Source organism: Camellia sinensis, chromosome 6 (assembly GCF_055761805.1).
Source record: "Camellia sinensis isolate YWXY chromosome 6, ASM5576180v1, whole genome shotgun sequence".
Classification (NCBI taxonomy): domain Eukaryota; kingdom Viridiplantae; phylum Streptophyta; class Magnoliopsida; order Ericales; family Theaceae; genus Camellia; species Camellia sinensis.
In genome coordinates this window covers 188,136,219-188,208,307 of record NC_138966.1, presented here as the reverse complement: position 1 = coordinate 188,208,307, position 72,089 = coordinate 188,136,219, and the positions used below count along the sequence as shown (strand labels likewise).

At 38.4% G+C, this 72,089-nt stretch overlaps 1 protein-coding gene and 2 pseudogenes across 1 annotated transcript; all 3 read right to left on the bottom strand.

Moving 5' to 3' along the window:
• Positions 1–24,152: 24,152 nt before the first annotated feature.
• Positions 24,153–45,434, bottom strand: LOC114297358 (sugar transport protein 8-like; annotated as a pseudogene).
• Positions 45,435–48,731: 3,297 nt separating this feature from the next.
• Positions 48,732–50,821, bottom strand: LOC114297357 (sugar transport protein 8-like; annotated as a pseudogene).
• Positions 50,822–54,402: 3,581 nt separating this feature from the next.
• Positions 54,403–57,027, bottom strand: LOC114297355 (sugar transport protein 8). Its single transcript, XM_028241767.2, has 3 exons — positions 56,710–57,027; positions 55,501–56,127; positions 54,403–55,259 (listed from the first exon to the last, which is right to left on the bottom strand). The coding sequence occupies exons 1-3, from the start codon at positions 57,013–57,015 to the stop codon at positions 54,819–54,821; spliced, it is 1,374 nt and encodes a 457-aa protein (XP_028097568.2). The 5' UTR covers positions 57,016–57,027; the 3' UTR covers positions 54,403–54,818.
• Between the last annotated feature and the right edge of the window lie 15,062 nt (positions 57,028–72,089).

The following is a 72,089-nucleotide window of genomic DNA, read 5'->3' as shown; positions in this document are numbered from 1 at the left end:
GCTTTACAACAAACAAAGGTACAAGTTTTACAAAAAAAAAATAAAACTACCTAACAATGTGCAAAGTGCTATAAACTACTAGCAAAAAGAAAAATAAAGCAGGAAATAGCAGCATCAAAGTCCTCGGGAGCGGGAACGAGAAGCACTCCTCATCCTCTTCTGCGGGACAATCTCCGCACCATCATCATCATCTGAGTCGGAGCCTCCCTCCTCAGCAGATGCCTCTGACTGATGATCGGTAGCCTCCTCCTCCTCCTCCTCAGCATCCTCCTCTTCCTCATCAGGCTCCACCTCCATAACGTGAGCCCTGCGTCTGCGGACGGGCCCTCCTCGAGCTCCTCGAAAAGGCCTAGATGGCCCGGCTCCTCGGGAAGGCCGAGATGGCCCCGCCCCCTGAAAAGGCCCAGATGGCCCAGCTCCCCAATGAGGCCCAGGTGGCCTAGCCTGCGGCTGACCGGACCATGAAGGCATCTGAAAACAAAGAGTTCAATTCAAATGCATCAGTCCAAGTATATACATCAGATGTGGATACAAGCAAGGGATACGTAAAGTGGATGCATGTAAATACAGTGTACAAGTGGGGTGTGTGTCAGATGTGCTCTACACAAAAAGTCTATCGATGCAGTGGAAATCAGCATGTCATCAGAAGTATGATAAATGCCAGAAAACTGAAGGGTACCTGGATGCCCGCGATAGACAACTGTGCCTCCCTGCGTAGGACCATGCCCTCGAGTGTGGCCACCAGTCCAACCACCTCCTCCATATACCCTCGCGATGGCTGCAAGATGAGCTCATAATCATCAGCGAACAGAAGAGTGTCTAAACATCTGAATGATGAATGAAAAGAAGTGGAGCATACCGGTGGTGAGTCCGGATCAATGGCGTATCGATCACTGGGCATCGGAGGCTCTAGTGGAATCGGAGTCGGAGAGCTAGCCCCATACTGCCACGCCATCAACTCAGTAGGCATATCTGGCCATCCGGGATGAGGATGGACCGACGGAACCGGAGGAACCGGTCTACTCCCACCTCTAGATGTACCGGCCCTGCTAGTAGAAGGGGCGTCTGCAGCCCGAGCCCGAGCCTGGTCCGAGGATGACATACCGGCAGGCCTCATCATCGGGATACGAGCTTCCGTCAATGGAGGCATCAAATATATGTGACGGTAAGTGGCGTAGTCCCCCTCCTCAATATATAGCAAAGCATCAGTACCCAGCATGGCGCCGACTACCTCTGAGTATGAGAGCCTGTCAGCGGTCCGCATACTGGCTGGGGGTACTGCGGGAATATCCTGAGAAAGATACCCCCATACCTGGCGCAGAAAGCGCTCCCCCAGGAACCATACCCTGCCAACCGGCCCTTCAAGCAGGACCCTATATTGGGAGATATCCGACGCTCCGGTATACTGAAGACGGAGGCCGTCACCTAGGGACACCCAGGGTTGCCATGTAATCTGCGGATGATAAATGCATAAACCAATCAGAAATCGAGAATATACAGAGTAAGTCAAAGATGAAAATGAAAAGAACTGAAAGTTCTGAGGTACCTCTGAATGTCGCACTGTGTCGAAATACTGTCGCAGGCGAAGGAGGGTCTCTCGAGGCCTCGGCCGGTGCGGGCCCTCGAATATCAATGAATAAGGGGTCACTGGAATCCCTACCACCTCCAGCTCTGGGGCTAATGATGGGAAGTATACATAGACCCATAACTGAGAAAAGCAACGCAGAATGTAAGTACGAAATGCTGAGAGCAAAATACAGATTGTAAAAGTGCGCTGTGTGTGCAATGTACAAGTAATGAGAAGCAGAAATGTAAATCAAGGGGACAGAAAGTACCTCCTAGACTCTCCAGTAGCCGCCAAGTAAGTCGCCCCACCCGCGGGAGGTCGCGCTCATATAAAAGTAAAGGGTAGCCAGGCCGGCGCCACCCCAGTCATAACGATGGACCTGTGATAGGTCAACCAGAGCGCTCAGCAGGTATAGCCCAATGGTGTTCCCTCTGTCGGCGAACAGGGTAGTCCCGAAGAGGAACATCAGGAAACCACGGGCATACTGCTCTGTCTCCTCGGGAGTCTCAGGCACCATCTCCGCCCGCCGGAAATGGGAAGAGAACCAAGTGTATCGGACTCTCCCAGAGACCCTGTCAACAGGTGGGCGAGCCCCCAACAGATACATCCAGGCGGCCTCCCACTCGCCCATATCCTCGTCGTAGGGGATGGACCAACCTCCGACGTCTAAACCGGTCAATACAGTAAAGTCAAAAGGGGTCATGGTCATATCCCCGGAAGCAGAGAAATGAAAGGAGTTGGTGGTGTCCCACCATCTCACTACCAATGCTGCCATCAGCGTCCTCCTGGCAGGACAACGTGACAACCCGACGCAGAAGGGCCCGAACCCTACCAAGTCGACTAAGTCTCGAACACCCTCCGGGAGCTCGGCATACCAATCCCGCGCGATGGTAGAACCATATCCCCGCACACTGCGGGAGCAAACCTGCATTCAGAATGAATACATGTGTCAATAATGAAATGAAATGGGCTGTGTGCCAATGAGATGAAATGGGCTGTGTGCCAATGAGATGAAATGGGCTGTGTGCCAATGAGATGAAATGGGCTGTGTGCCAATGAAATGAAATGGGCTGTGTACCAATGAGATGAAATGGGCTGTGTGCCAATAAGATAAAGTGGGCTGTATACCGATGAAGTGAAATAAGCTACATGCAAATCTACCTGGGCTGCGGGTTCAGAAAATTTGAAATTTGGGCTGTGTGTTCAACTTTCAGTTAAATTGTGGGCTGCGTGTTCACTATCTACCTGGGCTGCGTGTTCAGAAAATTTGAAATTTGGGCTGCGTGTTCAACTTTCAGTTAAATTGTGGGCTGCGTGTTCACTATCTACCTGGGCTGCGTGTTCAGAAAATTTGAAATTTGGGCTGCGTGTTCAACTTTCAGTTAAATTGTGGGCTGCGTGTTCACTATCTACCTGGGCTGCGTGTTCAGAAAATTTGAAATTTGGGCTGCGTATTCAACTTTCAGTTAATTTGTGGGCTGTGTGTTCACTATCTACCTGGGCTGTGTGTTCAGAGAATTTGAAGTTTGGGCTGCGTGTTCAACTTTCAGTTAATTTGTGGGCTGCGTGTTCACTATCTACCTGGGCTGCGTGTTCAGAAAATTTGAAGTTTGGGCTGCGTGTTCAACTTTCAGTTAAATTGTGGGCTGCGTGTTCACTATCTACCTGGGCTGCGTGTTCAGAAAATTTGAAATTTGGGCTGCGTGTTCAACTTTCAGTTAAATTGTGGGCTGCATGTTCACTATCTACCTGGGCTGCGTGTTCAGAGAATTTGAAGTTTGGGCTGCGTGTTTAACTTTCAGTTAATTTGTGGGCTGTGTGTTCACTATCTAATCTGGGCTGCGTGTTCAGAAAATTTGAAATTTGGGCTGCGTGTTCAACTTTCAGTTAATTTGTGGGCTGCGTGTTCACTATCTACCTGGGCTGTGTGTTCAGACAATTTGAAGTTTGGGCTGCGTATTCAACTTTTAGTTAATTTGTGGGCTGCCTGTTCACTATCTACCTGGGCTGCGTGTTCAGAAAATTTGAAGTTTGGGCTGCGTGTTCAACTTTCAGTTAAATTGTGGGCTGCGTGTTCACTATCTACCTGGGCTGCGTGTTCAGAAAATTTGAAATTTGGGCTGCGTGTTCAACTTTCAGTTAAATTGTGGGCTGCGTGTTCACTATCTACCTGGGCTGCGTGTTCAGAAAATTTGAAATTTGGGCTGTGTGTTCAACTTTCAGTTAAATTGTGGGCTGCGTGTTCACTATCTACCTGGGCTGCGTGTTCAGAAAATTTGAAATTTGGGCTGCGTGTTCAACTTTCAGTTAATTTGTGGGCTGCGTGTTCACTATCTACCTGGGCTGTGTGTTCAGAGAATTTGAAGTTTGGGCTGCGTGTTCAACTTTCAGTTAATTTGTGGGCTGCGTGTTCACTATCTACCTGGGCTGCGTGTTCAGAAAATTTGAAATTTAGGCTGCGTGTTCAACTTTCAGTTAATTTGTGGGCTGCGTGTTCACTATCTACCTGGGCTGCGTGTTCAGAAAATTTGAAATTTGGGCTGCGTGTTCAACTTTCAGTTAAATTGTGGACTGCGTGTTCACTATCTACCTGGGCTGCGTGTTCAGAAAATTTGAAATTTGGGCTGCGTGTTCAACTTTCAGTTAAATTGTGGGCTGCGTGTTCACTATCTAATCTGGGCTGCGTGTTCAGAAAATTTAAAGTGTGGGTTGTGTGTTCACTTTCGAACTCGGGCTGTGTGTTCGACAAATCAGTGTTTGAACCGTGTGTTCTAATGTGGGCTGTGTGTTCGCAATTAATTGGTGAGCCAAGTGTTCAGAAATTCAAGTGTTGAGATTACATGTTCAAGATATAAGCAAAGTACTATGTCATAAGCTAAACTGCATGTTCAAGCATGGCAAAGATGCGAAATGTAAAATACAGAAGATGGGGTAAATACCTCTCGGGCCTCGTGAGAGAGATGCTGCTCCGGCTCTCTGAGAAGCAGATCCCCGGGTGCTCGCTCGTCAAAACTGGTAAAATGACGGAAGACAGCGCGCGGAAGGACGTGTGCTGGCGGACGGTACCTCCCGGGAATAAAAGATCGGGTCCTCGGAGGTAGAGTCATGGGATCGAAATCATCTCTGGCACCCGGAAAACCTCCTCCATGAGGAGAATTGCCCGCCATTTCCAAAGAGTCTGTAAAAGGGAGCAAAAATGAGCAAAATGAGCGAAAATGGAAAAAGTCAACAAAAGTCAACTCTCGGGAAATGAAAAGTCAACAAAAGTCAACTCTCGAGAAAATATTCCAAATATTAAGATAGACTTACCTCAAGTGGTGAAAATGCAAAAAGACGCTCCGAAGCCGGAATTTAATCGCTTCAAAGTGCTTGAAACTGAGTGTTTTTGCGGAAACAATTTGCGCGGGGCGTTGGAAAACGCGCGTGAAACTCAAATCTGGAGAGGAAAGTGTTGTAGAATGCAAGAAAAGAAGGGGGACTCGGCTGCCTTTTATAAGCCTCAAGCCTTGGTTGAAGAAGCATGCAAAAAGGAGGGAAAAAGACCAAAATAGCCCCGGAAAAAGCACATGGCCGGCCGGCCCCTATTCCTAGCCGGCCAGCTATCTGCTTTTTGCAGAAATGGCCGGCCAGCTATTAGCTTTATTGGAAAACGGTTGGCCACCCCCCCTTGGGAAGATAAATGGCCGGCCATGTTCCTCACATGCTCACCTAGCTCTCTGCAAATTTTGAGGAAGATCGGAGTTCCCGGGACCTGAAAAAGTTCAAGAAAAGTACACTTCCGGTCGCGAAATCGCTCCGTCGGGGCTTCGGCTTCAAGTTCTGACATATGTCTCATCATCATTCATCAAAATCAAAGTGTATCATTTTTGAATGAGTTGTAACCTTTCAGGGAAGTGAATCGGAGGCCGCAATTGAGTTACCTTCGTCGAAACACGTGTTTCCGTACTCGTTGTTTCATAACAAACGGGCACCCTGATTTATGCTCGTTTTGTACTATCATGCACATAACTTGCATTCTCATGAGCATACTTGCCTTGTCATGTACATTTCTTGATATTGGCACACTTCTATGTTTGAGCATACGTTGTCACGCATGTTCCATTCTTGCATTGCAATGCATTCACTCACTGGCACTGCGTGTGTCGAACTTTCGGAATCACATTAAATACATGTTGTTAGCATATTGTGCTCGTTGAGTTTCTCTCTTTTGCAGGCACGATATTGTATGTACGGTTTAATTGAGGCTGGTGCGACCAGACGAATCGCGCAGGTATCGTATCTTCTCCGTGTGAGACGTGGCAGGGATTGAATAATCCTCTGCATTCTTAACTGCATAAAATGTAGTTGTTGCTTTGCATTCTTGCTTAAAACTGTTGCATCTATTTGCGAATACTTGCTTCATTACAGCATGCTGTATTTGCACGATCATTGGGTTACCTTCGGCTTTTTGCATATCATTTGCATTTTGCCCCCTGCCTGCGGGCACATCTCTGTTTATCTTGTATGTTTGTCTAAGTCTTCGGCCCTGTCAAAAATGGGTCGTCTCTGGGCTTTGACATTCACTCCCGTCACTTGTGACTTCCGAGTTCTGTCAAAGAGGGGCAACTGTAGACACCCCATTTTTGACCGACCTTAAGACTCAGATGTCACCGATTGAGTGCTTGGTGATGTTGCATAATGTACTCGTTCAGAAGTTTCAAAGTCGCGGCCGTGAGCCCTGTCTCCGGACTTCCGAACCCTTTTTTGTGCCTTGTCTCGGTTTGCGAACCAGACTCGGTTTTCTCTGTTTCTTTTCCTGAGGGGAGGGAGAGGTCCCGTAGACCATCTCTCAATGTCCGTAGGCTACATTTGGTGGCCGTAGGCCATTTTGCCCATTTCGGAGCCCGGTTCCCGGTTTTCGGAGCCGTCAGGCCGTGTGCCTCGGTTCGGGACCGCTTAACCATCTCCTATTGCTCTGATTTTTGGCATACTTCCTATTTTCTCCCTTTTGAGGGACACTGGGGTCCCAGAAACCCACTTCGTGGCCGAACGCCACTTTCGGTGTTTAACAGCCCATTTTCGGGATCCCAAACTGCGCGTTTTGGCCCCCGAACATTCGTTTTGCAACGGTTTTCGTTCATTTTTGGCAGGTATCTCTGTTTCATCACAGGGAAGGTCACTGAAGGGTGGGAGGCCAGCAATTGTTGCAGCAGCCAGTTATCTCTCCTCCGGAGCCTCCCGGCGCCCGTTTTTCCAACTTCCGGGCTAATGTTGAACACCCTAGGGTTAGTGTTGCCAACTTTCAACCACATATCTGTGATCTACACACATGGGAGGCCCCTAAAAGTTGGTGGCCGGCCATTAAGGTTACCTGACCCTTTTGACCCATTTCTTCCGGGCTAATGTTGAACCCCTTGGACCTTTTTTCTTGAACTTTCAACCACATATCTGTGATGTACACACCTGGGAGGCCCCTAAAAGTTCATGGTCGGCCAGTAATTCAACTTGACCCTTTTAACCCCCTCTTTCCGAGCCAATGTTGAACCCCTTTGACCCACTTTCTTGAACTTTCAACCACATGATTGTGTTGTACACACATAGGAGTACCTCCCCAGTAGCTGGCCGGCCAGAAAATCTCATTGAACCTTTTGACCCCTAGCCGGCCGGCTAGGTGATGTGGCCGGCCGGCCACCTCCAGCAAAAGTGATAGGCCGGCCGTGTTCCTCGCACTGTGCACTTTACAGCTGTGGGGCAATATCCCCCAGATATTATCTATATCCGGGGGATATTTTGTGGGAGAGTTTTGCTCTCCTTCTCCCCCACCTTTACACCCCCTTTTGAACCCTTTTAACCAGCTGGTGGCCTCACTTACAAGGGTTAGAAAAACTCTTCTTCAAGCTCCCATATAGAACTCCATCTCCATAGCTCTCAATTCCTTAAAAAAAACCTAAGTCCCTAACCATCATTCCTTCTACACCACCAAGCTCTACCACCACCATCTCATTTCCAGAAACAAGGAAGGTTTCTCAAAGGTCAAAGAAGCTGCAAATCCATCCAAGAAGCAACAAAAGCTTGAGTCTTCAAGGGTAAGTAATAATTTTACCCTTTTGACCCTTTTTCTTGATCTATTTCTAAGCCCCACTTGCTTTTTGTTTCAAGCTCCGGCCCTAACTGAAAAGGGCCCTCTTTTGAGCTCATATTCACTTTTCATTAAGGGCTCAACTCTGTTTGAGCCCTCCATAATACACTTGCTTCATTGATCCTCTTGTATGTCATAATTTTGCATGCTATTTTTGACCCATGAGCAATTTATTTTCGAGCATGTTGTAAACTGATATAAGGCTTATTTTGAGCCCCTCTTCAACATTGAAGAAGGGCTCAACATCATTTGGGACTTCCATGTTGTACCTCCCTTTATACTCCTCTTTTCTTCCCCATCCTTGCATGCAATGGCAGCCTACCATGATTTTATTTTTGGCCATTTTACAGTTCTGAAAAAGTTCTTATTTTGGTCCATACTTCATGTTTCATTTAGGTCCTTTCATGGTTTGGGACTTCCATAGGTCACTTCATGTTATATCCCTCTTTTATTCCCCATTCTTGCATGTTTAGTTAACCTACCATGCTTTTGTTTTTGGCCATTTTACAGTTCTGAAAAAGTTCTTATTTTGGTCCATTCTACATGTTTTGTTAAGGGTCTTTGGCTGTTTGGTGATTATTTTGTATACTTCATGTTATAGCACCTTTTGAGCCTTGTTTTGCATCACATTTTTAGCATATTTGTATACTGATTTTGAGGCTGCCATATACTGTAAATGTTCATATTTTTGGTCCATCTTCAGTGTTGTAGAAGGAAATTTTTCAGTTTGGGTTTTTCTTATGCCACTTGCTTCATTACCCCCCTTTTGGCCCCTATTCTTGCATGCTATTTTTCCCCTACCTATACTTGCTGTTTGGCCATGTCTATAACTGTGAAAGTGCATTTTTTGGGACTTTCTAGCTTCTGTCTTTGCATTGCATGCCCATATTGTGCATGTTTAGCATAGCTATAGGCCATTTCGGGCGCCTAGTGTTGCATTTCGGGACATTTCCTTGCATTTCATGTCATTTCGCTTCATTTCGGGACTGTTTTCCCCCATATTTTAATGCTGAAATTCCATTAGCATGCTTGCATATCATTTTTTCCATGTTTCATCACATTTTGCCATCGCCTCGGTTTGCGTGCCCGTGTGCACGCATTTCGAGGCACTTCATTTTTATCCGCCGGCATCCTATGTGAGTGTGGCTGAGGCTCACTCATGTTGGTATAAGCCCATTTGTCATTTCCATGTCATTTCATCACATTTTGCCATCGCCTCGGTTTGCGTGCCCATGTGCACGCATTTCGAGGCACTTCATTTTTATCCGCCGGCATCCTATGTGAGTGTGGCTGAGGCTCACTCATGTTGGTATAAGCCCATTTGTCATTTCCATGTCATTTCATCACATTTTACCATCGCCTCGGTTTGCGTGCCCGTGTGCACGCATTTCGAGGCACTTCATTTTTATCCGCTGGCATCCTATGTGAGTGTGGCTGAGGCTCACTCATGTTGGTATAAGCCCATTTGTCATTTCCATGCCATTTCATCGCATTTTGTATTGCCTCGGTTTGCGTGCCTGTGTGCACGCACTTCGAGGCATCTCATTTTCATTGCACCTACCATTGCCTCGGTTTGCGTGCCCGTGTGCACGCGTTTCGAGGCATCTCATTTTCATTGCACTTACTATCGCCTCGGTTTGCGTGCCTGTGTGCACGCACTTCGAGGCATCTCATTTTCATTGCATTTACCATTGCCTCGGTTTGCGTGCCCGTGTGCACGCATTTCGAGGCATCTCATTTTCATTGCGTTTGTCATCGCCTCAGTTTGCGTGCCCGTGTGCACGCACTTCGAGGCATCTCATTTTCATTGTGTATGTCATCGCCTCGATTTGCATGCCCGTGTGCACGCATTTCGAGGCACCTCATTTTCATTGTATTCTGTATTGCCTCGGTTTGCGTGCCCGTGCGCACGCATTTCGAGGCCTCTCATTTTCGTAGCATAGTGCATACTAGGTTGTATCTTAGACAGCATTCTGTCATTTTCTTGGTTTGCGTGCCCGTGTGCACGCATTTCGAGACATCTCATTTCCATAGCATTGTGTATGTTAGGATTGTATCTTAGTTGCATTTCATGCATATCATGCATATTGCATCGTGTCCGGAATTGGAGTTAGCCCGGGCACGGGAAACGAGGTACATTTCGTACTCCGAGTGACGGAATGTGTCTCAATTCCCCAGTCACCGACACTCCGGATTATCCATGATGGAGTTAGGTTTTAGCTGTAGTTTCATGTGCATTCATCCTATATTGAGTTGTGCATTTCGACTCCTCGGCCATCATGCCTCGGTATGCGTGATTGGTGGCACGAGGATCGAGACATGCATATATCTGTGCAAATACATTGCTATGCCCCTTTCCTGCTCTCTGTTGCAGCAAAACGAAGAATCAGCAACCTTTTGGGGCTTGGCACGCATTTCAAGAACATGTGTAAACAGAGGCTAATTGGGGCATTCCGGTGGATTTCCGCGCAAGGCAACCCGGACATGCATCATCCATCAGAAGCAAGGCAGTCCCTGGCTTGCACGCCAGTTTTACTTGCTTTCTTAGTTAATTCATTAATTAATTAGAATTCTGTAATATTTTGGACTGTAATATTCTTTTATTTGGGGACTGTAATATTTGGACTGTATATTTATTCGGACCCTCTGTACGAGGGCATAACTGTAATAAGTGTGCGTGTGTGTGATGTATGTCTTCCAACCCCACGTCTTTCTCCCTTTCATTTATCCGCTTTTGATGGTTAGATTAGGGCATATTTAAATTAGCATACAGTATGACAGCATGCTTGCATCATTCATCTGTATTACATGCACCGGGCTCGGCGCATCATACTAACTGCATCGCACTTTCAATTCCAAGTTGAATACATGGTAGTTGTAGCATTTCATATACCATCTTAGAATAGCCGAGCCTGCTATAGTTGCATTTTGCATGTGTTGCACTAAACATTTTTGTATACTTAGGATCATGCATGATTTCTAATGTGGTTTCTATTTTGGCTTGGAGTACTCGGTAAGCTTTATGCTTTAGCATCCTTGCATGCGTGTGAGTGACTGCCATGAATAGCATGCTTACCATGAGGCTATGTGCTTATCTGATATAACTGTCTGAATGCCTGTGGGTGAAGGTTGGGTTATCTGAATCGGAATAAATCATCAAATGTTTCAAGCCTACCTGCGGGTAGCAAACCATTTTCAAAGACAAGCATGAAATGTTTTGTTCCAATTCGGGCGACCCGGTCTATATTTGTATGCTGTGAGCATCACATAGTAAACTAGACTAATAACCGGAATAAGAACTCACAATGTTTTCAAAAATAGATATCATGGTTAGTAGAGGCCGGTCTATGACCGGGCGAGCGGGGGTGCTCACGAAGTGACCTTCCCCAATCGTACCCAAGTTCCCGAGCCGAGGCAACTTTGGTGATGACGGACACGTGGCCTTTTGGCACCGAGTCAGGGTTTCCTAAATTTCCCAAAATAAAATATTTAGGTGGCGACTCTGTATCTGGCAAAGCAGTCCATGTTTGGCACTTCTTTCAAAAATCTGTTTTTTCTCAAAACGATTTGCCGAATTTGGACTCTTTGGTTCAGACTTAGAACCGTGACTACAAAAAGTCGAGTCCGAGCTGTAGCGAGGTCCCCCGCGGGCTTGTTACACTTCCTACTGCAGAAGAATAAAGGATTGTCTCCATTACTTCAACTTATACACCCATTTGTTCTTCAAGGCTCTCTTGTCTCTTGGAAGTAGAACAAGCTCATAAGTGTGGTTCTTCTGCAAAGAACTCATCTCCTCTTTCATGGCTTGCGTCCAACAGTCTTTTTCTGTATGACTTTTGGCTTTCGAAAAACTCTCGGGCTCTCCCTCATCAGTAATCAGAATATACTGAGAAGCGGGATATTTGGTTGATAGCACAGCAGCTCTTCCAGATCTCCGCAACTGAGGCCCAGTTGGCTCTGGTTGAGGGGGTTACTCCCCCTGCTCAACACCCTCTTCATCTGGGTCTTCATCTCTTTCCTCTTGATCCTCAATTTCTGGCATAGGATCCTGTAACTCTGGCACTTCTTGTTGCACATCATCACATCTAGCATTTTGTGATGACTCAAGAGATGGAAACAAGTCTGGAGTGATGACATCTCTAGACTTTGCAGATTTCTCAAAATCTGCTACTATCTGGTCTTCTTGGAACACAACATCTCTGCTCCTGAACATCTTCTTGTTCACTGGGTCTCACATGTTGTACCCAAATGCTGCATCTGAATAGCCCACAAATTTGCATGGAGTGGACTTGTCATCAAGCTTCTATCTATTTTCCTTGGAGATATGTGCAAAGGCCTTATACCCGAAGACTCTCAAGTGAGAATATGATACCTTTCTTCTGGACCAAACTTCCTCAGGTATCGCAAAATTCAACGGGACTGAAGGCGACCTGTTGATGAGATAACAGGCTGTACGGGCGACTTCAGCCTAGAATGACTTTGGCAACTTTGCCATTTTGAGTATACATCTGACTCTTTCCATAATAGTGCGGTTCATCCTTTCTGCCACACCATTGTGTTGTGGGGTGCCGGGAATTGTTGTCTCGTGCCGGATACCTCTGCTGGCACAGTACGTTGCAAAAGCATTGGAAATGTACTCACCTCCATTGTCTGTGCGAAGACACTTCAACTTCTTCCTAGTCTCTCTTTCCACCATTGCATGGAACTCCTGAAAGTGCTGAAATACCTCATCCTTTGTCTTCATAAAATACTTGCGGCCGCTATGTGACTCCACGTCGATTGGGCCACAAACATCCGAGTATACCATATTGAGCATTTCTGTTTTTCTCTTGCTCGTTGAACTGAATGATACTCGATGTTGCTTGCCATAAAGGCAATGATCACATGGCTTCAAGGCACTCCTTTTGGATAACGGTATCTTGGATTGCTTTGCCAACAGATGCAATCCCTTCTCACTCATGTAAGCCAATCTTCTGTGCCATAAGTCCGGTGAGTCATTGTCTTCTACTGCATTAAGACTTTTCAGACAAATCTTTGTTTGAGTCTTATACAGTGTTGAAGACATCTCTCCTCTAGCGATTGTCAAAGCTCCTCCTGTCAGCTTCCAACGGCCATTTCCAAATGCACTTGTATAGCCCTTTCGGTTCAAGGCGCTTCCGGAAATAAGATTGAGGTGCAAATCTGGAACATGCCTCACATCTTTGAGAACCATCTTGTTCCCGACATTAGTTTGAATGCTAATGTCCCCAATACCCATAATCTTCGAATAGCTAGAATTTTCCATTCGAACAGTGCCAAAATCTCCAACGTTGTACGAGCTGAAGAGTTCTCTGTGGGAAATGGCGTGATAGGATGCAGTTGTGTCTATCACCCATTCTGTGTAGTTGTGGTCAGCCACGTAAAGGCAATCTTCCTCTTCACCAACTGCAAGAAGTATTTCATCAGTTGTTGTGGATGTTGTGTTCTCATCTCCTTTGGACTTACTGCTTTGGCCTTTCTCTTTCCGGCTTGGGCAGTTTCTCTTTATGTAACCCTCCTGGCCATAGTGAAAACAAGTGAAGCTGGAGTTACCTCGACCTTTGTTGTCTCTAGATTTACTCCTGCTGTCCTAGCTGCCTCTACTTTTACTTCTCTATGTACCTCTTCATTTACCTCTTTTTCTGCCTCTATCTTCTGTGACAAGAGCATGGGACTGATTACTTTCCATGTTTTTTATTCTTGTCTCTTCATTGTACATGGCGTCTATGACCATGCTCACGGCCAACTTCCCTTCTGGTGCAGAGTTGCTGAGAGAGACCACCAACGTCTCCCACTGAGCAGTAGTACGGCTTGCAATTCATCATCTAAGCGCATCTTGACGGTTGCAAGCTGATTTACCAGATTTTTGAATTCACTGGTGTGCTCAGCAGCAGACATTCCATTCTTCAACTTCAAATTGACAAGCCTTCTCACCACCAAGGCTTTGTTCCGAGCGGTCTTTGACCAGTACATGTCGTCTAACATTGTTCATATAGAATAGGCATCTGTCTCCTCGGCAACATGATGGTACACACTATGGTCTATCCATTGTCTAATACAACCGATAGTCTTACGATTTCTCTTTATCCAGTCATCATCTTTCACTCCTTCAAGTTTAACCCCTTTTATAAAAATATGGTCAAATAGGTCTTTATAAAACAGGATGTCTTCCATCTGTGACTTCCAAATTACACAATTGGAAGGAGTCAACTTGAACATGGATCCTGAAGTTGATGTGAATTCCTCCATCGTATTATTTCTTTTTACAGAAAACTCCAAATGAAAAATCTGACCGTACGAATGTGTCTGGAATACTCTGAATAGTTGGAAACCACTATCAGATCATCAAAAACGGACTCAGAATGGCTCAGAACAAACCAAAACAGTTTGTACAGTTCAGATCTGCAAGTGTACCATAGCCGCGCAGCAACGGATCACTCTCTACCTCTAGGTAGACTGGTCAACAGGGTTGATGACATCAGCAGCAACATGGCAATGGCTTAGCTGGCGTGGCAGCCACATGTCAGTGACGTGACGCTTACATGTCAGACATATGGTAGTGACTTGGCGATGATGTGGCAGACACGTGTCAGTGGTGTGGCGCTTACGTATCAGACACGTGACAGTGATCTGACGATGACATGATAGCCACGTGTCAGTGACATAGCTCTTATGTGTCAGACACGTGGCAGTGACCTAGCAATGACGTGGCAGCCACGTGTCAATGACATGGCGCTAATATGGCAGCCACGTGGCCGATGACGTGGCGTCTAACGTCATACACACACGCAACATACTCGTCTTCCTCCATGAGCAGCGCGTGTAACGCGCGGGAGAGAGTGAGATCACACGCCGGCTACACTTCACGGCGCGTGGGGTGCGTGCAGAGAGTGGATTCACGCGCAGACTTTAGGGAGCACGTGAAAACGCGTGCAAGCTCTTTTGGGGCTCTTCTTTGCAGTTTTGGACTCCTCAGAGTCCTTGCTCCTGGTATGTTCAAAACCTGATTTCGAGCGCGTGCAAGAACATAATCGCATTAATCCTAGTCATCTGTTAAAATATCTGCAACATAATCCCTATGACTAGTGGTGGCACGCTCGAGCGCTTCATCAGTTTCTTAAAAGGTTGCTTCACTTCCTTGGCTATCTCACATGCCCTTTTCACTTCTTCATACTCGTCTTCCACGTTGTCCACACCTCAGTTTTTCTTGAGTGCTACTTTGCCTTTAGTGTCCTTGCCTCGTTCAATAAGGCTAGCCGGTGTTTCGGTGAGAATCATGGAGCTGAAGAAAAGGACAAGGTCGAGAACGCCAGCTATGGCTAAGGAGACCCTCCATCTAATTGGGTAGAGGATGGAGGTGAAATAGTTGACAATGCCAGCTATGAGAATTCCAATTGTGACAAATAGTTGGAAGAGAATGTTGACTGCCCCTCTGTGTTGGATTGGTGCTATCTCTGATAAGAACACTGGAACAGCCAAGAATCGTAGATTATTGTTAGGGGAAAAAAAAATAAAATTTCCTTATTTATCATATACTTTATGTAAAATAAATATAACTCATAGGGTTGATTGAACATTAAAAATGTGAGGACAAAATCTAAAATTTTGTCAGTTAACTTCAACCCTATGATTAGTCGAGAGCGAACAAACTCACCTAGACACTCTATTATTAAAAAATAAAATTTATTTTAGGCACAAAAAAATATACCTCATTGCCAAATCCAACTCCAATGCCAAAAAGAATCCTGCCAAGAAGGAGCATCCATTTGTGCTCCGCAAGAGCACTAAACCCTGCTCCTCCAATGAAAAATAGGGATGCCACTAGAATTGTGGGCTTGCGACCACATATACGACGTGCCTTTGATGCACCAAAGCTTGCAATCAAAGCTGCAAGGTACAGTGATGATGTGAATAGCTGAAGCAACTGATCATCATATTTGCAGTAATTGTCTTCCTTTGCATGAAGTTTCCTCTCGTGAACTTTTGGAAAGAATTTTATCAAGAAATCATCCATCGCAGTCACACCACCTATAAAGTCAAAATCAAAATAATAAGATTCGATTATTTACTCGAATGAATTAGAAACCAAACACATAAACGAAAAATGATCATTGAAACTCACATATAAATAATAATTTTGCAACAAACATCAATAAACCTTTATGAATCATTACTTAATAATAATTGTTTCATTTAGTGTATAACTTTTATGTTAAAGCATTTAATAAAATAAAAATATATATATCTCTATGATTTTCTAATCAAAGAATTAAATCAATATAGTTGAGGGCATTACCTGAAATTTCAATATCATAACCAAACATTAGGCCTACAAAAGTTGCGACAATCCAACAAGCAACCACATATACAGTGATTTTCGATTTGAATACTTCTGCATTAGCCATCCTTGCTTTTCCAAATTGAAAAACATACACACTCAAAATTATAAAATTTTCTTCAAACAAGAAATCTCACGGGAGAGAGAAGACAGAATGAGGGAAAGAATGGTAATTAGACGCTTTTATAATTATGAGTTCCCATTAATTTTGAGATTTTGAGATGGATAGGATTTGGAAATCTTAGTGGCCTATTTTTGCTAGAAATATAAAGTAGTTCCCATAGTCAAAATATCTTATACTTTTTGACAAGGAATGTAATTCTTTTTCACGAGGATATTTAGTAATATTTCTAATAGGTCCTATTTTTGGGATTTATACCCATTAAGTATCAGTCTTTTTTATTAACAGTGCTTAATGGATAATAAATCTTAAAAATAGAACATCTAAAATTTTGATACATCTTTTGGAATCTCTACCATTTTTCATTCTTTTGGAGTAATGCTAAAGATCCTAAAAAATTTATTAAAATGATTTATCATCGGTAATGATTTAGAGCTCTAATTAATGCAAATATTCAAGCAAGCCTGCACTCCTTTCTTCCAAGCTCCTGTCTGTCCGATCGACCTGCAAGCACAACGACGGTGAGCTACCCGATGGTGTGTGGCCGGAAACCCCTCCGACGATCAAGTTAGACACACACACCAGGATGGAGAGAGAGAGAGGACTGAGTTGTGTTTAGTATATGTCTCACCAAATTGTCATCTGTCCAGCATGGGGGGCACAGATTTGCTTATATACCTTCTGCGCCCCAAATCTACTCACATTCGTCTCTCGACACGTGGTGCTGCTATCCCATCTGTCAGCACAAATCTTGCTGAACATCACCTAACTCGACTGCCAGCCCACTGCATTGGGAGCTCGGCAGCCAGGCTGTAGCATCTCGGCTGTCAACGGCCATGCTGCGTTTCATGCCCAGGTGCCCCCAACAACCGAGCTCCTTTTCAGCCATGCTCAACTGCATTCCGGCGAAGCCAAGCTTGAGATAGGTCATACCGGTCAACCAAAGTCCTTACTGCCAAGCTTCAGGCATGAGCCTTCACGCCGAGCTATGGATGCGTGTTTTCCAACCGCGTAACGCATAAACCGTGGAACCCTTACTTGATCGGCCTCCGTGAGGACAAGGTGAAGTAGCCCGGTTCCACATGTCCTTGCCATTGCCGAGCAAAAATCACTTTTGGGTGGACCCGGGATACCACGGCCCAAATGTGTTCGGCCCACAATTTGCCTGGTATTACTATGGCCCAATCCAGACGATATTTTTCCCTCTCAATTGCCCCTTAATTCCGTCCACGCCAGCGTGACCGGGATTACCTATTCCGACCGGAATAAACTCTTTCTCGGTTGATAATTTGCAAAAGGCAAACCGGGCTAATTTCCGCTCTCGGTTCCTTGTCTTGTTTGGTCGACGCCTCGTCTGGCCTTCCTATCTCTTCAACTCTGACACCGCCATTAATGGGGGCACGTGTCAATCTCCTATTGGTCCTCGAGCAGTCAACCTAACCGTCCCCTCAAATTTGAATTTGGGCGGCTTCTCCCCCTCTATAGACATACCCCTTCTCGCTTCCTTTCATTCCTGCTGCCTCTCTTCAAGCCTTCGACGTTTCAGAGCTCAAGCTCCCCCAGCAAAACTTCGTCCCTGCCACTCCTTGCATTTGTGCTCGAAGAAGTAGGCCCTGCCCTCAATTGGTAAGTTCCTTGAACCTCGTTTTTGCTATTTCAGTCGGCATTTCACATATTAGGGCACTAAATCCGTAGGTTTTAGGACATAGGCACCCAAAACCGTCCCTAACCCTTCACCCTCCTTGCTGTTCTTCATTTTCTCTGATAAACACTGAGGATCTGGGGCGGACCGGGCTCCAGGTCTTCCTTTGATCCAAAAATCACTCGGACCAAACAAATACGCAGTTTGTCCCAACCTTAGTAGAAACCGGGCTAACCAAATGACTTGGCCGTTCAACCGGGCTAATATTTGGTCCACTTGGGCGACCGAGCTCCTTGGCTAGCCTTTACGACCGAGGTGGTTTGGCACAATCCAAGTCCAAGCTCTAGTCTAGCTCGTTTTGCGCGATCGCGCTCCCACTTACGATTACCCCCCGTTTTCCTGCAAAGTCCAAGGGGACCAAAGACCAATTCTGAGGCTCTCAAGGATCGAGCAGCCATTAATTCCCAGCCTGTGCCAAACCACCTCAGCCGAGCTAAATTAGTCGGTCACACATGGGGAAATTCTGCTTCCTTGTGGACATACCTGCTGCCTTGGCCGCCTTCAGGGAAGAATACGGTATCCCGGCAGATGTCCATTTGGAGCTCGCCGAGATGGAAACAACCGAACACTAGAACAGCCAAGAATCGTACATTATTGTTAGGGGAAAAAAAAAATTTCCTTATTTATCATATACTTTATGTAAAATAAATATAACTCAAAGTGTTGATTGAACATTAAAAATTTGAGGATAAAATCTAAAATTTTGTCAGTTAACTTCAGCCCTATGATTAGTCGAGGGTGAACAAACTCACCTAGACACTCTATTATTAAAAAATAAAATTTATTTTAGGCACAAAAAAATATACCTCATTGCCAAATCCAACTCCAATGCCAAAAAGAATCCTGCCAAGAAGGAGCATCCATTTGTGCTCAACAAGAGCACTGAACCCTGCTCCTCCAATGAAAAATAGGGATGCCACTAGAATTGTGGGCTTGCGACCAAATATACAACATGCCTTTGATGCACCAAAGCTTGCAATCAAAGCTGCAAGCTACAATGATGATGTGAATAGCTGAAGCAACTGATCATCATATTTGCAGTAATTGTCTTCCTTTGCATGAAGTTTCCTCTCGTGAACTTTTGGAAAGAATTTTATCAAGAAATCATCCATCGCAGTCACACCACCTATAAAGTCAAAATCAAAATAATAAGATTCGATTATTTACTCGAATGAATTAGAAACCAAACACATAAATGAAAAATGATCATTGAAACTCACATATAAATAATAATTTTGCAACAAACATCAATAAACCTTTATGAATCATTACTTAATAATAATTGTTTCATTTAGTGTATAACTTTTATTTTAAAGCATTTAATAAAATAAAAATATATATATCTCTATGATTTTCTAATCAAAGAATTAAATCAATATAGTTGAGGGCATTACCTGAAATTTCAATATCATAACCAAACATTAGGCCTACAAAAGTTGCGACAATCCAACAAGCAACCACATATACAGTGATTTTCGATTTGAATACTTCTGCATTAACCATCTTTGCTCCTCCAAATTGAAAAACATACACACTCAAAATTATAAAATCTTCTTCAAACAAGAAATCTCACGGGAGAGAGAAGACAGAATGAGGGAAAGAATGGTAATTAGATGCTTTTATAATTATGAATTCCCATTAATTTTGAGATTTTGAGATGGATAGGATTTGGAAATCTTAGTGGCCTATTTTTGCTAGAAATATAAAGTAGTTCCCATAGTCAAAATATCTTATACTTTTTGACAAGGAATGTAATTCTTTTTCACGAGGATATTTAGTAATATTTCTAATAGGTCCTATTTTTGGGATTTATACCCATTAAGTATCAGTCTTTTTTATTAACAGTGCTTAATGGATAATAAATCTTAAAAATAGAACATCTAAAATTTTGATACATCTTTTGGAATCTCTACCATTTTTCATTCTTTTGGAGTAATGCTAAAGATCCTAAAAAATTTATTAAAATTTTTATCATCAGTAATGATTTAGAGCTCTAAATAATGAACTCTAAATCCACCACTAGTGAGGTGGAAAATGAAAAAAAAAAAAAAAAAAAGGCACAGCACACACTGTGGCAGTGGGTAGGACTCACTACCACATCATTAGTGGTAGCACTAATTAGTGCTCTCACTTATTTTCCTTTTATCAAATGCCTCAAATGGGTGTGGGACTCACATGTTGAGATTCCAAAAACTATATTAAAATTTTTATCAAATGTGTTACATGGATGTGGGACACTGAAAAAGTGTACCAAAGTTTCTAGGAAATCTGCCCATGACAAATTTGGTTGAAATTTTAGTACATCTTTTGAAGTCTCTAAGATTTTCTTTCTCTTTTGATGTGTCCCACACGGATGTCACATATTTGGTAAAAGTTTTAGTACATCTTTTGAAATCTTTAGTATTTTTTATTTTTTTTTTTTAGAAACCGTTTTTTCATTTTATAACGTCAAACATGTTTGAATGCAGAAGTAAAGTGGATTTATTAAAAACAGTTATAATTATTATTATTTTCTTTTATATATTTTTAGTTTCCCTCATGTTATTTCGGATGGTCATGACATGACTCATATTTGTAAAATCCGAGGAGGGAAGAAAAAAAATCTTTTATGGTAAAAAATTCACTATATAAAGTATTTATTATTTTCACAAACAATTAAGAAATTTGATTTCCTCACTGGCATGAAATCTTACATTCGTATAAAAATATTAAGAGTAAATAATACCGGTAGTTCTTATACTTCAACCTTTGTATCATTTTAACTCCTATAATTTCAATTAGTTTATTTTTTAATTTAAATTTATTGATTTTGTCTCAATTTAGTCCAATTGATTACAATTTCTCGTATTTTTTATGAACAATGTGTATACAAGTGATATTGGTCATGCTTTTATAAATAAAATTAAAACTTGTGCAATTTAGTAAGTTAGCATCAATCAACTCAGTGATTTTTTTTTTTTTCAAAAACCCTAATCAGCGTTATAATTATGTCAAATTGATACAAAATCTAAAATTAAGAATCACAATTAAACTAATTGGAATGGCAAATACTAAGATGACACAAGATAAAATGCAGACACTACCGATAAAATTTGTCCAAATATTAGCCCTGAAATAATAAAAAATAGTTGAACCCATAATATTTTAAAAAATAAATTACTCCAACACCTATAGATTTTCCCTTAGCATTTAAGAAATTACATTACAATTTTGTCCCCTTCTGTTAATCCCCATTAGGAGACCTAGCAGTTCTGGATAACATCAGAAATAAAAACCATCAAAATATCAATTATATCCCTCAACCCAAATGATGAAGACTTTGGATGATTTGGTAATGTAATAAGTACCTTAAAAAGTTTGGGAACTTCTATGTAGGTCTTAATAGGTGGATTTATTGTCGAATAGATCCTGTGAGAATTTATGGCATTTTTCACCAAATACAATAAAAAAATCACTAATTATAAGGTTTAGCGACAGTTTAAAAAAATCATCACAAAAAAGTCACTAATTTTTAACTTTCAGCGACAGTTTAAAATATTTGTCACAAAAAAAAAAACGTTACTAATTACAAGTTTTAGCGACAATTTATAAAAATCGTGACAAAAATTCCTTGATTGTCAATTTTTAGCGACATATGCAAAAATTCGTCACAAAAGATTATTTTGAGCGATGATTTTATTAGAACTTATTTTCAATAGAACTAGTGAATTAAGTCTAATTATTAGGACGTATTGATAATTTATCTTAAGGGTTTCTGTAAATACTCTGTTTCAGGATGGGCCATAATGACACTGAAGAAAGCAATTGCTGGTAGTTTTTTCTTAGATAATTGTGGGTGAGGGGTTTGATAATTTGTCTGCACGTACTGACGAGTAAAATTATATTGGTACCCATATCCACCACAGACCAAAAAAAAAAAACAGAGTGCTCTGTTTTGGATTGTAACTCAAGTTTAGAGGACCAAACTTCTTAAGGTGGGGAGACTGTAACAATCTCGATCCGCAATTAGCTACTGACCCGTAATTAAGGATGCTAATCAAGTGATTAAGATAAATTATGTGTTTATTATGCATTTTGCATGATCTTTGGCTTTCTATTTGTTTCTTGTAGAAATATCTGTCGGGAACTCCGCTTGAATATGAAAATTGAAAGCCTCATCGGCATCCGAAATCGAAATTAGTTACATTAATATGTTATTTGGAATGTTTAGAATGATATGGCAATTTTTTATTAAAAATTGATTCAGAACAATTAATTAGGTTGTGTTTGGATAGCCTAATATTCTAATTAATGTGTTATGGCATCATAACTATCTATTCGACACATTTAGCTCATTTCTCTCATTCTTTGAGTGCAAAATTCTGGAGATTCATTTTAGAGAGAGAGAGAGAGAGAGTGCAATTCTAGAGAGAGAAAGGTAGAGATTAAAGAGAAATTGAAGGCTTTGGCTTGAATTCTTCAAGGTTGTACAAATATCTAGCTAATTGAAGACTCTAGGTAAGCCTTTGACTATTAATTCATGAAGATTATGTATTGTAGAGATGAATTCATGAAGATTTTGTTGAGTTAAGCAAAACTTGAGCTAAATAAGATAGTAGAAGGATCATACTATGCATGCATGTCTATTCCTTTACAAATTGAGCATGATTTCCAAGAACTCTCTCATGCATGTTTGAAATTCATCTTAATTAGGGGAAATCATCAAGTTTCAAGTTGTTTTGTGGTATTTCATCATGTTTTGAGAAGCTCAAGATCAAGAAAATCCATGCATGTTGTGTTCATGAAACATTCTTAAAGTTAAGTTGAAATTGTGAGCTATTGGCAAACTCTTGGGCCATGATTTTATGAAATAATCCTTAATTCATCATGTTTTACAAGTTTTGGGGCCCAAGAGATGTGTTTTGAAGATTTGAATTCGAGTTTTGAGCTTGGAGGTGCAATCCAGAAATTCCAGATTCTGCATCCACACTCAAGCAACGGATTCTACACTCGAGCGACCACTCTGTAATCTTACACTTCCGCTCGAGCGACCAGAAGTTCACTCGAGCGTGAAATGCAAGCTCCCAGAAGTTTCATGTTTTTGCAGACCGCTCGAGCGAAGGAATCTGCGCTCGAGCGACCCCTCACATGTTTACATGTCCGCTCGAGCGAGGAAAGCTACGCTCGAGTGAGGACCCTGTTTTCAGAAATTTTACCAAGTGTTTCAACTCATATTTTGGCATCCTCATTGCATCTTAGGCATTCCTAAGACTTAATTAAGCCATCATAATGAGGTTATGGATTAGAAACACACTAAGTAAAGAATGTACTAATTAAGAGAATGCAAGTGTGTGTTTTGAGCGATGTGATAAGAAAGAACACGAATCAATGTAATGAAAGCTACGCCGTGATGGCTACATGAATGTGTAATGATAAGATATGCTTGTGTTATGTACTTTGTGGTTGTAGGTCAAGACTCGAGGGTTGATTGACCGTTTACAGGAAACCACTGTGAGTAACATTTTTGTAAAGATATGTTGATATGAATTATGTTCCAAATGAGTTATGATATGTTATGATTTCTGAAATGATATTGTTTACATGAACGAATGTCCCATGTTTGAAATCTATTATGGCATCCATAGATAGTCCCAAGTCATGGGGGACGGCATGTAAATGCGGGTCCATGACATAACTGTGAATATGAGATCTCGTTAGCCACTTCATCGTGGTGATATGTGTTTAATCGGTATTCGGAACCGATTACTCTAGTCGGAAGACGATATGTGATATGTTCTATGAGATGTACCATTATGTTATGTTCTGATATGAGATTGATATGAATGATTGTGTCATGAATTGTTTTACGGATATGGTATATTTGGAATTCGTTCACTAATCCCTTTACTTTAATGTTATTCACTGGGCTCTAGCTCACTGTTTTTATATATATATTTATAGGTGAGTGTTCTGGAGGGAGAGTGTAGGAGGGTTTTTACCGAGCCCCTGTTTTGAAGCCTACCAAGTGTTTTGGGTGCCTCCGAGTCGGGGCTAGGCCTGGAAGGCCATTAGCAAGCTTTCGGTTATGTTATACATTTTTTACCCGTACATTTGTTTTTGTATAAGATATTGTGTTATATGTTATGTAATGTAAGTGGGTAAATTAACGCTTTTGCATATGATTATTTGTTCATATAGATGCACAGCTCGTTGGACTATTGGTGTTTTGTTTATTGCTTCCACAAGCCCCGATTATTTTGATTACATGAAGGCCTTCGGTAATCCAAGGATTACTGGCCGGTTACGACGCTAAACCCATAAGGTCGGTTTGGGTCGTGACACCGGATGTTGCTTCCATACCTTCTCCACAATGGAATCGATCGGAACGCCCTTTGTCTCCGGCACGAGAAGCACCACAAACAATCCCATGACCAAAATCCAAGCCAAGAAGAAAAAGAATATGAAGGCTCGCATGTGACAAAGCATCGATAAGAAAGCTTGAGCCACAAGGAAAGTCATCAACATGTTGGAGCTGATAGCGAAAGCAAAGCTTGAGGTTCTAGTCTCGAGAGGGAAGGTTTCATTAGGAATCAGCCAACCAAGAGGTCCCTATGACCATGCAAAGCGCATAACACACAAGCACACCAGCACCACCATAACCGTAGCGAGTCCTTTGTCCATTGTCCCAGTAGTATTCAAGTGAGTCAGTAGAATTGCACCAATTGATACCTGAATTTGATTCAATTAATTAGTATAAGTACTATGTGAGATGAATTTAAATGTAATTACAAAGAAGTGAAATTAATTTAGTAGTTGGCAAATGAACATTTGGACACAGGCTTGGAGAAGCAACTTTCTTCTTCCAATCTTATCAACAAGATAGATTGAAACAAAAGTACTTGCCACATTCACTATCCCAGTAATCACCGCAGACAACAGCGAAGCATCGTTCTTGAACCCCGTGGTCTGAAACAAAGCCTGTGCGTAGAACATAATCACATTAATCCCAGTTATCTGCTGAAATATCTGCAACATAATCCCTATGACTAGTGGTGGCACACTCGAGCGCTTCATCAGTTTCTTGAAAGGTTGTTTCACTTCCTTGGCTATCTCACATGCCCTTTTCACTTCTTCATACTCGTCTTCCACGTTGTCCAGGCCTCGGATTTTCTTGAGTGCTGCTTTGCCTTTAGTGTCCTTGCCTCGTTCGATATGGCTAGCCGGTGCTTTGCTAAGATTCATGGAGCCGAAGAAAAGGACAAGGCCGGGAACGCCGGCTATGGCTAAGGAGACCCTCCATCTAATTGGGTGGAGGGTGGAAGTGAAATAGTTGACAATGCCAACTATGAGAATTCCAATTATGACAAATAGTTGGAAGAGAATGTTGACTGCCCCTCTGTATTGGACTGGTGCTATCTCTGATAAGAACACTGGAACAGCCTAGAATCATAGATTATTGTTAGGGGGAAAAAAATAAGATTTCCTTGCTTGTCATAAACTTTATGTAAAATAAATATAATTTAAAGGGTTGATTGAACATTAAAAATTTGAGGATAAAATCTAAAATTGTCAGTTAATTTCAGCCTTGTGATTAGTCGAGGGTGGACAAACTCACCTAGACATTCTATTATCAAAAAATAAAATTTATTTTAGGCACAAAAAAATATACCTCATTGCCAAATCCAACTCCAATGCCAAAAAGAATCCTGCCAAGAATGAGCATCCATTTGTGCTTAGCAAGAGCACTGAACCCAGCTCCTCCAATGAAAAATAGGGATGCCACCAGAATTGTGGGCTTGCGACCAAATATACGACATGCCTTTGATGCACCAAAGCTTGCAACCAAAGCAGCAAAGTACAGTGATGATATGAATAGCTGAAGCAACTGATCATCATATTTGCAGTAATTGTCTTCCTTTGCATGAAGTTTCCTCTCGTGAACTTTTGGAAAGAATTTTATCAAGAAATCATCCATCGCAGTCACACCACCTATAGGTACATTTATTAAAGCACTTAATAAAATAAAAATATACACCTATAGGTACATTTATCTATAGGAAGATACATAAACTAGGAATATGAAAGGCTCTTCTAGGGGTGTGAGAGTCATGTGCCAAGTATATTAAGGACACTCTAGTGTGCTACAAGTAAAGTCACAAGAAAGATTAATAATATATTCTGATTGAATTCTAAGTTCATATTGAACGAACTCCTAATTCACAAAGTTGAGAACAAAGGTGAGTCAATGTTACTTTCCTAATCGGCAAAATTCTTTTGAAAGGGATTATAGGAGTGTGAGATTAATCTATCTACAAACTTCTATGTTAATCTTATATAAAGGACACTCTACTGTGCTACAAGTAAAAAAAAAAAAAGACTTTCTTTGATTGGATTGATCACTAGCCAAACTTGCAAACTATTAAAAAAGTAACTAACTCCATATCCTAAGATAAAAGAATAGGCATATAGTTGATTAATCAAAAGATCAGAAACAGTATCAATCTTGGATTCTCCGATTTTATATCCCAGAATAGGATTGTTAAATCCCACAAATGATGCTGGTCACAAATATCTACTTTAATAGGTCGATAGTTGTGTAATTGATGATTAAAAATAAAAATAAAAATAAAAAATGAAATGCTCAGCAAGAGTAAAGCAAACTAGAGAAAAGAGTAGCCAATTGAAGCATCAATAGATAACTTCATTACATAAACCATCTGCGGTCTGCAATTTATTTTCCTTGGCAATGTCAGCAACAAAGATGCTGCCTGAATCACACCATCCACCCAAAACATCCTTGTTGGCGCACTGCAGAGAAAGAACATTTAGAGATGAATTAGGAAACGCAACTGTACGATGACCATTGCAGATTCTTATGTTGCAGAAGCCTACACCTAGGTGTTCAACTTAATTCACGGCATTCCTGACATTAGGCGATTCAGTGTATGGTTGAGACAAAACATGGCATTTCAATGTGTATTCTTTCATGGGAACATTCCGAGAGAATATCATGCCTTGCTAAATCCAAGCTAGTTTGAATCTCCCCTAAATGAGAAGACTTTCTTGCTTTCTTTCCATTGTCCACACAAAACCTGCAATTGGATGATCATTATGGCACGTTGTTAGTCTTCACCTGGACGGAATTTCACAAAGTAATCTATTCAAATAGCCAAACCACCAATTCTTTCTAGGGTTAAAAAAGACAGTTAATTTAAAAGATGACTTGTAACAAATCTCATGTCAATTATGAACCTATAGCACCAGCCCCCTTTCACTAGACAAAGTTACACATGCAAATATTTCGCATCAAAAAGGAACATTGCCTCATGCCTATAGAACTGCAAAACCCCACATGTGATCAAACTTGATAGTGTTGCATCCGTCTAGTCTCAAATTCTCAAACTATAATATAAAGTCCTCCTTTGAGAAAAATATCAATTTCATACAAAAAGAATGCCAAAACAAGATCCATACACTTGTAAGAACTAGTAAGGTTGAGGAAAAGATGGTAACATCACCGATGTGAAGTAAAGCAAACAAACGAAGAAAAAACAGTTTCAGAAATTTTGTAGGGAATCACCTCATAATCAACTCCTTGTACATAGATATAATCAGAGTCAATTGATGCGAAAGCAAATCCAGTTATCTGCAGTATCAGCATAGAAGTTATTTCTTGTCGCAAAATTAAAAACTCCCAGAAGTACATATAAAACCTACAGTACTTTGAACAAAAATCTGAAAATTCATGATAAGTAAGCACAAGGAGTGCAAAAGTTGCGCTTTTTATGCAGCAACAATTATGGGTGAAGCCAACCAATGATGACTCTTTAAGGTTGTAGTCAGTATGAACAGCTATGAATGAACAACTGAACAGGAAACCTCCTCTCTTCTGAAAATCTCTAACAAATGTATAAGCCTCAGATACGCAAGTTTTTTATTGTGAAAATTTGAACCTTGGAGATCAGTTTGTTAGGCAAGATATATACGAGTGTGTTCGTGTATACCTTTATCAGTTAATTTTTAATTTTTAAATATAAATATTAGCTTGTAATCATGAGAAAAGGGACAAACTTCTACCTAAGATTTGACAACAAAACATACCTTACAACCAAACCAAATTATTGAACACAGGATGTGCCTATAATGGCGGGCTGTTGTGGGACTAATCAAAGATAAAAACCCAATTTAAGAAATTTCCAAAACTATAAATGGCTGGTAATGGATGATTTTTGATGACTTTCTAGCATGATCATATAAAAATTTCTCATGGTTAAAGTAAAATGGCAATATAAACTGAGGATATTCAAAAAAGTAATCATTTCTTTTAACATGTATGGTAAACAGGTTGTTTTGGCTTACAAACTCCACTATCCCATTTAAACAATAGATACATACATGCGAGTGTATTTGCAAGTTATACACAAAAAAAATATATATATATATATATATCAGAAGATAATATGTTTCATTTCAGAAATTAGCTATAAAGGTCTGTGTAGAGTAGATGGAATCGTTTGTTATGAGATATTGTCAAACTTTCAACACCAAAGCCCAAAAAACTACCTCTTTAAAGCATTATTGAATTGACAAAGAGGAAAACATATGACAAGGAGAAATGAATCAAAGGAAATACTAATGGATTCTATCTATGCAGGGTAGACTTCTATTTCTTTCCTTTTTCTTTGATAGAAGTGCCAAATTTAAATATGTGAACAACAATTGTCACGACCCAAACCCGGCCCTATGGGTTTAGCACCGTAACCGGCCAGTAATCCGAGATTACCGAAGGCCTGCTGAACAGTAATACAGTGAAACAGAGTACAGGGCCTGGCGGAAGCCAATACAGTAAATAAATAGTGTCCATTGAGCTGTGACAGTCTGTATGCAAAAAGGCTTTTCCATACATTTACACATAAACAGTACAGAGCAGTATACACAATATTTACAATCATTCAGACTAGGGACTCAACCCTATGTAACAGTACAGTAACACCCGGTCTATACAGAACAGTAAAACAGTACAGAAGGGGGAAAACAAACAAAACACCCCCAAGCCATAGCATGGCAACTCGGAACCTCGCAGTGAGGCACAAAGGCTGGCTTGACAAAACTGGAGTAACCCTGACGCCTCTAGCTGCGGTCTGGTGCCTGTACACCTACATATATATATGAGCAGTGAGCTAAAGCCCAGTGAATAACACAATATGTAAATGGGTTAAGAATAAATGTCCTTACAGTATGAAAACAGTTCATTTCAATCAGTCATTCAGTTGTTCAGTACAGTAAACAGTCATATGTGGTACATCCATTAGCATAACAGTAACAGTAGGTCTTGAAAGACCGAACAGTAATGATGGCCATCAGTCAGTAAACAGTAGTGGTTCCACGAGGGAACCGACAGAGATCTCTGTAACAGTAACAGTAACAGTAAACCGTAGGTACTAAGGATGCCACAGTACAGTTCAGAAATAAAGGACATACATTCATTCAGTAATACCAGTTCAGTAAACAGTTCAGTTCAGTATTCAAAAGATATCAGTTGAACATATCTTTACACAATTGTTACTCACAGAGTTTGGGCTACGGTATGCTAGAGCGTGTCTCTCCAGTCGCCAACCCTACACAATTAACAGATTGAACACACTAAGCTATACAGCTGGGAAAGATAATAACTTAACCCCTAATGCCTCGGTGTGTTCTACATCTATATCCTCAACAAGACGCCTTAAACTAGGCCTAAGAATGCCTAGAATGGGATGAGGATGCAAAGATGTACATTTAAAAGCATTTTCAGAAAAACAGAGTTCCGCTCGAGCTCAGGTTTCCCCGCTCGAGCGTACAGGCAAACAAAGGTACACGCTCGAGCGTAAACTTTCCCGCTCGAGCGTACCGTAAAGGTACTGGATGGGTGAAATCTCCGCTCGACGCCTGCTCGAGCGTGAGACATGACCCCGCTCGAGCGCCCAATCCTACGCTCGAGCGGACTGCAAAACAGTGCAGAGACGCTGGGTGCTCGAATTCTACGCTCGAGCGTCACTATACCCGCTCGAGCGGAAGTGCGAAATCTGGAAATTCCAGATTGCACCTTCAAGCTCAAAACCAAGTTGCTAACAACTCAAACCGATCCTCTTGGGCTCATTTTCTGGAAAACTCTTATAAACATATAGAATGTCATAGTTCAAAGCTCAATTTGAGAAATCAAAGCCCAAGGGTTTTCTATTCAAACCCAATTTCAAACCAATTTCAAGAACAATATGAACATGCAACATGCATGAATTCAAACCATTTTGAAGCTTCAATTTGATGCTCTTAGGAGCCAATTCTTTTCAGAACGTGGTGAAATCATGGACTTAAACATGATTATGAACATGCATGTAACCTTTTGCCATGAAAACAACTCAAACATCTACAATACAAACATGCATGCATGAAATGAGCTTCAAATCAACAACAATGAACCAAAATATGACTTAGTTCTACAATGAAGCATGAATCATGCAAGAACTAGCTCAATTCACAAACAAGAGAGTAATTACTCTACCTTAGGTCTCCAATGCAAGGCTAGAGGCTCAAATTAGTAATCTACACTTCAATTACCAAGCAATTCCACCAATAAACTCGAACTCAACTCAATTCCCTCTCACTCTCTATTTCTCTCTCTCTAGTCGGTGCTGTGCTCAAGAATGAGCTGATGAAATGTGTATGTATGAGTGTAATGAGATGAGCCAAGTAGTGGGCCACTTAAGTGGCATTTAGGTAATTACGGCAAACTTTGCAATTAACTCATTTTAATCTAATTCAATCACACCTAATCAGTTTTCAAGTAAATACACCGTAAAATCACATTAATTACGAGGGTCAAGGAACATCAATCGGTTTCTAATTCGGCCGCCGATAAGGCCTTCAATTAGCAGTTTAAACATATAAGCATGAACAGATAATCATACAGTTAAACAGATAGAATGCAATTTAACTAACATATACTCAATCGATTCGGTTTCCAATTTCAGTCAGTCAGTTTAGTACTTTAATCAGTTCAATTATCAGTCATTATCAGTTCCATTTCGCAGTAATCAATGATTAACGGTAATCATTCAGTCATTAATCAGTAAACAGTATGGGGGTTGTTACAACAATGCACAGGCAGGAAACATATCTTTCAAAATATGGGTTGTTAACACTTCACATTTGTTATGCAGATACTAAGTTTTTTTTCTTTTGAATTGGTATTGTTTATTAAAAACATTTATGAAGCATGTGGACTACTAACAATCCCAGACATCTACCCCTACAACCGTCAACAAGACTTAATGATCACAAGTATTTTATTCTTCACTGTTATATTATAAGAATCAAGACATTTGATTCTTCATTATTAATGCAGTAAAATCTAAACTCAACCATTCACAACTTTGTTCTCCTTATAAAATCTAGCCACTGGTGAAGAACATGGAGTAAAAGTTACTGAGAAATTTAAGCGACCTCATATTTTGAGTAGTGCACCCATCTTGATAGCGCTGACCACCTACAGTCAGGATGTAAAAATGAAAATCAACATATTAACCAATGCAAGATTAAGTGGAATTTAGTACTCCATTTTCTTTCAATCTGTCTGATTGCAAATGAAACTAAGCACAAGAGGAAATGATATATTATACTGAAGAGAATGGAAAAATAGGGAGAAAGGTATCAAACCCTAAAATCAAACCCATTTACAACATTAAACCCATAAAATTCTAGTAATGAAACCACTTCAAACAAACCCATTTCAGAAGTGAAGACAAAATTAAACTGAATGAGTAGAATAAACGACCCTAGAGCAAGAGTTAACAGTTGGGGAAATAGAAGAAGGGGTAGAGAGAGAACGAGATAGAGAGAGTTAGAGCGAGACAGAGAGCAACAAAGCGAAAGGGAGTGAGAGAGCGAACCTGCTAGCGGCGGTGGCGGTGCTAATATGCGGCTTACGGGAACCGACGGTGCTGAGGATGTGCGGTCGTGAGGTTTTATCGTCGTGAGGTTTCTTGATTTGCAGTGGTAAGGTTGGCTGAGACAGCGGTTCGGTGGTTGTGGTGTATACACAGAGAGGGTAAAAGTGTGAGACACAAGTGTGAATCTGAAATTACTCCCTTTATAAAATTTTGAGCTTCCACAACTAAATGATTTATTTGTCAGGAAATGTATAATTTCATGCCATTTGGCGACTAAATATTATTTTAGTCAGTAAAGGGTGCGAAGAATCTGACTAAATATTATTTTAGCCTAAATTATATACTATTGGCGACTAAAATTGTTTCAGTCACTAAAAGTAGTATTTTGGCGATTAAATATTATTTTAGTCGCTAAAAAGGATGCAAAAAATCTGACTAAATATTATTTTAGCCTAAATTATATACTATTGCTGACTAAAATTGTTTTAGACGCTAAAAGTAGTATTTTGGCAACTAAATATTTTGGTCGCCAATTAATTTTATAAATCCCCCCAAAATTCAAAATTTTCCCTCCAAATATTTTAATTCTTTAACGACTAAAATATTGTTTAGTTGCTAAAAATAAATTTTTGGTCGCCAAAAGTCTGAAAGTAATTTTTTGTTTTTCATTCAGCGACTAAAAAAATTTAGTATCCAAAACTATCTATACAGCGACTAAAACATTTTTTAGTCGCTAATTGTGGGTATTTTTAGCAACTAAAACTTTTTTTAGTCGCCAATAATCAATATTTCCCGACTAAAAAAATTAGTAGCTAAATATTGTACTTTTACCAACTAAAAAACTTTTTAGTCACCAATTCCACAAGTTTTGGCGACAAATTTTTTTTAATTGCCAAATTTGGTCACCAAAAGTGCTTTTTGTTGTAGTGTGCCTATAAAAACAAAATGATACATACTATCCATCATTCCACAATCTGCATCCATATACCAAAAATAAATAATATTAAATATCAAAATCCATACAAATCAACTATTGTCCAAACTAAAATAATAATTCCATACAAAATATATCATACAAAAATCAAAGCCCTCCATATACAAAAAAATACATTTACTACCAAGCAAAATTACCATTTAGCATGATACAAATTACCATCATAATCTGTACCACAACAAAAGATGATATATGTACTACGACAAAAGTTTTCTATGGACCATGACAAAACGTCCTATATGTACGCCGACAAATGGTATATATGTACCACGACAGAAAGTGATCTATGTACCACGACATTCATTATCTATTGATTGCCAAAAAAAATTTGTATTAGTAATAATGAACTTCACAAAAGTTGAGGACGACAAAAGTATTATATTAGTTCTACACAAGTAAAAATTCTTCTCCATACACCAATATGGATTATCCACAAATCCACGCAACAAAGCCATCTACAAAGAAAAACAAAAAACGAAACATTAGAATTGGTTGAAAAATATCAATTCAGTCAGCCATATGGAACATATTCTAACATGCATTTAAGGTAGAACAATCGAGAAATATCTTCTTGAAAATAAAAGAAAGTATATATATATATATATATATATGTATCATGCAATATTTATTCCAACCAACTGCACAAACAATGTAATATGTAATTTCTTCGTCCTATAAATATATAAAGGCAATTATTAGAATATGTAGATGTTATTTTAATAAAATTGTTGTTTTTTTAACTAAGTGTTGCAAGTTTTTCGACTAAGTGTAAGGTGTATTCAGGGCCTGTTATGAATTTTCGCCCCCGGAAAGTCCTTTTTCGAGTTTATGGCGTATTCGGCTCTAACTCCCAACCTACGGGTCTGAATTACGATCCATCAGATCTCATAAGTCCTATTTGTCACGGTGAAGCTATCTGTGTGAGCCACACGGTCGTTCGGGGGCTGTTTTCAATTTTCGCCCCCAAAACGCCTTTTTTCGACTAAGTTTAGGGCGTTTTCGGCTCTAACTCCCAACCTACGGGTCCGAATTACGTTCCGTCAGTTCTCACAAGTCCTATTTTTCATGGGAGAACTGTCTCTATGAGCCACACGGTCGTTCGAGGGCTGTTTTAAATTTTTGCCCTCGAAACCCCCTTTTTCGACTAAGTTTTGGACGTATTCGACTCTAACTCCCAACCTACATGTCCGAATTACGTTCCGTCAGATCTCACAAGTCCTATTTGTCATGGGGTAACTGTCTATGTGAGCCACATGGTTGTTCGGGGACTGTTTTGAAATTTTGCCCCCGAAACGCCCTTTTTCGACTAAGTTTTGGACGTATTCGGCTCTAACTCTCTACCTACGGGTCCGAATTACGTTCCCTCAATTCTCACAAGTCCTATTTGTCATGGCGAAGCTATTCGTGTGAGCCACATAGTAGTTTGGGGGCTGTTTTGAATTTTTGTCCCTGGAAATCCCTTTTTCGACTAAGTTTAGGGCTTATTCGACTCTAACTCTCAACCTACAAGTCCGAATTACATTCCGTCAGTTGTCATAAGTCCTATTTGTCATGGGGAAGCTGTCCGTGAGAGCCACATGGTGGTTCGGGGCCTGTTTTGAATTTTTCCTCTCGAAAGCCCTATTTCGACTAAGTTTAGACCGTATTCGGCTATAACTATGGTAAAGCCATAAACATTCCTAGTGGGCTGATTGAGTGCCAAATGAGAAGTTAATGCATGTGAAATCTGATTCAAAATTTCTGAAAGAAAATTTTCATTCTCCAAATTTTCATTCTCAAAATTTTCTGAAAGTTGGCTAATATAAAGTAAAAAGTGATTTCAGTTCAAATAAGAATCTTAAAGAAATTATAAAAATAACCAAAACTGACCCAAAAACGCTAAAGAAAGTTGTCAAAGTAAATAGATAAGTTTGAGTAAAAATGAACACATGCACGCGCGCACAGATTAACTACATGGACCAAACACGTGACAAAGTACATAAACTATCTTAAAAGGCTTCAAAATTACATATGGTTTATGAAAGATGTACATAAACTATCTTAAAAGGCTTCAAAATTACATATGGTTTATGAAAGATTAATCACAAGGACCAAACATGTGACGAAGTATCACATAAACTAACTAGCCAACAACAACTATCTTTATTTTCATTTCTCCTTCAAAATGTTTAAGATGATGCAGTTGAAACTTACATTAACTGACCAAAGTATAAGGTTCTTTCTATGCCAGTAATGTTGATTTCCAGTTCCACAACAAAAACTCATCTCTAAACCATAAGGATGCTCGACCTCTTAATACTTACATTGCTATGGTTAACAACAAAAAATTACCAAAAAGATGTATAATTATCTGCACAAAAATAAGGAAAAGATTTTCCCACCTTTATATTTGAACAAGGCAACTTTCAAACCTTGCCTTGAAACTATTATTTCCTCCCAACCCAAACACATTGATTTCATTAAGGGAAGAGAAATACAAGATAACATCTTTATAGAAGCGAAGGACAAAAATTGAGGTCCTTTGGCAAAGCTAGTGTCTTGTTTAGCACAAAACTAAGCAATCACCTTCTACAAAACAAAGAACTAATAATAATTTGTTGTTTAGAAGCGAAGGACTTCCCATTGGGACAAGCAGGACAAATATCACAACCCAGAACTCATTCTATCCCCTCAAATCCAGCCAAACATTGCACAAACCCACCAGAAATGTTTTCATTTTTCTTTTCTAGGAAAAACTCAACAGGAATATTAATTAAGTGCAAAGACAACATATTCAATTCAACTTCCAAATTTCTCCTCTAAGAAAAAGTTAAAGCAGACTGTTGATCTAGACACACTATTAAGTGGATACATATAAATTATAAAGACGTAAAAATCTGAAGTTCTAAAAACATAGCAACAAGAAGCAGTTATATTGTCAAAGATATATGATAAAATAGGTGTAGAAATCTTAAAACCAGAATTAAAGAAAAATAATAGCTAGTGTCTTATTTTTATTTATAAGTCAATCTTCCAATGGAAAATGTTACCTATAGGACATTTATAATTAGAAAGGATCTCTCGTTAAAGAAAAAGTAAACCAAATACCTCTAGGATTTCTCCCCAAATTTCATTAAAAGAAATCATTATAATATTTATCTTGGTCCGCAATCTTAATTGTTCCCAAACAAATAAATCAATCAATACACCCAACGCACCTACACATCCATTTGTGGTTTAAGTCCCCATCATATTGTAATATGCATGGCATATTCACATGTCAAAGTTCACTAAGTTAACCATCAGAATTTGCATATGTCGAACTTGTTGTGTAGTTGTTTGTTTTTAAGGAATACTAACCCATATAAGTTTCAGAAAATAATTGATAATCCTAAAGAATTCAAACCCAAATATGTAACAGGTTGTGTTGCTCAGTGTAAATCAGTAAAAAAGTTTAAAGTTCATTGAACTTCATATGTGCTTTATATTTTGGAGTCTACTAGAGAGCTAAGGAATCATGAGTTGTATAGAGATGAAATTGATCCTTCTATAAACATCATGGGTGCTACATGGAGGCACGTGTTGTGGGAAAATGCTTTTGGAGTATGAAGGACAGGTGGCTTTTTTGTGAGGTCATGTCTATAACAATTCTTTAAAGTGCCATACCCGATTGGTAGTTCCATTGTTATGATTTCTGCTGTTTTGAATTATCAAGTCACCCAATTGTCCAAGAGCTTAAATGAGCCCAACAATACGTATCATGCTACAAAAACCCAATTAAAGAATATTACGTAAATTAAAGAATAGACCTATATAACGGATTATGAGAAAATACATATCTTCAATCAAACTCAAGTCCAAGAGGCTTAGGCCCAATAAGATGCTTGCCTCCTAACTGAAGTATATGATGCCACAAATAACTAAGTACACTAAAGATATTATATGGAAGCAAAACAATGACTCACCAATATCAGGCTCCAACTTTGCTCCATTCAAGTCAGAGACAACCTTACTAATAGGCTCTTTTGTCCCATTCTAAATAAAAAAAATAAAAGAATAGTCAATAAAATTAAAAAGAATAAAATACGTGTACTGTTTACAATTTCCAATAGCACGGTAAGTAAAACAGTGTAAAAACAAAGTTTGTGAAGTGTATGGCACAAAAACGTTAAAATATATGCACAAGTAACACTACAATACTCAAAAGTTATAGAGTGTTGTGAATACAATATAATTTGTGGATTAACACTTTCAAAATCTTGGAACGAAGTTGAAACCAGATCAAATGGATGGGAAGTTCCAAATGAAAACAACAACTAACATCACTATTATTGCACTATTTCAATTTGAGGGACCAAGGAAAAGTATACCGACGTAGTTATTACATAAGAGTCATACTAATAAAGAAATAATCAGCTTATTTTCTTGTTCTCTTTTAGTCCTTAGTTCTACCTATTTTTCCTATACTATATTCTCCAAACCTTATCTTCCAATAAATACTCCAAGATACTTAAACCACATTTTTTTTTTTTTTTTTTGTGATAGCTCATGATTGGGAAACTTCAAACCTATTAAAAATAGACTGAAGAAAGAAAATCAATGTGGTTATTGTTTTTACAAATTCTTTTGAAACTCCTCAATTTCATCATCCCAAATAAAGAGCAACAGAGAAACTGAAAAAAAAAAGAAACCAACTGCCCTAGACATAATGTTGAGTGAATCTACCTTCTCAACATTAAAACAAGCCCCCCAAGTTTCTAAAAGAAATTTAAGAACAGGAAGAAGAAATTCTCCCTGGTGAAGTCTCCTTCTGAGTTGAAAGGAACGGACACCCATCATCGAGTAAAAAGGGTAGATGGCCAAATGCAGACTCTAAACATTCCCCGTAAGTTCTGTTGGAATAAATGATTTTTGGGGACTTTAATTTAATATTAAAGTGTGGTGACTTTAATTAAAGATTAAAGTGGGTCCCAACCATCTATTGTGTTGGGTCCAAGTGGGTCTAGATACTTTGCATTGAGATCTTTACACCACACATAGAATGGCCAAAAACCATTGAGATTTGAATGAGAAATTACCTCATGAAGTTAGCTTCATGGAAAAAAGGTAATGAAGTTTGTAACTCCTGCATTAATGGGGTTTGTAACTCCTGCATTAATGGGGTTTGTAACTCCTGCCTTTATTGCAGAGGTTAATGGTGCATTATGAACAGCCATAAAGGCTGGAGGCTCTTCCTCTCTCCCCTATACATGTATAAATTGAGACCCTCCTGTCAAGTCTCAAACACAGAAATTTTTACTTCCATTTCACAAGTCAGTTTGCCTGAAAGTTCCTACAGTGAGAGAGTGCTGCCACTGTTTTGTTCGCTAAGCTAGACAGAGAGTGCTTCTGCCGTAGCTGGTTTTGACCGTCGTATCCTGGGAGACAGACGCCGGGATTCCTCAAGCACTCGACCAGTGAGGCGGCGAAATCTGTTTTAAGGAAACTGCTTCCGTGCAGGCTTCGGTTTCATCTCTTTACCCTTTTATTGTTTTGTGTATTTCTGTTGAAATTTAGTTGTAATTATTAGCATGTGTTCTTAGTATATATATAATTTGATTTCTTCATAAATCTATTTATTTAATTTCAAAATTTGAACAACAAGCTTAAAACAGATTTTTCATATATGTTTTTCCTATGAAATTGATCGAATAGATTTATATAGACATTTGTATAATGTTACTAGGAACTGTTGCGGAATTGCTCCCTATTTCAATGATTGTAAATTATGCAATGTGATTCTCTTATTGTTTAGTTTAATTAGAATGCTCTATCATAATTTGTATACTTAATTGTATTACTCTGATCTTATTTTATGAGTATGGTTCATCATTCCCCTTCTATGATTTGCATGAATTTTATTGATGTTGCAATTTTGACATACTAATTCTATTCTATTCTAGGTTTTAATTTGTTACATGCTTATTATTTTCTAGACTAGATTACATGATTTAATCTTTAGAATTTTTGCATGTTAATGGTTGAATGGTTATATACTTGAAGTGCTTGGTTATTAGTTTATTACATATAAACAATTCAAATTATTTACATAAATTGCATGCTACTTATTTGGTTTCATCCTATTTGTCTAATGTTGCATATGTATATTTTGATTTTGCATGCTTCTAGCTTTACTATCTAATTTGCATGTGAAATTGCTTCTAGTTTTCTAGAGTTATACACATAAGTTATTTCCATGAATAGTGTGTGATTTAATTGGATGAATTAAAGTTTGAATTAAATGTAGTTCTTTGGAGTTATAAAATTTGTGTAACTTGCCTATATTTATTTACATGGTTATTGTGAATTAAATTCTTATATAATTTATGGCAATTAATTTTTTAATTTAATGTAGAAGTTATAAGGTTTTGTAACTTGTATAGTATCTTAATTCCTTAGTTATTTTGTTATTCTATGATTTGCTAGAAGGTTAAATAATATTTGATTGTATGTACAATTGCTTTATATTATGTTGTCGTTTTCTACTAACTCTCTTTGTAGGCATACCTAAGCGTAGAAAGGAATTGTTTGGACTACTTATAATCCTCAATTGGATTGGTTATTTTTTTTATGTTTGAAGAAAAAAAAAATTTTGAGATTTAGTTGGTTTGTTTACCAATTTGTAGTAGCAAGTTTTATTTGTTTATTAGACGCATTTTATATGCATGTATTTGGTTGTAGCAATTTTAAATTGTTTGCAAGTTTAAATTGCTTGTAAGTTTGGATTTTGGTTTGGTTTTCTGGAATAGAAACCAAAGTGTTTAGCCTTGGCTAAAAAGGAGGTTTTATTTGTTCGAAATGGCAACTATCACTGATGCTGCTGCTACTGCTAATGTTGGTGGGGATCTGAACCCCGGGGCAACTGGGTTGCCAACCCCTACTGTTGTGACCTCTGTGGTCAACCATGGCGTTACTCTAGCTGTTCCAGGAGGACCGCTCAGTCATCATGAGCGCCCAGAGAAATTTGCTGGGGTGAACTTCAAGAGATGGCAGCAAAAGATGCTGTTCTACTTGACCACGCTAAACCTTGCAAAGGTTCTGAGCGAGATCCTCCAGCCATGGCAGAGAATGAGCCTGATAGGCAGAAAGTCATGGCGCTTAACACATGGAAGCAGACAGACTATCTTTGCCGGAACTATGTGTTCAACAGCTTGGCAGACTCACTCTATAGTGTGTTTTGTTCCAAGAGCTCAGCAAAAGAGTTATGGAAAAGCGTTAAGCCTTCGTATAAATTCTTACGAATGTGGGGGTGTTTTGCAAAAGTGGCAATTCCTACACCCAAACGGGTTAGGATAGGCCCGAAATCCGTGGATTGTATATTCATTGGTTATGCACATAATAGTAATGCATATCGGTTTCTTGTACATAAGTCTGAAATTCCAGACATACACAGGAATACCATTATGGAGTCAAGGAATGCATGTTTCTTTGAAGACATTTTTCCTTGCCGAACCCATGAAAGGGTTCCAAGGTCTTTGGAGAAATTTGATGAGCTTGCTAGTGAGGATGATCATATTGATGATCCAGGTGATGATCAAATTGAGGTTTTAGATGAGCCCAGAAGGAGTAAAAGGGTTAGGATATCCAAATCTTTTGGTCCAAACTTCTTAACTTATATGGTTGAGAACGAACCTCAAACTTTCCACAAAGCTGTGACTTCTCCTGAGAGTCCATTATGTAAAGAAGCGGTCAAAAGTGAGATTGACTCCATCTTACAGAACCACACCTGGGAGTTGGTAGATTTACCTCCAGGTTGCAAGCCTTTAGGCTGCAAATGGATTTTTAAAAGAAAGATGAAGGCTGATGGGTCTATTGACAAGTATAAGGCGAGACTTGTTATCAAAGGGTACAGGAAACGAGAAGGCCTGGATTACTTTGATACGTACTCACCTGTTACTAGGATAACATCCATTCGGATGGTGATTGCGATTGCTGCTTTGCACAATCTAGAAATTCACCAGATGGATGTAAAGACAGCTTTCTTAAATGGAGATTTGAATGAAGAAATCTACATGGAGCAACCTGAAAGATTTTCAGCTCCAGGGCAAAGCAGGAAAGTTTGTAAACTTGTCAAATCTTTGTATGGTTTGAAGCAAGCGCCTAAACAATGGCATGAGAAGTTTGACAACGCAATGTTGTCAAATGGGTTTAGAATCAACGAATGTGACAAGTGTGTTTATGTCAAAGACACTGACAGAGGTTATGTCATTTTGTGTCTATATGTTGATGATATGCTCATTATAGGTAGTAACGATGAAATGATCAAAACTACCAAAAAGTTGTTAAACTCTAAGTTTGACATGAAGGATATGGGCATTGCAGATGTTATTCTGGGAATTAAGATTACTAGAATCTCTGACGGAATTATACCATCTCAGTGTCATTATGTTGATAAGATACTTGAGAAGTTTAGTGGATCAGATATGAGTGTGTCATCGACACCTGTAGACTTAAGTCTACATTTTACCAAGAATAATAATGAAAGTGTCTCACAGTTAGAATATTCTCGGGTAATTGGAAGTTTAATGTATCTGATGAGTTGTACTAGGCCGGATATAGCTTACTCGGTTAGCAGGCTTAGTAGATACACAAGTAATCCCGATGCTTCTCATTGGAAGGGTATTGTGCGGGTGTTAAGGTATTTACGCTACACTCGGGATTATGGGTTGCATTATACTCGATATCCAGCGGTGCTTGAAGGCTATAGTGACGCAAATTGGATATTAGATATAAAGGACTCAAAGTCCACTAGTGGATATGTGTTCACTCTTGGTGGAGCAGCGGTGTCTTGGAAATCTTTCAAACAAACGTGTATATCTAGATCAACGATGGAATCAGAGTTTATTGCTTTGGATAAAGCAATGGAAGAAGCTGAATGGCTTTGCCATTTCCTTGAAGATATTCCAAGTTGGTCCAAACCTGTGCCTGCTATTTGTATTCATTGTGATAGTCAATCTGCAATTGGTAGGGCACAGAGTAATATGTATAATGGAAAGTCTAAACATATCCGTCGTAGACATAATTCCATACGACAACTACTCTCGAATGGAGTTGTCTCTATAGACTATGTAAAGTCTAAGGACAACATTGCGGATCCGCTAACCAAAGGGTTAAATCGAGTGTTAGTCGAAACGTCGTCAAAAGGAATGGGGTTGAGGCCTTTGGAAGTTACCGGAATGGAAACCCAACCTAGATGACTGGAGATCCCAAGATCTAGGTTCAATGGGACAACCTAATTGCGTGTAACGGTGGTATGTCACTGAGGAGGTTAAACCTCCAGCCATTCCTTCTATCAGTGATACCTGCAAGTGTAGAGGTTAAGCTGAGCTTTTAATGACTCTAGTGTGTTAAGCTATTGAGCTGAGTATAGCAGGATACTCAAGTAGAGTCACCTATGTGAGTGTGAAGTGGGGCCGCTTCTAGAAGAATTGGGCAGGCCAAGATTCTTTGAAACCACTCATTGAACCAGGCTAGTGTCCAGGGCCACACAGAGCACACCAGTGAGAACAGAATGGTGGTAGGAGTAATTCCCGTGTGAGATCTATTGTCTCAGTTTACATAAACGGCAGAGCAGTTCAAGATGTCATATTCACTGATCAGCCAGTAAACTCGATAGGTTTTCACTGGGAGAGGTTCAAAGCCAAAAGCTACCTTCTCTGATGTCGGGGTTAGTCCGTTGTATTCTCTCTCCGAGTCATTATTGTTGAACGGTGTTCGTTTGTTGAGTCATTCGGTCAATTTTTATTCATGTGGGGGATTGTTGGAAAAAATGATTTTTGGGGACTTTAATTTAATATTAAAGTGTGGTGACTTTAATTAAAGATTAAAGTGGGTCCCAACCATCTATTGTATTGGGTCCAAGTGGGTCTAGATACTTTGCATTGAGATCTTTACACCACAGATAGAATGGCCAAAAACCATTGAGATTTGAATGAGAAATTACCTCATGAAGTTAGCTTCATGGAAAAAAGGTAATGAAGTTTGTAACTCCTACATTAATGGGGTTTGTAACTCCTGCATTAATGGGGTTTGTAACTCCTACATTAATAGGGTTTGTAACTCCTGCCTTTATTGCAGAGGTTAATGGTGCATTATGAACAGCCATAAAGGCTGGAGGCTCTTCCTCTCTCCCCTATACATGTATAAATTGAGACCCTCCTGTCAAGTCTCAAACACAGAAATTTTTACTTCCATTTCACAAGTCAGTTTGCCTGAAAGTTCCTACAGTGAGAGAGTGATGCCACTGTTTTATTCGCTAAGCTAGACAGAGAGTGCTTCTGTCGTAGCTGGTTTTGACCGTCGTATCCTGGGAGACAGACGTCGGGATTCCTCAAGCACTTGACCAGTGAGGCGGCGAAATCTGTTTTAAGGAAACTGCTTCCGTGCAGGCTTCGGTTTCGTCTCTTTACCCTTTTATTGTTTTGTGTATTTCTGTTGAAATTTAGTTGTAATTATTAGCATGTGTTCTTAGTATATATATAATTTGATTTCTTCATAAATCTATTTATTTAATTTCAAAATTTGAACAACAAGTTCAATACATAAGCAAGTAACCAAGAGTTCTTAAATTAATGAGATATTATGGTGCTTACACATTTCACTTGCCAAAAAAGAAAAGAAAGGAAATGAAACAAAATTACTTAATTGGCAAACCCATTGACCACATTTATTATTTCTTGGTGAAATAGCAGATGTTTGGGCCGTTACACCTGAAGGTTCACATTATCCTATTGGGACCATTCAAGTTAAGTTTCTCAAATGAATCCTTTTATAAGCTTTCTTTGGTGTGTAAAAATGACAGGGCTCCTAATTTTTGAAAGAGTACAATGTCATTCTTTGAGTTGCAAAATTCCCTTGCTTAATGGGAATTCATTATTATAAAAGCATCCAATTACCCTTCTTTCTCTCATTCTGTCTTCTCTCTTCTGTGAGATTTTTTTCATTCTATCTTCTCTCTCCTGTGAGATTTCTTGTTTGAAGAAGATTTTATAATTTTGAGTATGTATTTTTCAATTTGGAGAAGCAAAAATGGCTAATGCAGAGGTATTCAAATCGAAAATCACTGTATATGTGGTTGCTTGTTGGATTGTCGCAGCTTTTGGAGGCCTAATGTTTGGTTATGATATTGGAATTTCAGGTAATGCCCTCAACTATATTGATTTAATTCTTTGATTAGAAAATCATAGATGTTAGACTTATTCATTTTGATAATTTGTCTAAAGAGCAAAATCAACCCCTACAAGAAGTAGAAGAATGATGAAATGAAAATCACCAAGATAAACAATAGATGTAATGTATAGGTGAAGATTCCAAAGAGGTAAATGAAGGTATAACTCCTAACACACCTTTAAGCTTAAAGTTCTATACTCTTTAAGGTGTGATTTGTGTACAATAGGTTGTGTCTAATCATTGCTTCCATGTAACCTAAATGTACTAAGTTTGCTAAGTCATGTTCTGCTAGTTTCTTTCAAACCCTCATTGAACTAAAAAATGAGAATTATATTATTTTGATGAATGCCTATTATGTTTAATTATGTTTTAATTTATTAGGCCTTTGTTATGCTCTTTGTTTTATTAAAAAATGATGCAACAATCTCATTTAATCACATAACATTATCAAGAGGCATTTTTATCAATTCAATCCACATACTCAAGTATGATAAAACATTTTACTCAATGTGGAATACAACATGAATACTATAAACAATTTATCAATCAAAAGCATTTCATGAGATGTATGCCAATATAATCCATATTCAAAAGATATTCAATAGGATAGATGCAATGTCTCTACAAACATATAATACTTCTTTTCATTTAGATATTGTTGATGGATCATAATTAACGAATTTCATAACTCATTCAAATATTCCAATGTAAAGCATATAAGCATGAAATTTTCATATTGGGCATATTCTTGAGATTATAAATGTACAATTCAAAATATAGATAGTATACATCTCAAAAACATGCTATGACATCAAAATTGATTCTACAAAGATATAACTCAAAAGGAAATTAACATATTAGTATGAAGTCATATATAAGATGTGAAAAGTATACTTACAAAAAATATTTATCACTTCTTATCTCTTTTTCATAGCAATGGATGATATGATATATAATGTTAATGAATACATGAATCATTCATATTCTAATAGGCATTCATCAAAATAATAGAATTCTTATTTTTGAGTTCAATGAGGGTTTGAAAGAAACTAGCAAAACATGACTTAGCAAACTTAGTACACTTAGGTTGCATGGAAGCAATGATTAAACACAACCTATTGTACACAAATCACACCTTAAAGAATATAGAACTTTAAGCTTAAAGGTGTGTTAGGAGTTATACCTTCATTTACCTCTTTGGAATCTTCACCCATACATTACCTCTATTGTTCATCTTGGTGATTTTCATTTCATCATTCTTCTTCTTCTTGTAGGGGCTGATTTTTCTCTTTAGACAAATCATCAAAATAAATAAGTCTAACATCTATGATTTTCTAATCAAAGAATTAAATTAATATAGTTGAAGGCATTACCTAAAATTCCAATATCATAACCAAACATTAGGCCTTCAAAAGCTGCGACAATCCAACAAGCAACCACATATACAGTGATTTTCGATTTGAATACCTCTGCATTAGCCATCTTTGCTTCTCCAAATTGAAAAACACACACACTCAAAATTATTAAATCTTCTTCAAACAAGAAATCTCACAGGAGAGAGAAGACAGAATGAAAAAATCTCACAGAAGAGAGAAGACAGAATGAGAAAAAGAATGGTAATTGGATGCTTTTATAATAATGAATTCCCATTAATTTTGCGATTTTGAGATGGATAGGATTTGGAAATCTTAGTAGCCTATTTTTGCTAGAAAGTAGTTCTGATGGTCAAAACCTCTTATCCTTTCTGACAAGAAATGTAATTCTTTTTCACGTGGTCCCACTTGGGAGATATTTAGTAATATTCCTAATAGGTCCTATTTTGGGGATTTATACGCATTAAATATCAGTCTCTTTTATTAATAGTACTGAATAGATAATAAATCTTAAAAATAGAACATCTAAAATTTTGATACATCTTTTGGAATCTTTACCATTTTTCATTCTTTTTGAGTAATGCTAAAGATCCCAAAAAATTTATTAAAATTTTTATCAAATGCCTCAAATGGGTGTGAGACTCACATGTTGAGATTCCAAAAACTGTATTACAATTTTTACCAAATGTGTCACATGTGGGATACTGAAAAGGTGTACCAAAATTTTTACGAAATCTGCCCATGACAGATTTGGTTGAAATTTTAGTACATCTTTTGAGGTCTCTAAGATTTTCTTTCTCTTTGATGTGGGTCCCACACCGATGTCACATATTTGGTAAAAGTTTTATTACATCTTTTGAAATCTTTAGTATTTTTTATTATGTTTTTTAGAAACCCTTTTTTCATTTATAAAGTCAAACATGTTTAAATGCAGAAGTAAAGAGGATTTATTAAAAACAGTTATAATTATTATTATTTTCTGTTATATATTTTTAGTTTCTCTCCTGTTATTTCAGATAGTCATGACATGACTCATATTTGTACAATCCGAGATGGAAAAAAAATCTTTTATGGTGAAAAATTCACTATATAAAGAATTTACTATTATCACAAACAATTAAGAAATTTGATTTCCTCACTCGCATGAAATCTTACATTCGTATAAAAACATTAAGAGTAAATAATACTAGTAGTTCTTATACTTTGACCTTTGTATCGTTTTAACTTTTATAATTTCAATTAGTTTATTTTTTAATTTAAATTTATGATTTTGTCTCAATTTAGTCCAATTGATTATAATTTCCCGTATTTTTTTATGAACAATGTGCATACAAGCGACATTGGTCATGCTTTTATGAATAAAATTAAAAACTTGTGTAATTTAGTAAGTTAACATCAATCAACTCAGTGATTTTTTTTTTTTTTTTCAAGAACCCTAATCAGCCTTATAATTATACAAATTGATACAAAATCTAAAATTAAGAACCAAAATTAAACTAATTGAAATGGCAAATACTAAGATGACACAAGATAAAATGTAGACACTACCAATAAAATTTGTCCAAATATTAGCCATGAAATAATAAAAAATAGTTGAACCCATAATATTTTAAAAAATAAATTACACCGACACGTATAGATTTTCCCTTGACATTTAAGAAATTACACTACACCCTAAGATTTCAATTTCCATTACAATTTTTTCCCCTTCTGTTAATCCCCATTAGGAGACCTGGCAATTTTGGATAACATCAGCAATAAAAACCATCAAAATATCAATTATAACCCTCAGCCCAAATGATGAAGACTTTTGGAGGATTTGGTAATGTAATTAGTACCTTAAATTAATGTTTGGAGACTTTTGTGTAGGTCCTAATAAGTGGACTTATTGTCCAATAGGTCTTATGAAACTTCCTAACTTTTTTCATCAAACACTATTAAAAAAGTCACTAACTTTTAATTTTCAGTGACAGTTTGAAAATTGTTACAAAAAGCGTCACTAATTATTAACTTTAATCAAAAGTTTAAAAATATTGTCACAGAAAAACATTACTAATTATAAATTTTAGTGGCAATTTACAAAAATTATGACAAAAAGTCACTGATTGTCAATTTTTAGCGACATATGCACAAAATCGTCACAAAAAATTATTTTTAGCAACGATTTTATTAATTCTTATTTTCAATAGGACTAAATGAGAATTAAGTCTAACTATTAGGACTTATTGATAATTTAACTTAAAGGGTTTCTATAAATACTCTGTTTCAGGATACGACACAATGACACTAAAGAAACCAATTGTTGGTAGTTTTTTCTAAGATAATTGTGGGTATGTGGTTTGAAAATTTGCCTACACGTATTGACGGGTAAAATTATATTGGTACCATATCAACCCAAAAAAAAAAAACAGAGTGCTCTGTTTTGGAATACTGCTACTGTTGTTGTTGTTGGAATTTTGACTATGTTCTAGTTACATATTTCATGTGCTGCTTGAAAGGAAGAATGGAAACTTGTATCAAAAGTATTTGGATTGATTATATTGATTGAATTGATCACAAATTGATGCATTAGAATGAGCCATTAAAAGGGTATATACAAGAAAACAATTCACAGCAAATAAGCAATAAAATTTGTCATGTGTATAATTAATTATAGAATCATGTTTTGAAATTTTTATATAATTCAATACTTAAAAATGTATTGAAACAAGGGAACAGAGAAATTCAATGACAAATAATCTTTGGTTATCTTCAACCACTTTTGTCCAGTGTATGCATTGCCTAACATTATATTGCATGTGTATAATTGACTTGATTTTTAATTATATTTATAATAATGTGTGGGATTTTAGATGGGGAAAAAAGAAGAAAATGTATTTTTGTGTTTTTGTTTTGAAAGTGTACTTTTGACTTTGTTAGAAAGTGTATATTAAATCATTTTTCGTTAGTTTGGATGAATTTTTTAATAAAATAGAGCATAGTGTTAAAAAGTTAAAAAAATTACACAGAGACTTTTTGTATATTAATTGAAGTATAGAGGATGAAATGTAATGGCCCAAATCACAATAGAAGAACGTAAATTTTGCCGTCAAAAAATAGCGCATAAAGTCTCCATTTACATATAGAATGAGAGCCGATGATTATAACCAAGCAAGTAAATACAAATTTTATTTGTTTAACATTATTCCTTACAAATCCTCAAATAAATTAGCTGAACAAGCAATAATAATTGGCCTCAGTCAACCCACAAAATTCGTATAAAACATTTTTATAAAAAATAAAAGTATATATACGACATATCTTCCAAAACAATTAACCAACTCCATGAAAACACTAAAAACAATTCCCAAAAAAGGGAAGAAAATCATATTCACATCAACAGTCGGTTTTAATAGGTGTGTGATGATCATGCCATCTCTTTGCTCTTTGGATCGTGATCATCCATGAAGTTCTTCCACACCGGATGCTGCTTCCACACCCTCTCCACAATGGAATCGATCGGAACGCCTTTCGTCTTCGGCACAAGGAACACCACAAACAATCCCATGACCACAATCCAAGCAGAGAAGAAAAAGAATATGAAGGCTCACATGTGACAGAGCATCGACAAGAAAACTTGAGCCACAAGGAAAGTCATCAACATGTTGGAGCTGACAGCGAAAGCAAAGCCTGAGGTTCTAGTCTCGAGAGGGAAGGTTTCGCTAGGAATCAACCAACCAAGAGGTCCCCATGACCATGCAAAGCACATAACATACAAGCACACCAGCACCACCACAACCGCAGCAAGTCTTTTGTCCATTGTCCCAGTAGTATTCAAGTGAGTCAGTAGAATTACACCAATTGATACCTGAAATTGGATTCAATTAATTAGTACAAGCACTAAGTGAGAAGAATTTAAATGTAATTACAAAGAAGTGAAATTAATTTAGTAGTTGGCAAATGAACATTTGGACACAGGCTTGGAGAAGCAACTTTCTTCTTCCAATCTTATCAACAAGATAGATTGAAACAAAAGTACTTGCCACATTCACTATCCCAGTAATCACCGCAGACAACAGCAAAGCATCGTTCTTGAACCCCGTGGTCTGAAACAGAGTCGGTGCGTAGAACATAATCGCATTAATCCCAGTCATCTACTGAAATATCTGCAACATAATCCCTATGACTAGTGGTGGCACGCTCGAGCGCTTCATCAGTTTCTTGAAAGGTTGATTCACTTCCTTGGATATCTCACATGCCCTTTTCACTTCTTCATACTCGTCTTCCACGTTGTCTACGCCTCGGATTTTCTTAAGTGCTGCTTTGCCTTTAGTGTCCTTGCCTCGTTTGATAAGGCTAGCCGGTGTTTTGGTGAGAATCATGGAGCCGAAGAAAAGGTCAAGGCCGGGAACACCAGCTATGGCTAAGGAGGCCCTCCATTCAATTGGGTGGAGGGTAGAAGTGAAATAGTTGACAATGCCAGCTATGAGAATTCCAATTGTGACAAATAGTTGGAAGAGAATGTTGACTGCCTCTCTGTGTTGGACTGGTGCTATCCCTGATAACAACACTGGAACAGCCTAGAATCGAAGATCATAGTTAGGGGGGGAAAAAAAATTTCCTTGTTTATCATAAACTTTATGTAAAATAAATATAACTCAAAGGGTTGATTGAACATTAAAAATTTGAGGATAAAATCTAAAATTCTGTCAGTTAACTTCAACCCTATGATTAGTGGAGGGCGAACAAACTCACCTAGAAACTCTATTATTAAAAAATAAAATTTATTTTAGGCACAAAAAAATATACCTCATTGCCAAATCCAACTCCAATGCCAAAAAGAATCCTACCAAAAATGAGCATCCATTTGTGCTCAGCAAGAGCACTGAACCCAGCTCCTCCAATGAAAAATAGGGATGCTACTAGAATTGTGGGCTTGCGACCAAATATACGACATGCCTTTGATGCACCAAAGCTTGTAACCAAAGCAGCAAGGTACAGTGATGATGTGAATAACTGAAGCAACTAATCATCATATTTGCAGTAATTGTCTTCCTTTGCATGAAGTTTCCTCTCGTGAACTTTTGGAAAGAATTTTATCAAGAAATCATCCATCGCAGTCACACCACCTATAAAGTCAAAGTCAAAATAATAAGATTTGATTATTTACTCGAATGAATTAGAAACCAAACACATGAACGCAAAATGATCATTGACACTCACATATAAATAATAATTTTGCAACAAACATCAATAAACCTTTATGAATCATTGCTTAATAATAATTGTTTCAATTATTTAGTGTATAACTTCTAGACTTACTATTTTAAAGCATTTAATAAAATAAATATATATATCTCTATGATTTTCTAATCAAAGAATTAAATCAATATAGTTGAGGGCATTACCTGAAATTCCAATATCATAACCAAACATTAGGCCTCCAAAAGCTGCGACTATCCAACAAGCAACCACATATACAGTGATTTTCGATTTGAATACTTCTGCATTAGCCATCTTTGCTTCTCCAAATTGAAAAACACACGCACTCAAAATTATTAATCTTCTTCAAACAAGAAATCTCACGGGAGAGAGAAGACATAATGAAAAAATCTCACATAAGAGAGAAGATAGAATGAGAGAAAGAAGGGTAATTGGATGCTTTTATAACAATGAATTCCCATTAATTTTGGGATTTTGAGATGGATAGGATTTGGAAATCTTAGTAGCCTATTTTTGCTAGAAAGTAGTTCCGATGGTCAAAATCTCTTATCCTTTCTGTCAAGGAATGTAATTGTTTTTCACATGGTTCCTCGTGTGAGATATTTAGAAAATTCTTAATACATCCTATTTTTGGGATTTATACCCATTAAGTATCAGTCTCTTTTATTAATAGTCCTTAATGTATAATAAATCTTAAAAATAGAACATCTAAAATTTTGATACATCGTTTGGAATCTCTACCATTTTTCATTCTTTTTAAGTAATGCTAAAGATTTCAAAAAATTTATTAAAATTTTTATCAAATGCTTCAAATGGGTGTGGGACTCACATGTTGAGATTCCAAAAACTGGATTAAAATTTTTACCAAAAATGTCACATGGATGTGGGACACCGAAAAAGTGTACCAAAATTTCTACCAAATCTGTCCATGATAGATTTGGTTGAAATTTTAGTACATCTTTTGAGGTATCTAAGATTTTCTTTCTCTTTTGATGTGGGTCTCACACCGATGTCACATATTTGATAAAAAATTTAGTATAGTATTTTTTATTATTTTTTTTAGAAACCGTTTTTTAATTTTATAAGGTCAAACATGTTTGAATGCAGGAGTAAAGTGGATTTATTAAAAACAGTTATAATTATTGTTATTTGCTTTTATATATTTTTAGTTTCCTTCCTGTTATTTCAGATAGTCATGACATGACTCATATTTGTAAAATCCGAGGAGGGAAGGAAAAAAAAATTTATGGTAAAAATTCACTATATAAAGTATTTATTATTGTCACAAACAATTAAGAAATTTGATTTCCTCACTCGCATGAAATCTTACATTCGTATAAAAATATTAAGAGTAAATAATACCGGTAGTTCTTATACTTCGACCTTTGTATCATTTTAACTCCTATAATATCAATTAGTTTATTTTTTAATTTAAATTTATGATTTTGTATCAATTTACTCTAATTGATTACAATTTATCGTATTTTTTTATGAACAATGCGCATATAAGTGACATTGGTCATGCTTTTATAGATAAAATTAAGAACTTGTGTAATTTAGTAAGTTGACGTCAATCAACTCAGTGATTTTTTTTTTTTTTCAAAAACCCTAATCAGCGTTATAATTATATCAAATTGATACAAAATCTAAAATTAAAAATCAAAATTAAACTAATTGAAATGGCAAATACTAAGATGGCACAAGACAAAATGTAGACACTATCGAGAAAATTTGTCCAAATATTAGCCATGAAATAATAAAAAATAGTTGAACCCATAATATTTTTAAAAATAATTTACACCGACACTTATAGATTTTCCCTTGACATTTAAGAAATTACGCTACACCCTAAGATTTCAATTTTTTCCCCTTCTGTTAATCCCCATTAGAAGACCTAGCAATTCTGGATAACATCAGAAATAAAAACCATCAAAATATCAATTATGACCCTCAACCCAAATGATGAAGACTTTGGATGATTTGGTAACGTAATTAGGCCTCGTTTGTTTTTGGGTATAGAGGGTGGGATGGGATTAGGATGGAAGTGGGACCCATTGAGTGTTGTGTTTGTTTGTAGAGTTGGGAAAAGGATTGAGATAGAGGAGGGGATTAGGATGGAGGTTGGAAAGGGGATTGGGATGGCGGAGGTGGAGGTGGAGGTAGAGGTGGAGGTAGTATTAGAAAAATAGTTTGCCAGACTAGAAATTTTTTTGTTTTTTTTATTTTTTACATGTTAGGAATTTTTTTTGAACATTAATGTTTTAGTTTTTTGTATTTTTTTATTTGTTTTATTATTTTATATAAAAATAATTTAACAATTCCTACACTAACAATCATCAAAATAAATACAATTTTACTTAATCCCCTCACTATCAATCCCCTGACTAACAATCTTCTCACGATCAATCCCCTACATTCTACCTTTGAAAACAAACGAGGCCTTAGTACCTTAAATTAAAGTTTGGGGACTTCTATGTAGGTCCTAATAGGTGGACTTATTGTCCAATAGGTCCTGTGAGAATTTATGGCATTTTTCACCAAACACTATTAAAAAATATCACTAATTTTTAATTTTCAGCGACAGTTTAAAAATTGTTATAAAAAAATGTGACTAATTATAAGTTTTTAGTGACAGTTTTAAAAAATCATCACAAAAAGTCACTAATTTTTAACTTTCAATGACAGTTTAAAAAATTTGTGACAAAAAAACGTTACTAATTATAAGTTTTAGTGACAATTTATAAAAATCGTGACAAAAAATTCCTGATTGTCAATTTTTAGCGACATGTGTAAAAATTCATCACAAAAGATTATTTTGAGCGATGATTTTATTATGACTTATTTTCAATAGGACTTGTGAATTAAGTCTAACTATTAAGACTTATTGATAATTTATCTTAAAGGATTTCTGTAAATACTCTGTTTCCGGATGGGCCACAATGACACTGAAGAAAGCAATTGCTGATAGTTTTTTCTTAGATAATTGTGGTTAAGGGGTTGGATAATTTTTCTGCATGTATTGACGGGTACAATTATATTGGTACCCATATCTACCCCCCACCCCCCCCCCCCCCCCCCCCCCCCCCCACACACACACACACACACACACACAAAACAGAGTGCTCTGTTTTGGACTACTGCTACTTTTTGTTGTTGCAGGAATTTTGACTATGTTCTAGTTACACATTTCATGTGCACCTTGAAAGGAAGAATGGGAACTTGTATCAAAAGTATTATGCATTAGAATGAGCCACTATAAGGGTTTATACAAGAAAACAATTCACAGAAATAAGAAATGAAAGTTGTCATGTGTATAATTAATTATAGAATCATGTTTTGTAATTTTTATATAATTCGATACTTAAAAATGTATTGAAACAAGGGAATAGAGAAATTCAAGGATAACTAATCTTTGGTTATCTTCAACCACTGTTGTCCAGTGTATACATTGACTATCATTACATTGCAAGTATATAATTGATTTGATTTTTAATTATATTCATAATAATGTGTGGGATTTTAGACGGGAAAAAAGTGAAGAAAATGTTTTTTTTGTGTTTTTGTTTTGGAAGTGTACTTTTGACTTTGTTAGAAAGTGTATATTAAATTATTTTTCGTTAGTTTGGATGAATTTTTTAATAAAATAGAACAAAGTGTTAAATAGTCAAAATCACAACGAGACTTTTTGTATATTAATTGAAGTATAGGAGATGAAATGCAATGATCCAAATCACAATAAAGTAAATTCTCCCCAAAAAATAGTGAAAAAAGTCCCCATTTGCATATAGAATGAGAGCCAAGGATTATAACCATGCACATAAATAAAAATTTTATTTGTATAACATTATTCCTTACAAATCCTCAAGTAAATTAGCTGAAAGAAGCAATAACAATTGGCCTCAGTCAACCAACAAAATCCGTATACAATACAAAGGCCCTGCCTTTGAATCTGTATATAATCTTTCTTTTCTTTTTTTCTTTTTTTGATTCTTTTTATACAAAATTTAAATTTCCAACAATTGAACTAACTGCGTCTGAAGTATTTTCAGTTGAATCATACTCTGAAGATTTCGTATGAACAACTACTTCCATGCAATTTTACCAGTAACACAGAAACTAAACAACAAAACAAACACAAAATACTCATGAATAGACAAGATAGAGTCTTCTGCTTCACAAAATCTTGTCAGTCCACAATAATTCTGTGTCTGGTTCCATTTTCTGTGTTCCCAAACTTATTCATTTCCATGAAAGGAAAATCCGAAAGGGCGGATCATATGAATATATAGATTTAGGGCATATTTTGGCTTCTTGGACCGTCATCGTCCATGAACTTCCTCCAAACTGGATGTTGCTTCCAGACCCTCTCATTCATGACATCTATGGGGACACCCTTTGTCTCTGGCAATAGGAACATCACGAAAAGTCCCATGACCAAAATCCAAGCCGAGAAGAAGAGGAATATGTACGCTTGCATGTGGCATAGCATTGACAAGAATGCTTGAGCTATGATGAAAGTGAAGAGCATGTTGGAGCTGACAGCGAACGCGAAGCCTGCAGTTCTTGTCTCAACGGGGAATATTTCACTAGGTATCAACCAACCGAGAGGTCCCCATGACCACGCGAACGACATAACAAACAAACAAACCAGTACCACCACAACAGCTGCAAGGCCTCTGTCTAGAGTACCTGTTGTTTTTAGGTGACCTAGTAAAATCCCTGCAATTGCTACCTGTATTTTGTTCGAGTGATGAGTGTCTGAAATTTCAAACTAAGAAAAAGAGTACTAAAAAAGCCTAGAAAATGATGATGTTTATTCAAATTTGACATGGTACAAGTCACACCTACGTTAAAAAGGACAGACTGGTGCATAGAAGAGGACAAGTGACCTATTTCTTTCTAAAACAAAACAAGACCAGAGTGGGGGGGGGGGGGGGGGGGGAAGAAAAAGAAAGAAAGAAAATCAAGTGTACCTGGCAGACGAACATCTGAACACAAGCTTGAAGAAGCAACTTCCTCCTTCCAAGCTTATCCACAGCATAAATGGACACAAAAGTACTCAAAACATTCACAATCCCAGTAATAACAGCAGACAACAATGAAGCATCATTTTTAAACCCAACAGTCTGAAACAAAACTGGTGCATAGAACATAATTGCATTAATCCCAGTAAACTGCTGGAACACTTGCATCATGACTCCGATTATCAGCGGAGGCATGCTCGACCGCTTCATCAACTTCTTGAATGGGTGTTTGATCAATTTAGCTTCCTCGCAAGCCTGTCTTATCTGGTCGAACTCGGCATCGACTTCATCAATGCCTCGGATCTTTCTCAAGGCTGCTCGGCCTGCCATGTCGTTGCCTCGCTCAATGAGGCTGGTTGGAGTTTCAGTGATGACTAGGGAGCCGATGAAGAGGACTAAGGCTGGAGTGCCGGCGAGGCCTAGAGAGACTCGCCAGCCGTTGGGGTGAATAGATGAAGTGGCATAGTTTACGAGACTGGCAAAGAGGATTCCTATGGTTACGAAGAGTTGGAAGAGGATGTTTACGGCTCCTCTGTGTTCCACTGGTGCTACCTCTGATAAGAACAATGGAACTGCCTGCATTTTGCAAAGGAAAAATATAAACCATATGTGACAATAATATTTTTTTACAGTAGTTATTTTTTTTTTTTTTTGATTCAAATTTTTTACAGTAGTTATAATGATACAATGATAGAATTTTTGATTTGTGGTGAATAAATGTAACTGGACCATATTATTATGTGTCAAGTTTTTGTATAGCATTACTATTTTTTAAAGAATTAATACATTTTCCATCACATAACGTTGTTATTTTTTTTTCTTTTTTTTATAGAAAATAGGACATGTATGCATCACGCCTCGTAAAGAAGCTCCCTCATCAGGCCAACCCCATTGATCTAAACCAAAAAAAAAAAAATTTTTTTTGCATTGGTAGGATGTCAGAGCGGTCGGGGATTAGCAGAAGGGGATCGCCGTCAACTGGAGAAGGTTGGCATAGAGTGTTAATAGGAAAGGTGGCCTGCAGTCATAGGTCACCAGATGGAAGAAAAAGAGAAAGGAATGAAAACGTTTTTAAAAACAAGTAAAAACAGATTTTTCTTTAGTTTCCTAAAATTTTGAAAATATTGAAGAAAAAAACAAAAACACAATCCTTTATACCTCATTGCCAAATCCAACACCAATGCCGAAAAGAATCCTGCCAATAATGAGCATCCACGTATCCTGAGCGGCGGCACTGAGAAGAGCACCGGCCATGAAGAAGGTAGAAGCAACTAGAATTGTGGGTTTTCGACCAAAAGCACTGCAAGCCTTCGAAGCACCAAAGCTCGCAATCAGAGCAGCAAGGTACAGTGATGATGTGAATAGCTGAAGCAACTGATCATCATATTTGCAGTAATTGTTTTCCAGTGCATGAAGTTTCCTCTCATGAACCAATGGAAAGAATTTTATCAAGAAGTCATCCATTGCACTCACACCCCCTATACAAAAAATCACAACACAACAAATGTATGTTAGGACGAACACATAATTAAAACACAGAAAAATATGTATCGTACCTGAAATTCCAATATCGTAACCAAACATTAGGCCTCCAAAGGCTGCAAGAATCCAACATGATACAACATAAAGGGTGAGTTTCGATTTGAACTTGCCATCGCTACTCGTCATCTTCACTTCTCCAAGATGTAAAAATTCACTATACAAGAACTAAAAAAGATATATTATAAATAAAAAAAAATTGTTTTTGAAGTTCAATATATATCTGTATGTACTCAGAGAGAGCAGGATGTAGATTTATATCAATAGAGAAAGACTGTGCACACTTTTATATCGGAACTTTTACTAATTTAGGGTGCCTTGAATTCGGATAAAATTTGGAATAAATTCATGGATGTGAGTTTGAAGAGAAATTTGTGGGTATGAGCTTTGTCTTTTTTGTTTATGTTTTTTGAAAGCAGTTAGAGATAAGTTCCACCTTATGCGTGCAAATGATTTCTTACATGGTACCAAATGTTCAAAAGTGATTTCTAAATATGGCTCAACATTTATCTCTAAACTTCCTTATGTGTTGATTTTTGTTAGTTTGGAATCGGTTTCACTTCATTCAAAGTCCTATTTACAAAATTGGACATAAAATTTACATGAGTGAACAATTTTTTAATGAGTCTCATTTATAAATTTACATGAGTAGTTTATGATCGATGTGTGGCATGAACTAAATGGTGCCCTATAGATACCAAATAATTTTTCTAATATAATATGCTTGTGCATTTGCACAGATACATTTGGGTCAAGTTGGATATTATGTATACAAAATCATTAGGTCACCTAACCAGGCTATTAAGAAGAAAAAAAAATTATTCTCAAATGCCCTAATTTTTTAACCAATTAGACTAACGTACATTTTTATTTAATTTCTCCTCTATTATGAAATTTTTTGTATTTTTTATTTCTTTCTCATTATATGGCTCTTTTTGAGAACGATTATTGGGCTGATTGTTTCTGACACATTATGGAGACTAGCTTTTGTTTCTTACCCACAATAGAGGCTTCTGGTTGGTTTATCTGTTTGACTTCACACACATTTTTTGTTTGATTGAGTGGTGTTTTGGAAAGTTGGTAAAAAATTGACTTTTGACTTTTTACCAAGCTTTTTAACTTGTTTGGAAGTGATTTGGAAAGTTAGTAAAAAGACTTTTTTTATTTTTGATTTAATATTTTTTAAAAATGTCACATCATATCAAAATGACCAAAATATCCTTACTTTTTTATTTTTAAATTAATTAATTAAAATATTTCAGAGGGTAGTTTGGTAAATTTGGATGTTGCTTTTTTAGGTCTTTCCAAATGAGATTTCCAGCGTTTTGGCCAAGCTTGGCGTTTTTGAGCAAATGGCAAAACGTAACTTTTTTTTGTAGGTTGCCAAAACGGCACTGAGTTTCAAAATATGCTTCCAAAATTTTTGAAAAATTACAAGTTAGTTTGACCTCAAAAAAAATTAAAAACTAAATTTTTGAATTCTTAAAAATTATTTCCATCCTCAAATAAAAAGAAAATGATATAAAAATAATGAATTTTTGATTTTATTTTTTCATTTTTTTTCACCAAGCTAATTTACGAAAATTTCTCAAAAAATTAAACCAAACAAAACCTTAATAAGATAAAGGGTAAGTTAATTTTTATGATAATACCTTTTTAATATTATGAGCTGATAAAACTTAAAATAAGTTGTAAATTTATTTGATGCATCTTGTGAAAATCCGTTAAAAAAATTTATACACGTTTTCGGTAAATAAGTCACATAGGTTTTGTGTTACCCAAATATTTAGAAGCTTCAAATAAATGAAAAAACTACAATTTTAACTTAAGAAAATCTCGAATGGACAATTGTGCTCAATGACTAACAAAAACAATTAAACATTGATAAAGAAATTAGGGTCATGCTTAAGTGTGCAACCCCCTTAAGGTTGCACACCATATACAACCCAATTGTTAGCCGTTAGATTACAATAATTGATCAAGACCATTGAATTGTTTAATTGTGAAAAAGTTGAAACCGGGGCAACCGGTTAATGCTTGTATTTGCATGATTGCATCCCACTCACTCTCTGTATTTCGTCTCTATCTCTCTCTGTTCTCCTCTCTGTGTAAGGTTGAGTCAGTGTAACCGTTGATTTCCATTAACAGGGAGAAGCCCCTGTTGGGTTCGTTCCATTGACGAAGCTCTGTAGGGAACAGTATAACGGGCGATTTCCAATAACAACGTAACTAGAAGGCTGCGTTGGTTCCATTGCTGAAGTGAAGCCCTTCTCTCGAACTAGATATGAGGTATGGAGCTGTGTCCCTCTCTCTGTCTCTCTGGCCCGTTCACTTCAGCTATTTTCCCTCAACTAAACCCCCATCCTAACTTCAACCGCTCTACGCTTCGCTCCAACGGAAACCCCTCCATTGGCAGCTAACCTTTCTCTTTCTATTTCTCAAGCGAGTGTTTGTGTTTGCACAAACAGGTAAACCGTGTGAAAATGTCATGTTTGTGTTTGTGTTAACAATTTTCGGTCATCAAGTAATTGTTGGTAGTAATGTCATGTGCAGTATGGCCCCAGCGGAAGTTAAAAGGGAAGGTGATGATTATGACATTCCAAATGAAGCAGATGACATCCATTTGATGAATGAAAGTTGGGCAGAACCTGATCATGGTTGCGAAGCTGGTCCGAGCAATGAAGAAGCAACCAACATGAACGTTGAAGATGGCGGAGCCGATGTGAAAAAAGAAATGGTTGACGATGCTCATCGCAATGACATGGTTGGTGATGTTGAACGTGCTATTCTGGAACAGAAATTTGATTCGGTCGAAGATGGAGAAGATTTCTACAATGCGTATGCTAAAGCCAAGGGATTTAGTATACGAAAATCCAGATTTAACACAAATAAAGAGGGAAAGGTCGTTAGTAGGCTGTGGTTGTGTTCAAGGGAAGGTCAGAGATTACCAAAATACTTGGACCATGTTGCTGAGAAGAGTAGAGCTCCCAAGGCACTAACAAGAGTAGGTTGCAAAGCCCAATTTCGCATACGGTACGATGCGAATGCTGGTGAAGGGGGAAAGTATGTTGTGACTCACTTCGTCGCAGACCACAACCATGAATTGGCGGAACAACACTGTGTGATGTATCTGAGGTCACATCACAGTTTAAACAGCGGTGACAAAGCTCAAGCAATGGCTATGCGCAATGTCGGTGTGAAGACTAGCCAAATCATGGACTATATGGTAAATCAGTCCGGGTCTTATGAGAATGTTGGTTTCATCCGCACGGATCTGCACAACCATATTCAAGCCGAACGTAGAGCAGAAGTTGAGGATGGTGATGCGCAGGGTGCGTTGGTTTACCTATGCGCAAAACTTGATGTTGATGCACTTTTTTTTTACAAGTATGATGTGTGTAACGATAACAAGTTGCAAAATCTGTTCTGGGCAGATTCGAAATCGCGGGCCGACTACGCAAAGTTTAGTGATGTGTTGATATTTGACTCAACTTACAGAACCAATGCATACAAGAAACCGTTTGTCATGTTGGCTGGTGTGACTAGCCACTTTAGGACCACGATATTTGCATGTGTTTTGCTAGCTAATGAGACAATTGAGACATACACGTGGGTTTTGGAAACATTTATGGAGGCGATAGGCAATAAAGCACCTGTGTCCGTACTGACAGATGGGGATAAGTCGATGCGAGAGGCAATCAGAAGAGTATTTCCAGATGCAAGACATCGATTATGTAATTGGCATCTTGGGAAAAATGCTGTTTCAAATGTTCACATAAGTGGCTTTGCACATGCTTTCAAGCAGTGCATGGACATGGAAACGGATGAGACAAAGTTTGAGCATGGCTGGACGACAATGGTCGAAGAATTTGGACTTCAAACCAACAGTTGGGTGTTGGAGACATATGAGAAGCGTCATATGTGGGCTGAGGCATATATGCGTGGACATTTCTTTGCTGGGATGAAGAGCACTCAGCGCTCGGAGTGTATGAATGCTTATTTCAATCCCTTCCTCCAACACAAATTGAAGCTATATGAATTTGTTAGGCACTATGATCGGGCTCTTGCAAGGATAAGGTATAACGAGGCTGGAGATGATGCTGAAACAAATAACACTTTTCCAGTATTGATTACTCCATTGCGAGATATAGAGAGACATGGAGCTGAGCTATTCACCCGAAATATATTTAGAATGTTCCGTGATGAAATCTTAGAAGAGGGGAAGTTGAATGTGAAGGATGTGTTCCCTTTGCCGGATGGTCAGAAATGCTACTATATTCATAAGTACAGAGTGAAGGACAGATCATGGATAGTAACACACAGTCCAATGGATGCTGCAATGAGATGTTCTTGCATGAAGTTTGAGTTGTTGGGGCTACCTTGCTGCCACATGATATGTGTTATGAAAGCTGAAAATTTAACGCAAATTCCCCCAACTTGTGTGCTGCATAGATGGACAAGGGCTGCAAGCAAGGATGGCCAGCAATGGCCTCAACCCTCAATTGATAGCACTACAACACAGACGGCCCGGTATGGGATATTGTGTTCTTCCTACAACGAAATGTGTTTCTATGCCTCGCAATCAACGGAAGGTTTCAAGGATGCTAGGGATGCATGTCTTCCAATGACGAGCCGGATGAAGGAGTTATATGAGAGGAATTTGAACGGTGGGAATGGAGACAAAGGGAAACATTCATTCCGTCGACAATTTGGAGTAGAAGATCCTGATGTTGTGAAGACAAAAGGGAACCCAGGACGGGCCTCGTCCAACTGTCGAAGACCAAGAAAATGTGGGAATTGCAAATGCATTGGGCACACAAAGCGAACGTGTCCTAAGGTTCGGTTTAGCCGAACAGTGGGTAATAACTCAGATGCAGATACACCCCACATAACTGACCGTGAGTACAATGCGGAGTCATTGCCCGTTCGCTGCAAAACTGGGTTGGTGGATCCAAGTACACCGCACATTAAGCAACGGCGACTATTTTTTGATGTTTCTCCTGATTCCAAGCAGCCTGTGGGCCAATACGGTAGTGTTGAAGCAGCAGTGTGGAAAAATGATTCGAACACAATTGATGAGGTGAATCAGGTAATTGTATAATTTGTATGATTTACTTATTCCCTTAGCTATTGAAAACACATGGAAATAATGTATGTAGTTTTCATTTTGCATGGATTACTGTACGTAACGTGTAAATAATTGGTTATGTACAATGCCAGGAAATGGCACAACGTTACTTATGTACAAGGCCACGAGTTGTAAATTTCCCATATTGTTTAGAGTGATGTTGTCATTTGTGTTTGCAGTGACTTGTCATTTTCAAAACTAACTGAAGGTGAGGTGAGATATATATGGGTTGTCTGTGTGTTGTTTTGGGTGGGAAATTGGCTTATGTCTGTATTCCAAGATTCCTATTGCGGGTTGCTTGTTTCTGTTCCATATTTGGTTGGATCTAACTGAAGGGTTTTTTGCAGTGTGGTTTATCAACTAACGATGTGTTTCGCTTCGTATTGATTTGTTATGACTTGTGTCCGTAAATTAGTATTATATTTCGAGTAAAATACGAATTTTGTCCAAGTGGGTTTGCAAAATTACATACCAGCACATGCATTTTGTATATAATCCAAGTGGCAGTTAATTTTGGGTGTTACTTGGAGAAAGTAACCCAACGAACTCGTTACTTTATCTCCATGCCGATCGGTATATGAATTACGAGTTACGAACAGGAGTTGTGAAATTATTTAATGTTTACTATGGAAGTATGGGTTTATTGTTAGTAAAATTATGGTGGGCCTATATGGACAGCAACGAAACAGTAATTTAAAGTTGACAAGTTCAAGAAGAAAATCAAGCAATTGTGGTATTGGTTCAAATGCCTGAAATGGATGAAGACTTCTTTCGATGAACTGATGGTAACAAAGTAGAAAGTAACAAAGTAGAAAGTAGAAAGTAGAAAGTAAGTTGTTGTGTTGTTGTGTTGTTTGTAACAAAGTAGAAAGTAGAAGGGAAAAAACTACACAGAAGTTACAATGTAGAAAGTAAGTTGCCACCTGTCGAAGTGCATATAATTGAAGTTACCACCTGTGCCCAGGTCCTTTTAGCCTTTCCTCGACAGATAGACTCCCAATTCATTCATGTTTCCTCTTGGAGGGTGGCCACTAAATCCATGAGCACTGCCAGTAACTGCTCCAGCGTGTAAGTCAGGTGGCATGCAAGATTCAATGTTAGTTGAATGGAGCAGCTGTTGGGAGGATGTGGGAAAAATAGGTGCAAAGAGGAATTTTTAATCTAATATCCAATCAGAATGTAGGTGAAAATATGAGTGAACTTTTTTTTAAAAAAAAGTAGTTCCCATTTTTTTGATTATAAACCCGAGATGTATATTTTGTTTTTGATATAAATAAGTTGTGTATTTTCGTTACGTAAAATGTAGGACAACAATTGTGTTTAAGTCATTACAATACAGAAAAAGGTTATTTCAAACGTATTTTCAAGTTTACCGACATTGAATATATTTTGATTAAATTACAGGGAAAATTCAATATTTGGCAGAGTTTGATGATTCATAGTCAGGGGCAGTAACTGTGAGTGGCCAAGTGTTGCGGTTCATTGACCCAGTTTGCAAGGACTGTGGTTGTGTTTAGTGGACAATATTCTGTCGATTTTTGTCTCATAATGATGAGGGACATGCCCTACAATGGTGAAAAGGAAGGTCGACAGGGAAGAGTCAATATTTGGCAGAGTGGACTTGAAGATTCGAAGTCGGGGCAGTTACAGTGGCAGTTATGGTGTAGACGTGTGGGATCATGCAATGATGGGCCACAAAAACAGTATGCGGATATCAATACTAAACCTCCACTTCTATCTATCGAGCTCCCTTTTCTTGTGTTTATTTCATGGCCACCAACTGTTTTAAACTTCTGTCGACAGAGCAAGGCTCCTGCTTTGTCTCATGCTTCCTCCTGAAAGTGTGCCCGCTAACTCCGTGACTGGTGGTAAAAACTTCCCCTATCACTTCTAGGTGACCCACATGCAGAGAGCCCACTTTCAGGTTGTGGACATTCCTTCAGACTTGGCCACATGCCCTCGATTAAGTGGACCATCTGTCGACAGAGACTGGCAAAACTTGGTGCAAACAATGGCCCCCATGTTCAAGTTAAATATTGCGGAAGTGATTGAGACCCCCCCCCAATCACCACCACCACCACCACCCCCCCCACACACACACGTGGGGGCTGCTGTTTGGAGAAGGAAAAAAAATAAGAAATTGAAAAAAAAAAAAAAAAAGTGGCCAATCAGAGAGAGAGAGGGGGTCATGGGGGTCCAAGTCATATGATATTTAACTTCAACGAGGGGGCCATTGTTTGGGCCCAAAACAAACATAAAGCACAGCCCAATATAAGAGCTTTTAAATATACTGGCCCCATCATAAGCTATAAAAGACCCACCCTTTCAACTTCAAACCACTTCATTTCCCTCTGATTCGAACTCCCCAGACTGTACTCCTTCTCAACCATTGCCGTTCAAAACCAGAGCACCACAAAACCCTAAGCCATGGCACCAAAAAAATCTCAACCATCTCCATCTGAGGAGAACAATGAAGACCTACTCCGCTTCCCGGACCCTATCAAAGCACTTATCGCTCCTCTAAAATTTGCTGCAACCCTATTGCCCAGCCCAAGCTCTGTCGCTAAGGCTACTCTAGGCCCTACCTTCGCGTCTTACTTCCCAGACGAGCTAGCTCCATACTATCCCCTTGGTAATGGTGAGAACCTTCTTCTCAACCAAGCTGGACTCAAGTGGACTAACTGGAATGTCAGCAAAAACCCACTCAGAGGGTGGAGGTCACCAGACTCTGATTGGCGAAGCTGGGCCAGGAGAATTGAAGGTCAGGACGCCGAAGTATGGAAGCACCAGGGCATTGCTGAAGCAATTAGACTGTCGACTAAAATTTATGACGTGGAGAAAGGGCTGATTGCTGCTGCTGCATGCTTTTGGTCGCAGTCTAGTAACTCCCTACTCCTCAATTTTGGTATGATTTCCCCTACCATCTTAGATGTAGCTCACTTGACTGGTCTGCCAATCTTGGGCAATCCAATTCATGCTCTCCTTGAGCCTCCAAAAGTGACATTTACTTTAAACACTGACATGTGCTATACAGATTTTGCCAAAAAATACCAAGGCAAGCGTGGTTCCCCTGTCGATGACAAAGAAAGAACTGCTTTTTACTTACTTTGGCTTTGTGAGTTTCTTTTTTGTGTCCCTGGGTACAAGATCACGAAAGAATACCTCCCCCTTGCCTTGTGTATGCAAGACGGCCAACTTATGGCTTTAGCCCCTTATCTTCTTGCCACCCTTTACAAGGCCCTATTTTCCTTTGTCGACAAGAAGATTTCTGGCAACTGTGGTGGCCCCTTCTGGCTCTTCCAGGCCTGGTTGTATGCCTATTTCCCTGAGGCACGACCCCCACCACCTAACACCTTAAAACCTGTTTGCCACTCCTATGCTGAGCAACTGCTCACTTATAACAGCCATTCAAAACTCACTTTCACAAATCATCTTACCATGTTTTACAACCTTCCTTCGCAGAGACCTTCCAACCTGTACATGCCATTTCAAAACTTTGAATTCTCCTCCAGTAGACTTCGCTTCCTCTTCACAGACCCTTCTGATTTACACAATGAGCAAGTCCAAGAACAAAATGAGAGTTGGAGACACATTCTCACCTGTAGACATGTCTTGATTGGCTGTTCCATATCCTCCGCCAAGCTATCCAGCTGCAGTTTTGAGACATACTGTCCCAATCAATGGTCCAGGCAATTTGGTCTTTCCCAGGCTATCCCTTATCCTTATTTCCACCCAACCATCCATGAGGAGATTGGGTCCAAAATCCACTTGAAAGATCCTACACAAGCTGAATCCATTCTGACAGAGAACACCAAACTTTTCCAAGATTTTGGCCCCTTCTTCTTCAAACCTGCTTCGGACTGCTCGGCTGCTTTTGACCATTGGTGGGGACTTATGACTGCCATTATTTTCTGCAAGCCACTTAAAAGCTGCCTTAACGATACTTGTATTCATATTCAGGGCCGCATATCCTCGCCTTCCAAGCTTAAGGCTACAGGTATCCTTCCTTCATATACTTCATATCCCTGACTGTGTCATGCAATTTGTTTTGTTTTTTTCTCTACAACACTAACTTGTTTAACCCTTGACAGCCAAAATTGTGCCTGCTGCTGAACCATTGGTTAGGGACCAACGTAAAGGCAAGGATCCAATGGATGCAACTACTCAGACAAACACCCCCTCAGTTCTGAAATTAATGGCAGACTCTTTCGCAGCCGCGCAGACACAAGCACAGAGAGGAGCTACCACCCGTACCCCTGCTGAGACAGAGGTCACGGCGAAGAAGAGAGAAGAGCCTTCCACTGCTCCTGCTCTAAGCACAGACCTAAGTGAGTGGGATATCCCTCTCAGCCAAATGGTTGGCGAAACAACATCAAATCCTTCAGGGCAGCTCTACCAAGTAAGCCTTCACTTTACATATTTACAGCATCTGAATCTGCATTCACGCCCGACTGATCACTTACTTTTGTGCAGAGAAAAAGAAGGAGATTACTCCTTGCTGCTGCTGATGATGACGATGCTTCCACTTCTCCTCAACACATTCATCAAATTCCCAGTCCAATCAGTAATGTACCCACTGAACCCACTGTACAACCAACTCCACCACCACCTGAAGCATCGCAACAAACTTCCTTACAACCTGCTTCACAGTCTTCGCCACAGCAATCCACACAGTCTGCATCACAACATCCTTCCACTTCTCCTCAACACATTGTCCCTTCTGTCTCTAGCCCTCAACCATCACCATCCAACCCCTCCAATTCCCAAACGTCAAACAAAGAATCACAGAGGATTGAATTTGACATTTCAATCAACAGCCAATCTTCTCCAACAGATGACAACACAAAATCCCCTCAACCAGAAGTTCACCACAACCGAGGTAAATAGAAATACAAATGTTACTGTTCGTTTGGGAAAAAAAAACTTCTCTTTAAGTAACTGGTATTGTTCTCCAATTTACAGGGATGGACATAATACAGGACTCATCTCCACGACCAATGGGCGAGACAGAACTTGAAGGTCCTCATGACTTTCCCCTGCTAGCAGAACCAGAGAAACACCCTCAAGGCGCTGATGCTGCCATTTCATCAGTACCAGAAACAACTCGTCCTCATGCGACAACCACAGCTGAACAAGGCCAACCGTCTGCGTGCACGTTATCAGGACAGGTACTACCATTTCCAACCTCATCCTATTTACTCTTTATTACTTGCAAGCATATATTCTCACCAAACTATTAATGTTCATAGGCCGTCGATCCATGCCAGGATATTTGGGCCGAAGTTTCTATTCTTCAACAAGATCTAGACGAAATATCCCCATTGCCTCAAAGGCTACATCTGTTTGATGCTGAAACTCAACAAACCTTAACCACCTTCATCAACCTCATTAACACCCCAGTTGAAGAAATCATTCTCCACAAACCTGATGAAACCTTGGCCTGTCTTTCTGCTGTTGTAAACCTCTCCCCTAATCCTTTCAACCCCATTCAACTAAAGCAATTGGCCAAGATCATCACAGAATGGCCAACCCTTTCAGAGATGGTTCAGACTTGCTCGAAGGATATTCAAACCAATAAGGATTTCCTAAACGAAGCCCACACCATATCTACTTCACTCAAACTCAGCCAGCAGACCTCTGCAGCCATTCTTCAGCAACACTCAACACTTGAACTTGAGGAAGCCAAACTCATGGCAGAACTTGCCTCTGTCCGGCAAAGAAAGGCTCATCTGCAGCAGCAACACGACCAGCTTAATCAAGAAGCAAGGATGATGCTCTCCCAAATTAGACATCGTTCTGCATCCATTCAGACAACTAAAACTGAGTTGGACCAAGCCCAAGCCATGCTGGCAGATGCTCAATCAGAGTGGGGTGTTCTAGGCGTTCTGTTCCCCAAATCCTAGGCTAGTTTATATATGTATTCTTTTGTATTGCACACCTAGGAATGATTTGGAAAGGTAGGAATGATTGCCTTTTTAATGATAAGATTGTTGATGGGCCTGAATTGGCTGAGATGGTGAAAGTGAGGGTTGCACTTTGCTGTAAGCAAAGTTATAGAGGCCTACAGTATTCAGTGGACGACATATATTGTATTCTGGATAGTATCAAAGTCTCATTTAGGGGGTGGTGTTTGGTGTTTTTTGAAACTGGGGTGCACGAGTTTGGTCAAGCTGTGGTATGCAGGATTTTGGTCAGTCTGTGGTATTACCATATCTTCTTGGTGGCTACTTTTGCTCTGCTGTGCTTCAATGTTGCTATGCTTTGCCTTATTTTTGGCTTGTTGCTCTGGCTTAGTTTATGGGGTCAAGCATGCTCATTTCTGGTTGCTGCTCTGCTGTGCTTCAAATCTGCTCTGCTATATATGTACTCTGCTGCTGCTATATGGGATCAACGAATAGGCTTAAGTCTGCTGCTGCATATTGGCCTTTTTGCAATTGTTTGAATGATGTTTTGGTGTGCTATATTGGAAGTCTGCTGTTGGATTAGGGAAAGTTATTGGAGGTCTGCTGCGGGCCTTGTTGTAACTGTATTGAAAGATCAGGCTCAAGTCTCAATGGAGGTTGAAGGTTCAGGCTCAAGTCTCAATGGTGGCTGTATGGTCTGAAGTTTGTTCATGCTGCCTTGGAGTTTCATCTGGTTGCCCTGTTATGTGGTTTTGTGAGGATGGGCTTGGAGTTACATTCTTATTGTTTTCCTTCTGTTTTTGTTTCTCTTCGTTGGTCTCCAACCTCCTCTTTGTTGATGTATCATTGACACCTTGTATGTGTTTTTCCATCAATACAGTTTTTTGTTTTGCTGAACAAAAAAAAAATTGAATATCAATACTCTGTGTTTTTAATGGTCTGTTGTATGGTTGTTTTTATTTTTTGTGCAATTTTTCACCGTTTGTGCATTTTTATGTAGTGATCAATTCCCCTTCAAAGTGCATTATAGTCACCGCTATTTGTTTGTTCTGTGGGCTTTTTTTTTGCTTTGTTTTGGACAAAATCATGGCATTCAAAAAAATCGAACAAACATAATTCATGTGGTAAAAGCGAACAAACATTACTACTTTCAACTTGCATTGTTTGTTGGACAAATATCACATTGCACTGGACAAACATTACTATAGTCATTTGGGCAAATATGACATTGCATTGTTTGTTCTGTACTGTACCCATAACATTGGAATTATGTGTATCACATTACGTACAGGCCACGATAAAAGCAAACAAACATGACTACTTTCCCTCGTTTGTTCGAGTCCCAAACATTGGAATTATGTGTACAATCAATACGCGTGGGAAATTAGTATTATCACAGCTGCGACCTAAAAAGTTGTCACGACAAGCTGATGCAGTAATCCAGTTGTGGTTGGGCATCGAAATTACGCTCGTACTGGCAGGCCATGATAAAATCGCTGCACTATTTGTTGTAATTGCAATCAATCACATGCACGAACGATACTCGCCCATCTTTGTATTGTTCATATCCATAACGAAGTCAAGCACCAACTTCCAGCGCACAGAAGGATGAAACTATGTACAGAAAGCGAATAACACAAATCAGGTACAGTTACAGCGGTAGGGAATAAACGGATTTATTTCGCAATTGGAAATTAAGCGATACAATGTACCTTGTGTGGACCGCTGGGTATATCAGGCCGCTGCATGTACTTGATCACAAACATCCCACAGTCGAAAGTGCTACAAATGAAATGTAACATTCAGTTTCTCGTAAAATATAAGCAGGTTCGTTAAATGAGTGATTCAAGAGTGAAGTCAATGTGACGCAGGGTTTGTGGATTACTCGTCCAGCTGTTGTAATGGCCTTTGTTCTAACATGCGCACCTCAAAGGTACGCATGTCTACAGCATATTCATTTCCAAACTGTAGTTGCAGTAAGGCATGCATTGTTTGAACCTGTTGCAGAATGAGACGGTTAGTTTATGTGAAGGATGTGACAGTGTGGAAGTAGATTTGTGAAATTCAGCACAACATACCAACATTTTTGCTGTGTTCAGCTTGTTGGTGTCCAGTGTGGCGGATGCCAATGAGTCAAATAGGTACGCCACACGGTCTACCATATCTATTTTTAGGCACACCCAATGTACTCCTCGATAATTGAAAGGCATGTAAATCTACACATAAACATAAACACAAGTGAAGACATTGTTTAGAGGGCATGCGAACATGTACGCACTTTCATATTTACATTGACATTCAAGTAAATGGGATCGACATTCATATTACCGACGTCCATATTAAATCTACTTGCTTCAATGGGATGGACATTCATATTACCTTCTCACATGCATCAAGCACCCCAGTATATCTGTCATGTCCAAAATATGATTTGACCATATTTTCATGGTTTAGAGGTTGAGTTTTTTGATTTAGTATCAAAGTCTGCATGTTTAGTGTGTAAAGTTCAGTCAGCCAAAGTTTTCTGAAAATATGTCTTCTGCAATACACAACCGACCTAAAACACTTACTTACCGACAAATATACTGGAAAGAACCACGCAGTATGCCTCCCGTCTTTGTGTACTTGCCGCTGTCCGTTAGTCAATTGAACCGCGACCAAGTTGATTGGCTAGAACATTGTAACAGACCAGGCAACTTGCGAAATAAGGTTTGCCATTTGTTTAAATGTAATACGAAATAACAATGTCCCTACATGGATATGTCCATCATGCAAATATAGTGGAAATAACATTGTCAGATGCCACGACTTACAGTGTCGGATAGCCATGCCCCTGGTTTCAGCGTGCGCATGTCACGTCGCGTAGCACATTCGCAAGGCATTTCATGCAGATTCATAGACACGACAATGTCTCTACATAAAACGTATACATCAATCAGTAAGAAGCAACCTACAGCCTAGTAAAACTTAAACGTATCTGGCTTAACTCTACAACATAAGATTAGTTTTTCCTGTTGTACAACTATGGCAGATATTCCTGATTCTACTAGTCTCCAATCCAATGAAGATTAGTTTTAAGTTTTTAAAAAACAAAATGAAAAGACAAAGTTTTAGATATTACTACTCATGACATGTCCAATAGTATTTGCTAAAATAATATGTGAAAATTGAAATGCTCATTTACAGGTCAGCAAGTTAAAAAAAAAGAAACACGTTTTTTACAAACTGGAGCCAACAATATCCCAAAATGATCAAAATGGAAAATGTAAGCAGAGTAGAAGAAAATAGGTAGGGAAAATTGCACTTCATTATAAGTTCTCAAAAAAATTTGCAAATCATTGGTAAACTTTATTAAGTTTCATAATTAAAATTATAAAGGTTTCCATGAATGTGTAAATATTTTTGTGAAAATATCAGTGGTTTGCAATTTTCCCAATAGGTACATGTGTGCAGGATAAGACCAAAAGAAGAAAACTTCAGACAGGAAATTTAGCCACTGATCTTTCCGTAGCCCACTGCATTAAATTCAAAGAGAATCCTACATACGACATGGATAAACCCATCATAAACCCATCATAAACCCATCAAAATCATAGAGAATGAAAAATTAAAGAACTGATACCTACAAGAATCAAATAAACATAGCACGACACATGAAAATTGTGGAATTCAAACTTATTTCACAAATACTACGGAACAGGTTAATTGCGAGTACTAAACTCATCCGTACCTTTCATTGTTTCTGTCATCAAGTACAGAGTCAACAACTTCGTCTTGGGCCGATGATAAAACCTCTCTGCTCTCCAGTGTTATCAAGTCCTTCTATCAATATAAACAATCAAGTAACATCAACTCCTCCTATTAATATAAACAATTAACTAACTCACCACTGTTCAGAAATGTAATTTGCAAAGTACATAACACATCCTTATGCATCTAAAATTGGTGAAACGATGTCTAACCTCTGA

What these genes read in the sequence shown, in the direction of transcription:
- LOC114297355 (XM_028241767.2), bottom strand. Translation starts at nt 57,015, where the DNA reads ATGGATGACTTCTTGATAAAATTCTTTCCATTGGTTCATGAGAGGAAA. An exon ending in GTGTTGGATTTGGCAATGAG is followed by an intron (nt 56,128 to 56,709) that starts GTATAAAGGATT and finishes TGCAAAATGCAG; the next exon opens with GCAGTTCCATTGTTCTTATC. An exon ending in TTCAGATGTTCGTCTGCCAG is followed by an intron (nt 55,260 to 55,500) that starts GTACACTTGATT and finishes AACAAAATACAG; the next exon opens with GTAGCAATTGCAGGGATTTT.